Below are 72,089 nucleotides of genomic sequence, written 5' to 3' on the forward strand. Positions count from 1 at the left end.
CCCTGTGTCACTTTATGACATGGTCTTATCATCCCCTCCCAGGTCACGTGACCGCAGACGGCCTATGGATGCCATGCGTTTGGAATACTCCTGATTAGGACCTTCATTGGATGGGACCGTTGGTTTAACACAGGTGCCTATTTCTGGCATTTTTGGATAGGGGCTGGGGGGGGGCTGTTTGTGTCTGTGTGTGTGTGCCTCGTGCAGTGGGTGCATTGAGGGGGAGGCTTAGTCTATTGGGAGAATTAACTTTTCTTCAAAGCTGAAGGATGGATCCTGCTTTTTAACCTGAGACTCTTACACCAAGGAGAGTAACAAAGGTCTTCTACTCACCATGACTGCCCCAGGTGACCTCAAGCCCCCGGTTATGACGTCATAGAGGACTTCACTGAAGACGATCTGTCTGAGGGGTAAGGCATTACTGTTGTAAGCAGTTATCCTAAAGCTCTGTCAGTTATCCTCATGCTCATTTCAAAGGTTTGCCTCTTGCCACCTCACTAAAACTGCTACAAAATAAGCCCACATACTTCTTATTCTATTTTACTAAGCGTGTGGACTTGGTTTTTATGGGTCTTTTTTATGCACTTTTTATTATAACATAATTTTACCAATGTAGTAGTAAGAGCTGCATAAGTTTGGTATAATGGCATAGCCTTTATGACAGGTACTCTTTCTATAACAATACATGACTTAATTGCAAAAGTAATGTCTGATTGAGAGATGTCTATAGATAAGCTTAAACTATCTTTACTGAGATTATGCATTTACAGGTGTCAGAATGTCCTGCCCAGAAATGTAACAAAATAGCTCTGGTGACGTGGACGTAATATGAAGGTTTGTATAGAGTAGTGGAAAAAGTTGTGCTGGTGCTTTTACGTAGAAATTATATGGGCATTTATTATTTCTAACGTAGAATACGGGCTATACTGAATATTAATTGCTGCAGGTTGTTTTATATAACGTATTAGCCTATTTAATGCATAAAGATGAGTGTCGTTTTGGAGGAAAATATATGGCTGTTTTGTTCTATATAATAATACAGTGAACGTATTCCGACTTAACTTTCAAGTCATTATATCTTTAACATTTTTTACGATACGATTCTGTTTTATAAAAAGTCGATTGCTGCTATTGAAATGAAATTACTGTATTTAATATAACCTATGCAAAAGAGAAAAATAAAAAATATTTAAAAACTAATTCGCTAAAGATACCCTTAGTTTTAATAGACTGCATTTTGAAATATGGAATTTACCAAATACAGATTTGGAATTTTACATCAAAGGAATCGATAAGACAAGGATGGACCGTGATTTATATAGCTATAAATAGTAGTTAATAATGGGCCTAAGAACAATTATCATTATTATTATTATTATTAGTAGTAGTAGTAGTAGTAGTAGTAGTAGTATCAGTATCAGTATCATTATCATTATTATTATAAAGCTCTTCATAAACATTTTCAAGCATTAGTGAAAGTCAATTTCACTCAATCTTACAAAAACGAATCATATTTATTAGCTACTAGAATTTAGCATCACTGGGTGAGAGTGCACATTAATCGAACCCCATTACTTATCAGACTTGAAGTTTTAATTCTGATACAAAACGCTTATCTTGTCAGTTCATGTCAATTTTAATGTGCAAACTACCTCATGTAAAAATATGTATTTTTATTGACAGGTTTTAAAAAATTTCAATGGTTTGTCTAATATGTATTTGCATTACAAACACCCTTATCAAATATCGATTCACAAAGTTTTATGGTGCCGTACTGTGACCGGAGCAGCTGAGGTAAGTTGCGCTTGGTTGTTTATCGACACAACACACGACTCAACCCTTGGACCCTTGGATCCATGGTTCTGTAAGCTTTTTTTCCCGACTTACACATGGCATGTTTTAACATTTAGCTTAAACACCACCAGTATGTCAGAAACCAATATTTAAGGCCCATAACCTTGTTGTAAATGTAAATGTAAGCTAGTAATAAGTGTAAATTTGGCATTTTTTATAGGCTACCGGTGGTGCCATAGTTGGCTAATACAACAGTTGCCAGACGTAGGCTACGCTCATCTGTCATGGAAACAGCACCTTTTAATGTTGGACCCTGTACGCAAACAAGGTTGTAGCCAGTCTATGTCCTATGTAAAACCACGTGTTATGTATAAATGTCTTGTGTAAAATCTACATACTTTAGTGTCACATTTCATTCCTAAACTCGTAAATTCTAATGAATGTATTTGTGCGGCGTTTATTGGTGCACTGTAACTTCACAAATACACTTGCGTACATGTCGAGGAATCATCAGGTGCACCGCGTGGTGACTGATTAAATCCTCTCACGTGGTTTTTTTTTATTTATTTTTTATTGTAGGCGCACTCGATGACTTACAGCTCGTAAAGGTGGCTAGTTGTGAGGTAACATTTCGCCACTGACACCATCAGTAGCTCGAGATCTAGGGAGTTCACAAAGAGCCTCACATTAATTTAGTAAGGCATAAGATATTTTGGTCTAACATTATGTGCCGCATTACCTGTTTTACTATAGTTCTGCTAAGATACTTCACAGTGTTCGACTAGATAGTTATGGACTGAATTAACACTGGACGTTGTAATTTTTTTTGATAAAACGCTGTTTTCGTCAACCTAGCTTTTTGTAAGTTTTTTTGTGATGTGTGACGTTTATTTCGCAGAATGTAAATAGCAATGCTATTGACAGGTTGCAGGCCAACATTGTTTCAGTCGAAACATACAGCCTATACGTTTAAACTGATAATCACATTGGGTGTTATATTTTAACTGCAAACATGGAACGTTAACGACCTCACTGAATTGTGTCAATAATAATGAGTTTATGGCCTATAATAACCGCCTAAATTGTAATCAACTTGTTGGCAGGATATGGAAATACATCCCAAAAATATGTATAATATTGATCATATTGTAAAAAATATATTGAAAAAATAAAACATGAAAATGAAAAGAATTTATAAAACAGCGACCGAAAAAAGGGCTTTGGTTCCTCTCTGTCAGCATACTGTGCTGAAAAATTCGACATGAAATAAGAATTATTTAGGCCTCATACGTTAATTAAACGCAACAGATTTTAATCGCTTAAGTTGTTGTTCGTTTGTGCCTAAACTCTTTTGACTTTATCTTTATTCGGAGTAATAAAGTAATACTCAACTGTAATAATTACGACGCAATAAAGTACAAGTTGATAAATATAAAAACAAAAAGATCAAAAACCTGCATCTTTTCGGGACGGCTGTAGGCTTCCAAGTCATTACAACAATAAACCCCATTTTCAATATAGACGCCATAAAATATATTTATATATATTTGTATTGTTGTAAACAATGAAGTAATTGTTTCTGAAGCATGAATGGCCAGTCTTGATAAACCCGTTTAAGTCCTACTCTGAAGCCATTGTAGCCTAAGAGCAATCTAAAGCCTTATCGCTCTCACTTTGATGTAAGTTATAAAACGACACAATTCACGCTGAACTGATATATTGTCAATTTATCTCACCTAGTCTTGAAAGATCAAAACTGTTTGTGTTTATTCGTGTTTGAATAGCTCGTGTGCCTTCTTCAAAATGTTCAGAAGGTAAAGACTTATTCGTGTTATTGGAGAGCCCAGTGTTGGAGAGCGCAACGTGGGAGCTCTCAGCGCGTGATTGGCGGAAGGAAAGATGATGTCAGCCCACCCGTAGGATTCCCGATTGGCGTGTGCAGTGTCAGTGATGGGGTAAACAAGGCAGGAAGGAAGGTTTTGAACTTCAGAACTAGACGCATTGCACATTGACAATGTTAGACACAACACCGTAGGGGAGGTGCTTTCTGCAAACCCAAAGTTCCTGGCAATAAACTCGCGTTTATTGACCAGTGTCAATACCATCGAAGCAGCACTAAAAGACCGGATAGCATTTGAAAGTTGAGAAGAGATGTGACTGAGCTGAATATATTTCCCAGTTAAACTGTGGTTGAAATTGTATTGTCTTTCGCTGTGATATGGGATTTTGATATTTTCACGCGTGTTGTATGTTCTTCTATGGGACACCATGAACTGGCATTTCGACAGCTATTGTAAAGAAACTGTTTGGTTCGTTCAATTGCTATTTCTATTCAGCTGAACACCGCCGAGCTGAACTGTATGCCGTCTGGATTTTGAAGACTTTTTCTCTTTTGCTGAGAAATTGCATGGCACCTTCCGCGTGCAGGTGGCCGACCGGCCGAACCTGAGAGCCCAGTTCCGATTGGCAACGCTGCCATGCTGCCAAAAGTCGAGACTGAATCCCTGGGACTCGCTCGATCGTATGGGGAACAGGGACGCGTTCCTGAAAGCATGCAAGGTAAGAAGTGGGTTTGTCTTCTTTTGGGATACGGTGTGACCGTTATTATGTGAAAGTACCCATTGGCACGGTTGGATCACAAATTTGCCTCTTTGGCGAGGCTACGGACAACAGCGTCGGTTTCAGTCTTATATTCTGACAACTTAGTCGAAGCGTTCAGTAGGCGAGGGGATCATTCACTTTATCTCTGCGCTTTCCGGACCGGCGGACCTGTCCTTGCACAGACTTACGCCTAAAGTTAGCTCCGCTGTTTCATTGGAAGAAATCACTATGCATCAGACATGATACCATCCTTATCAGGTTTCCTTTCAAAATTTTAATTCGTTGGCTTTGTCAAACTACTCATAGCATGCGTTTGTAAAGCCAACTAGCTAATGTTAAATCCCCTCTAATGAGGTCAGAGCTGTTTTAGGAGGCACAAGCACACATGTATAAATACGCTTCATTTTATTTATTTATTGTTTCAAATAATTTAAGCGAAGCAGGGCTGTTTTACTTTCCAAAGTTGTATGCCTACATTTTCTTTTTATTTCATTTGCCCGCATTTGTTCCTAGTTAGTTTATTTAGGCGAATTATTTTGTAATTTTAATGATAAGTTCTATATTTTATAATACAGCTCAGACCAAAGCCAACAAAATGTTTGGGTTAGACTGAAACTTCAATAAAAATATATAGCCTATGTTGGACGCGTTTTGCTGTGTAGGCTAAAATGCATCAAGTAGGCTAGTATCCTATTTAAAATCACAAGCTTTCATCACCGCGGTCTGAACTGTACAGTGAAATAAATTATAGTCGGCCTAATGTCATTCAGTGGCTAAAGATAAGTTAATTGTTTATTTCTTATTATAATTAAAACTGGGATATTTAATACATGTCAAAGGTGGATTCCACATTAAAATATACATTTTCCGACTGTGTTTGCTTTATTAAAATGACAATGTCGAACAACATACCATCGTATTACACGGAGCCCACACGCTTTTTATAGTACGGAGAGGTCCTCATGTGATGCCAGTCCAGTCGCTTTATGTTGAATGTTCCATTTCAAGAGGCATATCAACGATTTCAATCTAATCTAATCAAATCTAATGTAAAAATACATATTTCCAAAATAATATAGAATGGCGTATGATTAAAGGAATAGCTCAGAAATTACTTTTTTGCTTATAGGCACATCGGTCGCATTTAATTTATTTATTGTATTTGGCTGTTTTAAATCTGTCACCTTGCAAATATGTGGCTTTTGCGCATGCATTTGACGGTGCAAAATGATTCATTAATGCTGTTACATCACCACCAGGAAGAACTAACTTATTTATTGCGATTTGGGTATGAGAGCAAATACAACTTGTTGCATATTCTTAAAAGTCCTGCGGTTGGAATATTTGAATGAACGTGTTAATAACACCCGTTTAATTAAACGCGTTAGTGTAAATTAATTAGACGTACTAAATTTGTACTTAACTGCCTAATTGTAGATATTATCATTCAAAAATATAACTGCATTTGTTTGTGTGCGCGTGTGTGTGGGGGGTGTTCCATGTTTCTGTCTGCGTGCCTGTTAAATGTGCGCATTTTTCCAACAAAATAAAGTTGGTTGGATCCCAGAATTCTGTTTGCTCATATCTGACAGTCCTCACTCAAAGTTTGGTTGTATGCATTCCATGTTCACATAGAGGCAATAATCTCCTGCGGGTCTTACAAATGTATTCCTTAACAATTCAGTCCATTAATAATTATATCTGTTCTACAGACTATTGACAGCTCTGGGTATGTCTTACATTTGTTGTTTGGTTAAAATATAAGATTCCACATTTAGGATTGTTTTTATATGGAATCCAAAAGATGCTCAAATATAAAAACTGTTTGCGCGCATTGAATTTGAGTTGAATTATTATGCAAATCATTGAAGTATCTGTCAGTTCAGCTTATCGTTACCTGTGTTTTCAGTATTTTCACCGGTCACGTCACTGGCAGCATTCAAGACTTTCAAGCTGAGAACCAAAAATAGATATGTTTTACACGTCAGTACAGCTTTGAAATACTGCGCCCTTTCTTGCATGAAGACATCGCAACTGTGCATTTGTCCATATTGCTATTGAGTGTGTAATGCCTGCTAATATGTGTGTGTCTGTATTGGCTTTTATTCACATAACTGGCTAATTTTTATGTGTCTTGTAGCAACTAACTAATGTTAACATGTTAACTAATGTGATCGTCTCCATAAAAGCATTTCATTGGACGCTGGATAATATGTATGTGTCCGCACTGAATTTGAGACATATGCTGGCTAATACATATGTGTGCTTTGCAGCGCCCCATTTTAAAATGATGGATTACTCTTATGATGAAGACATGGATGAGATGTGTCCAGTGTGTGGAGACAAGGTGTCCGGGTACCACTATGGCCTTCTGACCTGCGAAAGCTGTAAGGTGTGTCTTTAGTTGGTCCCTCTTTGCCAGTCTTTAAAGCGATGGTAACTCCACATTCTAAAGGCATGACATATTAGGATAGTGCATGTGTTTTCTTTCTTTCTTTTTGATGACACACAATTTTTAGAGGTGGCAAAATTGTGCTTGTGAAGAAAAAAAAAATCTTGCATTTAATTGTGAATCAAAGTTAAGGACAAATGTTGATTCAATCCAAGTGTGTACTCTGTTTGCACAATGACCTTGCACATAATGCATTAGCCACCCTGCTACAGTTATACTTGGCAAATTATTACTTTATAAAATTATGGATAGTGACTGCACACAGTATTCTTAAGTATATGGTACTTGGTCAGTTGAAGTCACATATACTTAATAATATTGCGTGTAACCACTGTCCATAATGTTTTTAAGGTAAATCCAATGTTCTTTTTTTAGCGTAGCAAGAGTCAGTCCTCCTGAGAACAACACAGCAGTTATTTGTCATGCTTCCATTGCAGTGAATGCCACAAAGGTTCACCAAAGAAGTCTTTTACAGCATCGGTGGTAGTGATTTTGTGTTTTGATCCATAGTTGCTGGTGTTAACGTGGCCTTAATATCAATAATGCATTCAAATTGCGTGTTTAGTTAGGAAACCAATGGATTACTTGTTCAGATCTCATACAAGTGTATGCATTTATAAATATTCTTCAACCCTAAGCATAAGTTTATGTTTTTTTACATGATGAAATGCATTATTTTTTGGACTAAGTAAAATAGAGGGTGGAAACATTTTAAAACAGTAACATTTAGGCAATGTTAGCTATAATATATACAGTCAGAAATTGTTGAGATCAACCTGAAAAAAGGTCTGGTGTTCAGTTAACTATAGCAGATCGCATACACAATCAAAATGGTTCAAATACATTTTGAACAGATTTAAAATAAGCACTGAGCTCTTTGTCAAGAAAACCTTAAGCTGAAAATAATAACTGCTGTGCAGGATTCCATTTACTGTCTATCAGCACACATTTTTCAGGAACATGGACACCCTTAGTTTCTAAATAAACTGATGCAACCTTTCAACCACTGGAATATGTTGGATATTTTTTAGCCTGTCCTGACTGAAGTTTGACGGTAAAATTGAATATGTTACAGATTAAATCCTTGCAGTCTGCAAGTGTTCATTGTTAATATTATTTACAGTTTTATTTACAGTAAGAGATATGTTTTATGCTTAAAAATATTCACAAGATGTTTAAAGTCTGTGTTAGACAAAGCATGAAAACATTTTAATCTGCAGTATAAAAAAGTTCCAAATTTACCTTCATGAATAATTTTTTTTTTATGTTCATTAATCAATGATCGGTATTTTGATCTATTCTTACCAGCTTGTCAATTACTGTATGTTTGTTGTCATTTGCAGAAGGAACACAACAAATATAATGTTTTTGTAGTAAATAGCCATAAGTATTCGTTACGTTTCATACTATTATAAGTCTCCTTGAAACTTTATGAGAGCAACAGCATCTTATTGTATCTTCACATGCATCAGAGCACCATGCAGGAAAACTTTTTATGTTTCCATTGTCCTTCTGTTTAACTGAAAAGTCTCAAAATTCACTTTTTGCTATACAGTACCATATGTCTTAAAGGCCATCTTGTATTGAGGAAAAAGTCTTCTCCGCTCGCAATAATTGAAAAGCATTACATGTTGTAGTATTCGCATTTCAGAATAAGGTATATTTGTACCAAATTCATATTTCTGGAGATGAGATCACACTTTTTGTTTTGCACTGAATCACTACTTTGTCCGGAATTGATGCCTGATATGACAGCTTCAATTAATCCATGGGACTCCCTGGAGTTTATGAACTTTCAACACATATAGTTACATACAGTGCATGGTCCAATTCATATGATCCCAGATGAAATTATTTGCATTTTTGTTGGCGCTGCATTATAGACGTGGCTGTATGTGTACATGTGTGTGTGCATGTGTGTAAGTGTGTGTATGTGTGTTATTGTGTGTGTGCGTGTGCATATGTATATGCGTGCGTGCATGTGTGTGTATCTGTGCGTGTGTGTGCGTGCATGTGTGCCTATGTTTGTGTGCATATGTGTGCATGCGTATATATGTGTGTGCGGGTGGTGTGTGTTATTCTGTGTGTGTGTGTGTGTGTGTGTGTGTGTATGTGTGTGTTCCAGGGTATATGCAGATTTATCTCTGTATGCATCCGTATATGTATTTGAAGTGTGTATGTATTTTTTTGGTTACTATTTTAGTCATTGATTTTATATCTGCTTTCATGGGTTCTGCAGGGCTTCTTCAAGCGCACAGTTCAGAACAACAAAAGGTACACGTGTATAGAGAACCAGAGCTGCCAGATTGACAAAACCCAGAGGAAACGCTGCCCCTACTGCCGCTTTCAAAAGTGCCTCACGGTCGGAATGAAACTAGAAGGTAAGGAAGGTTTTTTCATTGAGTCATTCTTTTACAGATAATTTTCATCCACTAATTGTTTACATTAGTTTTCAAAATTCCAGGGTGTCCTCGTCATTGGCTTGGGGGTTACATTGTATCTGCTCATCTTATCTTGTTTTGAACAAAAAAAAATCTGTGCAGTACAGTACAGTACCAGTGCCTTTGAAAGTTAGCCATGTGTGAAAAATTATGATCGCTCTTCTCGACTTTTGAAAATAATGTGTTGCAGTTGCATCAAGCGGTTCCTTTTTTGCCGCAGCTGACTTTTGGCACGAGTAGCTTAAACAGGATCCTGAAAATATGTTGTCTGGAAGAAGGAGGTGATAACAGGCAGGATCTGTCTACCTTATTATGTTGATTACGTGATAGCTCCCACACTCCATACAAATCATAGCAACGTTCATCTTTTCAGAATTGCCATCCTACTGTGTGGTCCTCGTTTCGGTGAAATCATGAAGCAGTTGTACTTTAAAATTTAACCATATAATAGGAATTAAATATCTTCCCTGACCTTTACATTCTACTATCGAAACATCTGGTGCAAAATGAGTACTGTCCATTGAAATTCCTTACGGGCCTCTGTTTGTCACAGTAATGTTTAGTCTTGCAAGTAATGCTACATTTTGAAGCAAGCCTTCGCTGAAGCCACACTCTGAATATGAACCCTCAATTTCCTAGAGGTTTCATTGGTTTGCTGTCATGCTTTGTGAAGTCTTTTCCCTGTTCTCCAAATAAATGTTTTCATTGCTTTCATTCACTTAGCTTTTGCATGCAATCTATCTATCTATCTATCTATCTATCTATCTATATATCTTTCTATCTATCCATATTCTTACAGAAATACATTGCGGATAAAATTAGCTCCAAATGCTTGTTCTAGTATGAGCAGTCCAATTAAAATATCAATGCTGATTAGTGCCAGGGACATAGATTCAGCAGTCTATACAGCACTAAAATATTATAACTTGACACCATAGCGTGGACATACAATCCACAAAAGGCTGAACATGCAGGATTTTTTGAAGTGGGATCGGATCTGACATTCATGCATCTTTTGAGAAATGTGTTCATTTGCACATTGCCCTACCCAACAGTGTGGATGTTCAGTTTAAAAGTTAATGTGTGAATTACAGAGCCAAATGCAGGTCTGAGATTCTTCCATGTGGTGCATTCTTGTTCAAATAATTATCCACTTTCTCATGGGAGACTGGTGCTCCCATGCTTAAATGTAATATCTGTATGGGAAAGATGAAGTAGAGACAGCCTGAATGAAAATAAACAAATACGTAAGTAAATAAATAGGCAGATGATGAACAGTCTTCTCTGCATTACAGCGGAAACGGAAAGGATTACATTTTATTCTTGTATTGATAGGGTAAACAGACTGGTGTCGTCCTGAAAGTCTCATTAATGATGTCAAAAAAAAATGTTTTATGGGATGAACCTGCCATAAGAACATAAAAAGTGCACTTGGCTAAAATGTTGAATAGTTATCACTTGCTATGTAACAGATCCTGTAAATAATCCCTAAATTGTAATGGGCGGTGTGCAGTATGGGGTATTCCCACACCAGCTTGCAGCTCGCCCCCATTGTGTTGTTGGACAGCTGTGGGCATTTGATAGAAGTAGAAGAAGCTAAGCTGCATAAGGATACAAGATGTTATGTCCTTTATTTCAGTCAAATGATGTGGCATTTTTAGCTCAGCTGTGGCTGAAATCAGGAAAAAAATGTTGCTCAGCTTGTCTGTTGAGTGTTCTTATAGTCATTCATATCTTTTTACATTTATCAATGTCTTATTAGAAATTGAGATCTAGCTTGCATATTCAGATTCACCATAGAGAACAGTAATAGCAAGTATATTTAATTGGGCCCTTATACAACTATTATGGTAGAATCACTCCTCTCCTCCATTCCTCTTTGAGTAAACAATATAGCCCTTTGGCATAGACAAGTCATTGAGTTTTGCAGAAACTGTACATTATTATTTGTCTATACCTGATCTAATTCTTTCATATTTTTCTCAATCAGATTTATTTGTATATACCCAGCCAAAATAAATTGGGGAAGATGAGACACAAGTGGATTCAAAATGGGGGATGCTTGTAATTCTTAGCTGGAGTAAATCATTATAATGACATGTATGTAAATAACCTTGTTTAATTAGACTTCTAAATCAAAAACCATACAGAAAGAAAAAAAAACATGCATTCCTGATCTGAATTGCAGGGTCAGAACTAATTGTGTTTTCCCAACAGGGCTAACTGTTAACTCCCAGCTCATTAATTGCCTTCTTTGTACGAATCATTAATAAGAAAAGTCCTTGCAATAATGTTTAACAGATAAACACTATTTTGTTATAAAATTTATATTCTAGATATAAAAAAAAACAACTAACCTAATGCAGTGGTACAGACAGTGGCATGTGTATGCTGTAGGACTGTTCCTAATCTTGGTGTGTCCAGCCAATAGAGGAGGAGAAGGAATTGGCAACATTTTGTCTTATGTTATCTCAGATCTGTCCAGGAGTGACAGACACTGCTGTGAAAGCCATAATTAAAATGGCTTGGCAGATGTTGAGAAACATTTCTTTTCATTTTTGCAGATTTTGCAGATTTCATATACAGTGATATTAGAAGCCATAATTCCAGCTCTGGTTTCTACCGCAGAGTTAGGGCAGTAACCTTATTGCTTAATTTCAGTTCCCCTGCTGAATGCTGAATGAGAAATAATTAATTGTGAATAATTAGCACGCAAGCCGTAACATGCCAAAAGCAAAATTGTACTGACTGACTAACTGAATTGCTGAAGTTATTGCAACGGTTATTGCATGACCTGCCACTACAGTTGTCTGGTTGGTCCTGTTTAGATTTAAGTAATTGTTTCAATTTCCTGACTGCATTTAGTTTGGGTTTATTTCAAATGTTCAAATGTTCTTGTTTTCTTTTCAACAGTTGCATTGTTTTGTCCGTGTCTCAGGTCTTGTCTTTTTTGCCCACTTGCTTACTGATGCGTTTAATTTTATTTAGAATGGCTGGCTCTTGTAAAGCTGATGTTTTGAGGTCAAGTCTCATCTGCCTCTTCTAAACCTAAATTTCAATTTTGTGTGCACAAATTCCCACACTAGGTTAAATTCTGAATTTAAAAAGTAACCTAAGAGCAGTTTGTGCTAACATTGCTGTATTGAAGTTTGAATTGGCTGAATTCCTGCAATCAATCAAGTGCCTATATCAGCTGTACCAGTTAAGGTCTGCAGCTCTGTCAGTAGGCAGCACAGTAAATAGAAGCCGTGGCTATTCTATCTACTGTGCTGGCTCATATGTATGTTTCCTATATGTTGTGTTGTCCCTTCCCCTGCTCACTGTGCATGCAGCACTTTAACTCTTCCCCCTTTTTGTCCCCACAGCCGTGAGGGCAGACCGCATGCGGGGAGGGCGTAACAAGTTCGGCCCCATGTACAAGCGGGACCGGGCTCTGAAACAGCAGAAGAAGGCGCTTTACCGGGCCAGCGGGCTCAAAATGGAGGCCGTGGGGCATGCCATGCAGACGGCGCCCACCGACCTCACCCTCTCTTCGGCCCTCCAGAGCATCCACTCCGCCTCTAAGGGCCTGCCCCTGAGCCACGCCCACATCCACCCACACGCCGCCCTGCCCCACTCTGACTACGACCGCAGCTCCTTCGTCACGCCTCCCATCAGCATGGCCATGCCCCCGCACAGCGGCCTGCAGGGATACCAGGCCTACGGACACTTCCAGAGCCGCACCATCAAGTCCGAGTATCCGGACCCCTACACCAGCTCCCCCGAGTCGCTTTTGGGGTACCCTTACGCCGATGCCTACCAGACTGGCTCCCCACCTGGATTCCCCCACCTCATCATGGAGCTGTTGAAGTGCGAGCCGGACGAGCCCCAAGTGCGGACCAAGATCCTGGCCTACCTGCAGCAGGAGCAGGCCAGCCGGGGGAAGCACGAGAAGCTCAATACCTTCGGACTCATGTGCAAAATGGCCGACCAGACTCTGTTCTCCATTGTCGAGTGGGCGAGAAGCAGCGTGTTCTTCAGGGAACTGAAGGTAGGTGGCAGAAAAAGATAAAATATACTACTAAAAGATTAAGTATTTTTTCTCAGGAATGACCAGAGCCGTGTTTGTGGTTAATAAAGTACATTTATTTGTCAGTGTTTAAGAGACATATTGATTACTGACTCCAGAATATTGTCTGGACATATTTATCTAATCCTTGAAGCCACTGATTTTGTTAAGTAGCCTACTGCAGAATACAAACTTCAAAGTTGTGGATTGACTGGTCAACCAAAAGGGTATGAAAATTAAAGTAGCATACTGAATGCTATTATGACAAAAAAAAAATCACGCAAAAATAGTTTGCATTAATATGTGATCCTCAGTATTTTTGAAAAAACTATATTCAAATGATCATTCTATAGTAGTGGGGCACACTCTGAAAACCCATGTATCTATGCGTTCTTATACATTTTTCCATCTTGAATCTGATAATGTGTTGAATTTTTACTAATTAGCCATAGAAACATATTAGCTATATTTGTGATAAAATCCTCATTGCTGGAATGGGAAAACACTGCCTATTGTGCTGCAGCTAATCCCCTCCATTTGCACTGTGGATTGTGTGAAAAGGACCACAAGAGCTGTATCTCTAGACTGTGACAATGTGCTTCTCTTATGCATGTTGGTGCAAAATAATGAACACAAGTATTAGGTGTCTACCACAAATTGTTGACAACTGCCTTGAGTTGAATAGCAGTCTGCTCGCATGGGCTAGTTCTAAACACACAAAGGGCTGTGGATTCTATTAAGCTGAATGCTTAATAGAGATGTTGATGCAAATCAATCCTATTAAATGCTTCTGAGAGCAAATGGGTGGAGGGCTGTACTAGGGTAAGCAACAGCAGAACTGCTGCAGTGTGGACCACAAGACCAAGGATTGGATTAAGCCAACAGTTGCACTTAAATTTGACTATAAATATGGAATCGTTAATGTTTCTTCAAAAAACAGTTCTGGCATTTTCCACAATCATCAGCATTTTTTAAAAGAATTGTTTATGCACTGGGAAAAAGTCAGATTTGCCTTTAAATATTTTTTATTTAAAGTATGTTGATATGATTATTTCATTGTATGGACACATGTGGGTTGAACTTCATACTGTACATAAACAGTTAAAATGTGCTTTCAATTTTCTCAAATGTCAGAGGCCCTACAACAATGTATCTGTTGAATTGCTTCATAAAATAGAATCCATTATTTGTAAACGTTATCTAGAATTGAGTGCACAGAGTATTGCTGAACTCTAAGCATTTCCTCTAGGGTCCTCAACGCACTGCTAAATTCCTGTAATGTAATGTAATGTAATCAAAATTGACAAAATAATTGTTTTGATATATTTTTGGATTCATGAAAAGCAATGCTGTATTTTAGTATACACAGCTATCAAATGAACTCAAGGCACAATAATGAGAAAAGTTCAAAAGATACGGTATGACCAATTTGTACATAGTATCAGCCAGAAAGAGCATGCGCTGTTATATCAGGAGACGATACTGTATGGAAACTTAAAAAATATAGTCACAAGGGAAAATAGGCCCACCCCAAATGGGCCTATCTCATCTCTTTCCCAACTGTCACCCCCCTCCTGATATGTGGTGGTAGTGAAATACAGTAGTGACAAAACCTTCCCAGTGCAGGATATCTCAAAATCCCTGCCGAGAGGGCGAGGATTGCACCAATGTTGAGTTTCCAGGATACACACCTGAACATTTCTAATTGATATCAAATATCAGACTCAATATCACATAGGTATAACACATACTGTACAAATACTGCTGACTTACTCAGGGCCACATTGTGTAAACACAGGACATGCAAGTGAATGGCCCAAATCTCCATGACTGCTTACTGTATTGTGACTATTAATACACCTGCAGCTACTCTGTTATTAATAGCTTTGTGGGAACAAAAGGATTTCTGTCATGAGACGTGGAAAAAACTGTCAATGATGTTCAATTTTTGTTTCCAATGGTTTGGCCAGCTCGTAGGACTCATAAACAATTTGCTGTTATGGCCTTTTTGTGATTAGGTACTTCACTGCAGACCTTTTGAGCTCTCTCTTGGCCGCAGTCCATTTCTTTTTATCATATGGTTCATTATATCGGGTGGGTGCCAGCCGTGAAGAAAATTAGATGTATTTTGTATTATACACTCAGTGATCACTTTATCAGGTAGACCTGTACACCAGCTTGTTAATGCAAATATTTAATTAGTCAATCATGTGGCGCTGACTAAATGCATAAATGCATATAGACATGGTCAAGAGGTACAGCAGTTTTTCAGACCAAATGTGATCTTTGACCGTGGAATGATTGTTTGTGCCAGACAGGGTGGTTTGAGTATCTCAAAAACTGCTGATCTCCTGGGATTTTCACGCACAATAGTCTCTAGAGCAGAGAATGGTACAAAGAACAAAACACATCCAGTGAGCAGCAGTTCTGTGGGCAGAAATGCATTGTTAATGAGAGAGGTCAGAGGAATAGGCAAATAGACGAATCCTACATCCAAAAATGTATTTTATCATTGCATGTTTGCATTGAATAGTTAGGTGATGTGCGTCAAACATTACAAACATTCAGTGGGTATTTTCAATAACAAATTAAATGCATTCAATAAAATGGGATGGATTCACATTTTTCTGAAAACTGAAAATAGAGGCAATGTTCATCAGCCTGCCTCTGTCAGGCAGTGGGAAGCAGACACGAGCAACCCAGTGTGGTGTAGCAGGCAGCATCGCCCTTCCCACCACTGGTAGTGCTACAAGACATGCTTCATGTTCATGGGAGCGTAATGTTCCACTGTCGTTCACCTGATAGGACACTCACAGCATGCTGTTCTCCTCAGCCACGCACCCGAATGACTTTGAGTAGCATAGTCCGAAAGGTCGGCATTTAGCTTGTCAGGGTTCATTCAACTGTTTACATTTTTACTAAACATTAAGTAAACATACTGTGGTTGGTTTCTCAAACGAAAGTCAAATGTATAATTTCTGTAATGTTAGCACGCATGCATTATATAGTTCTGAAAGCCAATAAAAGTCAACAGACCGCGGCCGGTTGACATGCAGCTCTCCGATGTTCATTTCCGTCCTTTCACAGTTGTTCGGGGACAGGGTTTGGACTGTGGAAACGTAGCCAGGAATGACAATACCAGATCAGCCATTAAGTAGGGAGGACTGCATTAGGCCTTGTTCCCAAGCCGGCACCCCCTGGCGAGACCCCCGACCTTATTGGAAAAGCAGCTGGAGCAGAGTCCAGAACCGCAGTACCCAGAGTCCGGTCTCTCGGGAATGCACAGAACCTCACATCCAGTCATTTTGGCTGTCTGAAACTTCTCCTAAATGTTTGTTTTTAAATGAATAGATTGACTTTTGTGGGTACAAAAAAGGTACAAAAAGCACCTAAAAAGGTACAAAAGCTTGTTGCGGTACTATACATTGTTCTCTTAGCCAGCAATATATAATTAATTTGTACCTTTTTTGCTTGGAAAATGAATTCATTTGTTCACCAAAAGAGAACATTACTGCACTTTCCGGGTACATTTGGGAAAGTTGATCCTTGAAGAAGAAAAATTTACTTTATTTCTTATTTGATGATGATTTGGTGTATGAGCATAGGCCACTGGATTCTGCGATACAGCCGGTAAAGTATTTTTGACAGAATATAGATATTGTTACTTACCTTTTGGTTCAACTGCACTACATCCACCTCTAACACTTTGGCCAGGGGGGTTAATATTTCTCAAAGACGTTCCCCCAGCACATTTTGCCGGACTTATTTGAAGGGGCGTGTTTATGCAATATTGTTTTTCACACCTCCTCCCACCCCCCGCTAACAGATGGAATTAATAACGCGGCTCAGGCCTGACCTGTGACCCGGCAGTGCAGCGTAGCATGCCGCCCGAACACACGCGCACAGACAGACACGCGCACACACTCTCCCCTCCTCTGGAGCCGCCGCTGAGGTCACCCGCCGCCGCCGGTGACAAACTACGCCCGAGCGTAGGGTCGGCTGGCGGAGATTTGTAACCGCGTCCCTGGTCCGTTGCATTTGAATTACTGTATTCCTGTACACCCCCCCCCCCCCCCCAATTCCAAACCCTCCAGCTTTATATCAGCGCAGGGATGGGGGAAGATGAACAGGGGGGACAGGACTAACGGCAAGGGCAGGGGTGCATTGTGAAGGACAAGGGGAAAACAGGTGGAGGTCTAATGGCCCTGCTACCGCGGATCCACCAGCAGCCCTCGGCGCTTGATGGATGGGTCCCGGGGCCTCGCACGGGCGTAGCCTTTCAGAGATATATTATTTCATTTGAGGAGCAGCTACATTCTCGGGTCCTGTGTTTTGTCCGCTGATAGATGATACCCCCCTTCCCCCCCTCCACTAGCCGCACTCGGTGGTGGCATGCGGGTCTGTGTTGGGTGTGCTTGTGGGGTAAGCTTTCTGTTTCACCTGTTCCCTCATCTGCATTAATGTCTGCCTCTTCAGACCCTGTGCCCTTATATACTGTAGACTTATTTTAACAATAGGAGCAATACAGAAAGTGCTGGGTTTATTTTTACCTAGGATGTTCTCAGAAAAATTGAATTTTACTATTACTGACAAAATAGCTGAAGTCAAAAAATACATTTGGATTCAAATTCCATTTCAAATTCAAATTAAAGAACAGCTCTTTTGGGTTTTGCCCCGTTGATGACAAATACATTTCCATTAAGCATTATAATGAAGTACCTCTACCCTAATATAACATAACATACTGTATTCATCATTCAATAATCCAAAACCCCTGTTTGTCCCGTATGCAGCACTGTTTTTTAGCTAGCTAAAATTGTATCTTCCTATAGTTGGTTTTAACGTTATTTGTAACGAACAAGTACACCCAGTCTACCGGTCTAGTATGTTCGTTAATGGTTTTGTAGTTATATGCAGCAGTGTATAGCCTACACTGAACGATTGAAAAAGTTGATGTCGGATTTCCAAATTCACTGTTTATTTAGTAAACTATATAGTGAACTATATGGACATTCACTAGATAGGGATTAGTGATAGTTAATAGTGAGCCATTTAGGACACAGCCTAACAAAAAAAGACCACATTGAGTCCAACCGAACTCTTTCCCTGGGTTTGTTCTTCATCCATCGCTTTGTCTGTGGCAGTTTCTGTCTGCTTTGCCAATTATCTCCCAGCGTCCCTCGCCCGCTCCCGTAGCCGCCTCGTCATCGCTGCAGAGGTTCGGGACGGGGAGGGGCTCTGTCGCGTACCTCCGAGGCCCCCGAGGCGCAGGGGGAAGGAAGCCAGAGGCGCGTGTTAAAAGGGAAGATTTAGGGTCGGAAACCCTGCGGAGGGACATGAAGGAGGAGCGCTAGCAGGCGGGAGGGTCTGCTCATCCACTTGTGGCTTTGATGAGGGATGAAAGCCCGGCCTCAGAGAGAGGCCTCCTGCCTGCGCCGGAGTCCCCCGTACAACGCAGCTCCGGGCCGGGCCTGTTTCAGCAGCCGCCGAGCTGCTCTTATACGCAGTCACTGAGCGCTGCCCACCTCCCGCCCAAGCAATGGCAGTACCGCGTTGTTACCATTAGGTGGTGAAAAGGGACTGAATGAGTTAGTCCCAGAAAACTGGGCCTGAAAATGTGTTAAAGGTCTGCAGCTTCCATTGGCAGAAGTGATGAGGGAAATCTGAGTGCAAATGTATTATGTAAGTAGTATACATGCATAGAAGCAGTAAAATGTGCTTACAACCATAAAAGGGGGAGACAAATGTTAAAGTGTGTGTGTGTGTGTGTGTGTGTGTGTGTGCACTTGTGTGTGTGTGTCTGTGTGTGTGTGTCTAGTTACAGTAACACACAAATGTAGTATGTGTACATCCCATGTAATTATTAAATGACATGGAATATTTTCAGTTTTATATATTCTTTACTGGGTATATAATCCTTAATTCCCTTGTGTAGATGGATTTTAAATGTTCACTAATCAGTTGATTTCCCTCAGTTTGTATTGTACTGTAGTACTAGAGTTAAGGTTTAATATAACATTAAACAGGGTGGTACCAATACACATAACAGCTCCAACTTCTTGGTATTAAAACAATGACCTGCGCTTAGAACTGTGGATATCTCCTTGTGTGATCTCTAAGCCCCAGTGTGTGTCATATGTCAGACAGGACAAACACAGGCCTGGCAGATTTACGTCATCTGGAATTGTAGAAATTCTCACCACAGCTGAGCATGGCTGGTTGTAACATCAAATTTTCTTGATGACAGTCACGGGTAGTTGAGAAATGTAGTTAAGAAAAGTGTAAATGTAAGTACTATTTAGAGGAAATTATTATATTTAGTCTAACTGCAATGCATTTTGCCCCTTAATAACAGATATTCAGTGTAATCTTGTGTTTCTTATATACGTAGCTCTGTCAGTTTGTCAGTTGTTGAAAAATGTTCAGGCCACAGTCTTAAATCAGTTTAATTCCTCCCTGATTTTGTTCCCTTGTCTTTCCATGTCATTTTCACTTTCATAAGGTCCTGGGCTACCTGTAGGGAGTACCCACTCTCAGCACTTATCTTCTATTTTTTTTCTGTAATTTACAGCCATCTATTTCAGACCAAGGTTCACTAAATGAGAGAGACAAAAGACAAAAGATGAGCAGCGCACGCGGCAAGACAGACAGGACACAGGGTTAGCTTTCAAGGAGCTTATATTTAGCTGCTGGCAATTAGATTTGGACATATGTGTTTCAGGGTAACATAATATGCAAGGCGCTGTGATGGCCAAAGTTCCCAAGGTCTGTAGCCAGAAAACAGCTTTTTCTAAAAACAGGACAAAGACAGGTGTGTTTGTTGTTCCCTGTGATGGTGATTTATCTGATGCTTTGTCAGAATATCAGCAGGTTAGGCACATGGAGAAAAGGTTTCCATACACTGATATAGCATATTTCCATTTTTAACTGCCAAGTTTCAGTCTGGTTCTCTGACCTGTTCTCTGAATCTGGAGGTTGTGCTTCTGCTGACTATAAAAAAAACCCTGATTCTGCAAGGAGCCTGCTGATGCTATAATATAAAAAACAGGCTGTATTATTTGTAGTTGTTTGATAGTTTAATCATCACTGAATGAATGTTTCAGTGTGAGATACGCTCCTGAGGCTGTCGCTAGCTCCGGTGTAGCACTGTGCAACAGGGTGCAACTTAGCCTACAGTATAAAATAATCACCAATGGTTTGGGTGGTACAATAATACTGTAGAAATTTCAAATTGGGGAGACATTGTTGACAATCAAAAAGTGGTTTACAATAAGGTTCACAAATTGGCATTGACTAATGTAGTTGTTAACATATGCTAATGATGGCAAAGGCAAATAACAACTAACTAACGTATTTGTTACATGATATTTATACATTAGGAAACCATTGGATGAACTTACAATTAATTAACCATTAACAAATATATTAACTGACCTTCTCATTCCAATATATGATATGATTAGGCAATGACTAATTTAGTCTCAGTAGTTCATGCCAATTGTATTGTAATGTGTTATCTAAAAGGCTTATGTTCACATTGTACATTGCAGATTTCTTTTCCAGAGCGACCTCCAAGGCCATTATAGCAGGGACTGCTCTTTAAATTTGTAAATCAAGTTGTGTTTGTTTGAACAATACAGAAGCACCAAGGCTAGTAGTCTACAGTAAGATCTGCACAGTCGGATCATTTGAAAGGCAATATTTCATTAAGGGGCACAACTTTGGAGCTATCTCTGTCCCAGAGTTGCCATTGTATTAAGAGCCTAATATCTGAATATTTTTGATTGGTCTGCTCTTTGATCATTTGTTAATAGCTTCCTTGCTTTAAGCCCTTCAAAGCCCACATTAGTAGCTTAGGGGGCATTTGTAAATTATTATAATTGTGTATCAAGTGGTTTGTAGTGGTTTATTCAGTATCCAGCTGGCTTAAGTCAGCTGCCTTTCTTTCAGTGTGTGAAAGAAACAAGAGTGGGAAAGAGATACATTCTCATACCTTCATTTCAATTAGCATTCCTAATTAGGTAAATTACCCAGATTCTATTTTGGAATATAATTGTATTGTTGGTGAGAAACAGGCAAGTTGATAATGAAATTGTCTTTTGTGATTGCTTTGATGTGTGTTTTGTTAAAATTAATTTTACCTGACTCTGTCCCATAATCCAGAGCAGGCCAAATAATTTCATAATTATGTGTACATTATTATTCTATCATCCTTTTTTCCTGGCTAATGAATTGGTATGATTACTGTGCCTAATTCTGGTCTGTAGTTGTTATAGTCTGTAACCTCATGAGGAAGGAGGTGCTATGTCCAATAATCCATCAGATAATAAGATCTATGTACTGTCGGAAACATATGCATTATATACACATAGTGAGCAATTTATTAGGTAGACCTGTACACCAGCATGCTAATGCACATATTTAATCAGCCAGTCATGTGGCAGCAACTAAATGCATAAAAGCATGCAGATGTGGTTAAGAGGTTCAGCTGTTATTCCGACCAAATATCAGAATGGGGAAGAAATGTGATCTAAGTGACTTTGACCGTGAAATGATTGTTGATGCCAGACAGGGTAGTTTGAGTATCTCAGAAAGACCAATAAGTCTAAAAAATCCTAATAAAGTGTGCACTGAGTGTAAAGTAATCACCTATCTATCAACTCTAAATTAATTACACTTTGCTATCGTCTGTCATCACTAGGTAATATATACCTAGCATAACACTGGCCATGGGACTGCAAGGAGCAGTTTTGTGTAGTCTTTTGTTTACACAATGGTGGGAAAGGTTTTCCTCTCTAACAGACTCTAGACAGCAACTACCCATAGAGCCCATTAGGGTAGTCACCGTGGGAACGGATCAATCTCCACACCTCTGTATGATCGATCTCACAGGCTATCAGACAGGCCCCTCCCCCATGCTCTCCAATACCCGCATAGACTGATGCCTGATGACCCCAAGGAACCAATCAGCATTTTCCTCTGAGAGCCACAGCTGCCCTGATTCTCAACGCATTATGGCAACTGCTCAGTAACTAATCAGCCGCTGTGTGTACACTTCCCAGTCCTCCCAATTGCACATTGAGTTACTGGTCGGTTAAAAGATAAAAAGTGTCTACCTCAGTTCACCCTCCTGTTGCAAATTATTTAAATAATTAATTGTTTGAACCAGACTCTGGGACATTATGGATTTACAATTAATAATCATGGAGCTTCCAGCCATGGTGTGTGAGGTTTTCAAATGAATGAATGAAACGTTTTCTTGAATTACCTTTTTACCTAAAAATTTTGTTGACTGTATTTTTTTTTTGGAATCTCATGGTCTGTTGTTATTTCGAATCTGAGCCTCCAGTAGAGCAGGCACTTCATCTTATGATCTTCATTGTGTTTCTTGTAAAGTGACAAATCTAATGAGCAGCACAGCTATGTGTGGGTGGTGGTAAGGGGGGGCTGGGATTCAGTGTAAGTACAGCGCTCATGGCCACTGAATGATAATCTGCTGTTCTTATTATTCCTGCATCAACTGCAAATGCCAGAGGTGTAGATACCATGTTTGCGACAAATGAGCTAGGAGAAATTGCATAGGATCAAGAACAGGAAAAGACCCAGGGCTAACAATTTGACACAAACACACTCTGCCAGTCTCTGGAGATGATGTACACAGAGCTTACTACGGTAAATGCTATTTGTACTGCACTTACTGAGGGACATTTTGTGGGACATACTTTTACCACCCTAGCCACAACTTTCTCTTCGTAAAAAGTGAATACTCAAATATTTTGTTAATATTGTACATTTGGAGAAGTATGACAAATATAATATATATGAATTATGACACATTTCATACATATTCAGGTATAGATAGACACCAAAATATACTGAAGCATACATACAGTATGCCCCCTGGCCTGAGACACCAAAAGTGACCTTGTGCCTGCAGCCATTTTGTTTTCGAACCAGGTGTGAGGTGCCTTTTTTTTTTTTTTCTGCATATGCCCCCAAACAAATCCCTGATGGTATCCCATGATTACTGTATACTGTATGCAGAATTCTGAAAAGAAAAATATGTATATGTTGAAAGATGGAGCATAGGGTGTATAATACGTTGCCCAAATATTGTGTCATATCCTCTTTCAGAGTGTCATATTTTTCTATTTCTCCCACTTCAGTAATGGAAACCAGAGAGGGCTGCACATGCCACCCTTCTCGCTCCAAACCCCACACTTGAAAAATGCTGTAATTACATACATTTGCGACATCTCCTCCGGTGTACGGTTTCCTCAGGGCTACACGCTCCTCACATGCATTTGAACATTTCCAGATTCTGGGTGAATTTTAGCGGAAGGAGCACACAGGGTGAATTTGATAGTGTTTAGAGTGTGGAGGCCAAAGCACACAGTCTTCTCGGCCCTTCAGACCAGAGAAAGGCGAAACTCCTGTCCAGTTTTTCAATGCGGTGAATGCCTCAGCATTGGTACTGACAACTGGCTAGCGATTCAAAGCATTTTCTCAGTTCATTATGGAGTGGTTAAATAAATATAACAAATGCTTATTAAATGTGGATCGTGTTGTGCAGTTTGTTATGTGAACTTACTCATATAAACCTAACATGCTCCTAAAATGGAATTCCTTTCTTGACCTTATTATGTTTGGGGTCTATTTGACCCCTTTCAGTGTTTGCCATCTCTTAAAAACCAGTTAGCATCTTCAAACTGTATGATTTTTCTCATTTTCAAATTTTGTGGGATTAAACAGTAAACATGAAATAAAACAGTCCTGTACAGACTTTGCATACAAAGGTGTTGTGGATGATTCTGGTGGCACTTTCCTATAGCTACAGCTGTCAAACTTACCTCAGGCTCTAAATTTTTTCCCACAGATTTATTTATGAATAGAATTTAGCCTCGTCATTTGGAAGGTGACACTCAAATGTCAACATTTTTCTATTACAATAATTTCGCGTCAATTCAAACTGTTGGGCTGAGAAATACTGTATAGAGCTAGCAAAAAGCCAAAGTTTAATTTCCTCTGAGGATGAAGGATCTCAAGAGGTTAATATAATTCATAATGCCCCATATTAGCTACAATTACAAGTGGGAGTTTTGTTTTTGTTTTTTGTGGAAAGTTTGTTAACCAGTCTCTTTGGAAAGGGAATGGTCACAGTCAACAAGGTGCACATTATCAGGTTACACTGCCAGAGAAGTAGACATCACACATTCTTTTTCACTTGATTGTGTTTCAAATAGAACCACATTGACGCTGAAAGTATGGCAGAGGCACGTCGAAGCCACACTTTTTTATTATGGGAAATAGTTTCCATCTACAATTCCAAAAGCATTAATATTGTTCTTGATATCACAGAATTCTGGAGCAAGAGTGGATGTCTGCAAATAATGGCTGGGTAAATGCCATAAGTGTGTTAAACTTATGGCATCTAGGGTGGGGGGTTGGGGGGGTGTGTGAGATGGTTAACACAGGAATCCACATGCTGTGCACTCCTGAACTGTGGGCTTGTCACTTGTGCTCAGAGTGAAAAGCATTGGCTACCATAAGCAGGCCTGAATAACAGTGGGATTAGACTCTGTTCTCCTCTGACTCTCCTCAAACCACCAGAGACGTAAGGATTAGGAGATTTCTGGCTCAAAGATGGACGCCTGGACTGCATGTTTGAACGTTCCTCTTGCGTTACAACATAATGCTAGTCATTACACTTAAGTAGAGAGTAATGTATCCTTCAACCAGCAGTGACATTTGAACCATTGAACTACATAACAGGAACATTGTCAAGTGAGAAATCATGGGCTCTCTGGTGTCTTTGCTAGTAAAAGTGTTAGCCCATATAGCCAAGATATCGTAGATTAGCCTCACTAAATTATTAGCCAGCTATGGATGGGAGTCCACATCAGCAGGACACATGTGGCTCGCCAAGAGTATGGTTGGTTTCCTCTGCCAGGATTCCTCAAAGTATGATGACAGTGGTTGTCCCAATTTATCAGGAAAGCCAAAGAGCTTTCTCTGGCGATTCAACTATTTCTGGGCTTCATCGCTACAATAGAGCCACTAATGTACCCATTGGGTGTACATTCCAAAGTCTCATGGCTGGGAGACAGTGATATGGTTTGTTTATATAAATTATCTCCTGTTGAATTTTGTGCATGATGTGTCTATACGACATAATTGTGGTACAGGTATGCCCAGGCCTGGGACCTAAAATTGCCTTTTGCATGTGCACTTTGCTTAACTTGCCAATGGCTAAATAAGCCATGTTTTCTCAAGTGGCACTATGACTGCATAAAAAAGGCAAAATTACGCCTGCAACAAGGATGAAAATCTCCAAACTGAAATCTTAAATATTTGAGTGGCCTGCAAGCTGTTATTTCATTTTGGATTTGGCCAGTTGATGTGGTGTTCATGTTCTAAAATGTAACTCAAAATGGTACAACAAACTAAAATGCTGTTACGCTGTACAGTCTAATGGTATCTAAATTATTTTGACTTCACATATTTCTGCTGCGGTGACAGTAGATCAAGAAGTTTTCATCCTTGGCATCGAACAAACATTTCTCAGCAGTACCTAGCTACCTAGCTACTTAAAATCTGGCTAGATTTCTTTATTTTATTTTTTTCATACATTTCTTTTCTAATTACATGTATTATTATGTTTACTAATTGTGTTTACTTTGTGGTATTAATGGGCAGTTACATATTCTATAAAGGTGATACCACAATACATTTGGTTTGAATCCTCATCTAAAGACAAAAATAGTCACTTATTCAGTAAGTTAAGTCCACAAGCATGGACATTTACAACTACATATGCTGGTTTTAGAGAATTTCCTGCTTTTTCCCTTTCCGAGCTGTGTCTAATTTTTTCCTGCTCAATGTGTTCATTCTCCTACCAGCTAAAGTGTGTAATCATTAACGGCGTGGGCTGTGGGAATCACAACAGCAGCGACAATAACCACACTGTTTTGAGTCCTACTGGCTGACTTGTCGTCTGTTTCTCTTTGAAATAGCAGACAGGGTTTTCTGATAAGTCAGAACTTAATCATCATTGGCAAAGCACAGTCAGTGGCATGGCATCACCTGGCCTACAGATAAAACAGTTAATGCTGACAAGTGTAGACAACGCTAAGTTTCCAGTGTGGGAGAATGTACATCAGGTGGTAAAGACTTGCACAAGAACTCTACCACCCCCATGGGGCATTGTACCTTGTTGTATTTGTGCAGTCAACGATCTGTTCCAACACTGTTGAATTTCAGCCCCGTTCAGTAGGACAGATGAGCTCGGATTTTCAAAAATGGCATTAAAATATTTTATTTAATGTGTCTCAAACATTGTTTATATTTGCACAGGAGAAAGTAGCTGATCAACAATTAAGCAACAAGTGAATAATTCAATCTATATGATTCATGAATGTATAATTGTTCATATCTATTATGCATTAAGTTCGCATTTTAACGGGCATTATATTCTGTTAGTATACATTTAATAAATATGTTATTACTACAGTGGGTATTCTAGAACTGTAAGTAGTAAATACTAGCAATTTTAAGTGGTAATGAAATGTATTATTTGGCTACTGGTAACACTTTATTTTCTCAAATGTAGATCAAATCAAATGGTTTGCGAAAGGAAATTATTCAATGTATATATAATTACAAAATGAAATTAAAAATATATACCAACCTATTTGGCGCAGTATTTTGTCTGCTCATGACTTAGACAGACACATGATACAAGCTTCATCTGTTCTATGAAAATAATCACCATCCTCTTCCTTACATTACTGTATGTAATTGAGCTGCTACTTCTGGAAGATTCCATTTAGAGTTGTTCGTACTCTTAATATTCCAAATTAATATTCAAAATCTCAAGCAAACAAGAAGGCCATGCCATGACTCTCAGTGCATTTTTGTGTACATGCCAGTTTAATGGCTGACGGATGAAATTGGCAGATACAGCTAAGCTCTTTGGGGACAATGATATGCAGTAGTACTGTGTGAGTTTGGCAAGTAGCTTCAGTCAATCAGCGGACATGTAGGGGATGTCCTCTGAGGAACTATGAGTAAATATGGTTTGACATAAAGCACCAGTGAGCTTTATGATGAGGATCTGAGAGTAATTGAAACAACACAGACCCAGAATCAATTAGATAATGTTGGTCTTTTTCCATGTTTCCATGTCAGGTTGATGACCAAATGAAGCTTCTGCAGAACTGCTGGAGTGAACTCTTAATTCTAGATCACATTTTTCGCCAAGTGGTACATGGAAAAGAAGGTTCCATCCTCCTTGTTACTGGCCAACAGGTGAGTCACATGACTATAACCACAGTACTCAGTCTTCTGTGGGCCAATTGTATGATTTCCCTCATAGCCTAGAAGGCATTTTTGCCTTCAGCTTGGGCTATCAAGGCTTTATGCACCATTCAAAGGCAGGTACACAAGTGCTGCCGGTTGTTGCCCATTTGGTATAGAAATTTTGAGGTTTTTAATAGAATGTTAACATTTGTTTGAATGCACTGTATCTAAAATATCTGAAAATATTGCACTCATGTAGTATAGTTGAAATTTCAATGTGTTGCTTATCAGACATAATGGCATTCTTGGGGGGACACTCATATAGGCACAAGCAATTTGCATAGTAGGGCATTCGGACAAGCAAAGGTCAGTACTCACTGCAACTCATAGCAGGAGAGTCAAAGGGAAAATATGGGGTGTTTGTCAAATAGCAGAGACAATAATTTCACTACCATGCGATAAGCTCTTTGAAGAGTTTTACAGCCTTTATCACAAACCAGGAGAAGAGCTTCCTTCTGTGACAAATCATTGATTTTTCCAGTGCCTTCGTTTTCTGTATAACAGTGGTTTGGTTTGAGGTGTACTGTGGCAGACATGATGTGAGTCTATATACCTAGTTATGGAATGGGTCTGCACACACATTAGTGACTCAGATTTTAAACTGATGACTTCCTGCATCCTGATTTTTCTGGGTGATCAGGGCAGCCAGTCAATGGGCTCATTTTCCCAATCTCATATATCTTTTTACCTACATTGTTCCACTTATTCTAATTAGAACTACAGACAGTGTATATGAACTAATGTAGATGATCGGCTCTATATTATAAATGCTGAAAATGATATTTTCTGTTTAATTTGAAATGTTAAACTGCAGTTGCATCTCACAAATACCTGTAACCTGTAACATGTTTTAGCACTGGAGAAAGGGGTGAGCTAGAGATGAAGGAATTGCCCATGGAGTTAAGCATGTTGACCATGTTGTCTCATGTACAATGGTAGTGCTCTTTGACAAAATTAAAACCTAGATAAATATTTTATTTGGATGCATTTCAAGCATTTAAAGATTGTGATATAAAAAGAAAAACTTGCAATTAACAGATGTTGTTTGGAATCAGCTCCTGATGTGTCCTGTATGTGTTTGCCTAGTTTTTATGCTGGAACTCATTTTCAAATACTTGTCATATCACCATATTCCATCAAAATCTAAAATACATTTCAGGCATTTTGACTGCAGGGTACACCACAGATCACTTTAACAAACCTAGGTTCCCTTTAAACAACATGGAATTATTATTTTAATTTGTACCCTCACTTTATGTGAGGTCAATATTGCTTAAAATGTAAAGGATTAAATGAAGCCTAGACATCAAATATGAGCAGTCATTGAATCTATTTAGCACAACATGTGAAATTATGCAGCATTTCTACACTGGTGGTCAGACTGTGAGAGTTTTTAATGGCCCATATAAACGATAGGACAAAGCAGGACAGCCAGAGGCCGTATTCTCTTTCATGTCCAGCTGGCTTTATGTAGATAGTTTGATAGTTTGGGGTGTGAGCAGGGTGGTTTTCACCAAAAAAAAGCTAAAATGGTAAATAAAACTGATGTAATACTCTGTAAAATAAATTCCCTGTTGATAAAAACAAAAAAAATTGGTCTCGTCATATTTACTCATGAAGAAATTCCAGTTTTTACATTCCTTGTTTTTACTTTCAAATTATTCTCTGGGGCTCCCATCCCCCTGCTTAAGATTCTGTAGCTGATCGTACCCCAGAAATCCCCCTTACACAATCCGAGTCAATTATGGTAATGAATTGTCAATAAATATAAAAATTTCATAACGCCGTGCTCGCTGTGAGTGGCGGATTTGGCCCCGACTGCAGATGTGGGGAGCACCTGAAAGAGTGTCTGTGGGACCCCTGGACTGGAGTCGGAGGGGGGCCTGGGGGGCCCGTTTTGCCGGGCCCTCACTGCTGTTCCGGGGCAGATGAAGGGGGAAACACAGCCCTTTGCTTATTTGATCTCAGTTCTTGTGCTGTGGCTAGCTTCCCCCGCCGTGTAGTCCAGATACGCAGGTCCAGATATGCAGGTCCAGGAGGAAAGAGACTGTATGTAGGCCCATGCAGGGGATCATGGGGGTGCTGGTGAAGAGCCCCCCTGCCCTTCACAGTCACAAAAGCAGAAATAGATATTTTCAGAACACATTTTTCTTGCAGTAAGGTTCTGTTGCATTTATTAATTATGACTGTGGTAGACACAAATACACACACACACACACCTATTTTGAAAACTCTGGATACGTCCGAAACTTCACCGTGTTTTGACATGAGCCGTCCACTCACGCTACAGCAGTTGCTACTTTTTACTTGACGAGAGTTTGACTTGTGCCTCCAGGGGAGCCCTGCTCTGAGTGGATGTGAGGGGAAGCCCCGTGTTCATGAGCTGTGTGGACGTAGCGATGCGGCGTGTTGGTTCATGTGTGTTGCTGTGCTCCTTCTCTCTCAGGTGGACTACGCCGTACTCGCCTCCCAAGCTGGTGCCACGCTCAGCAGCCTCCTCTGCCACGCACAGGAGCTGGTAGGGAAACTGCGCTCCCTGCAGTTCGACCAGAGGGAGTTTGTGTGCCTCAAGTTCCTGGTGCTCTTCAGCCAGGGTAAGTGGAAGGAGGGAGGAGGGCTGAAATCTGTCTGGGATCTGTCTCGGGATCGTATTTGCACTCTCCCAAGGTCAGGTTTCGGCCTGGGCCTCGTGGTTTTGCCTGGAGAAAGGACCGTCCGACTTGGCAGTTCTCTTCTCTCGGACCGGTAGCCGCAGTGCGCCGGGTGTTTCGAGGCATTGTGTAGAACAGGATTTCCATTCTCCCTGCCCAGGGACGAGAAGAGACTAGGCTCTCTACCCACACACACACACACACACACACACACACACATTTAAATAAATATACTCACATACACAGAGAAGCATATTTGATAAAGGTTCTGCTAGTTGACATGTGGGTTATTGCCTTTGTAATGTGACACAACCAACTGATCGGTGCACTGGTCCGGAACAGGAAATCAGAGGATGGATAAACTCCTATTGTGGAAATATTTATATAAAGAAACAACTTTTTAATAATTGACACTTAAAAGTAACCACTTCCATATATTCTGTAAATTTTTTATAGTACATTCTAGATTAAATACATATTGTACCAGTTTTACACATTTATTTACACATTTTGTCTTCATTTAAATCACTTTTCCCCCTACTATTGTTGTGTGACAAAAATAAACTACCTGCTTGTTGTGAATCAGGTCACCGTTGTAAATGAGAACTTCCCAGCTGACCCACCTGGTCGTAAATAAATCATTTAATCCGGTCTTTCGTTTCACTCCTGGCTGCCTGACAGGGTCTCCGATACAGGCAGCATTGAAATAGTTTGGGAATGAAACTGATGTTGTAAAAGCGCCACTCTCAGCCACGGCGACTGGGACACGGAAAAGAGCCGTGCCACTCGAGTCCTCCCGTGCGCCGGATCAATAGAGGGCTCAGCACCCGAGCGTAAATCCTCCTGCTCACCTTCACGTCCTTTCCCCATTCCTCACCTTTCACAAACGAGGCCTCTTAAAGGAAATCAAAGTCCTGTTTCTCCGGTCTGACTGGCCCCCGGCCACGTGGCCCTTGGCCCTGGCCGTGGGTCTGCTGTCAGGAGAGAGGAGCCGGCTTGATCAGTCACAGCCTCCCGCGCGAGGAGCTCTTTAGTGAAGCTGAGCGCTGGTGAAGTGGAGGGTAGACGGCACTTGACCCGGGAGCGGGCGTTCTTCTCTGCCCGACCTGTAGGTCCGTCTCTGTGGAGACAGAGGCTCCCTCTCAGGTCCACGGCTTTACCGACGGCCCGGCTAATGGTGGGGTCGGTGTTCACGGTGTGTTCTCTATGTGTGCGGCTCGGGGGAACGCCAGTGATTCGGGGCTTCCCCCGGTGCTGTGTGTCTGTTACAGCTGTGCGACCTGGCTGTCTGCCGTAGATCTTAGATTGGGCATCCTTACAGTGTCTCAGTCCGTGATGAGATGAAGAGTGTGAATGTGTGTGTGTGTGTGTGTGTGTGTGTGTGAAGGCAGGGGCTGGGGTTGGAGGGGGTGACAGTGTATTTGCTTTTTTATAGATGTGTGTGTGTGTATGTATGTGTGAGAGAGAGTATGTGTGTGTGTATATGTGTGTGAGAGAGAGTATGTGTGTGTATGTGTTTGAGAGTGTATGTGTGTGTGTATTTGTCAATGAGTGTGTCTGCGTACGTATGTGTGTATGAGAGTGTGTGTGTGTGAGAGAGAGAGAGAGTGTGTGTGTGTATGTGTGTGAGAGCGAGAGAGAGAGAGACTGTGTGTGTGTGTGTGTGTGTTGGAGAGAGAGAGTATTTGTGTGTGTGTGTGTGTGTAAGAGAGTGTGTGTGTGTGTGTGTGTGTGAGAGAGAGAGAGTGTGTGTGTGTTGGAGAGAGAGTATTTGTGTGTGTGTGTGTGAGAGAGAGAGAGTGTGTGTGTGTGTGTGTGTGTGTGTTGGAGAGAGAGAGTATTTGTGTGTGTGTGTGTGAGAGAGTGTGTGTGTGTGTGTGTGTTAGAGAGAGAGAGCATTTGTGTGTGAGAGTGTGTGTGTGTGTGTGTGTGTGTGTGAGAGAGAGAGAGTGTGTGTGTGTGTGTGTGTGTGTGTGTGTGTGTGTGTGTTGGTATAATCCCAGGTCTAAGGTCAGGTGCTGGCATGTATAAACACAAGTAAAGCAGCGCTGTCATGACTCATCAGAAAGCAGGCCAGGGGAGGACTGCCAGGCCCCTGCCACAAGTGCTGTCGACGGGGAGTAAGTCTGAGGGCAGGCCACTAAACAGCAGCACACTCATTACTCCCTATCCACTTGCAGAGACAGCTGTGGAGAGGGGTCAAGGCTGTGCTGGCTCTCACACTAACTCTCTGCTGAAACTATCCGCCATTTTCATTCCTGTTCTTCACTCTGCTGCAGGCTGGGGCCTGTAGTCATAAGTTCATGCCTCGTTGAGCCTTCCTCGGGTTACCTCTGCTTTGACTCCTCTCGTTGATGCTGCGTGGGTAGCCTGTAGCCTAGTGGCTAAGGTGTCTAACTGGGACCTAGATGGTTGGTGGTTCAAGCCCCAGTGTAGCTGCAGTAGAATCAGTGCAGCTGTTGGGCCCTCGACAAGGCCATTAACCCCACATTGTTCCAGAGGGATTGTCCCCTGCTTAGTCAACTGTGATTCGCTTTGGATAACTAACACCCACAGGGCACCAGTTTCTTTATTGAGAGATATACCTCCAAACAGTGCCTGCTGTTCTGTTGAACTGTGATGTCTGTAGTGTGTGAAATAGTCGCTGTGCTTTGTGTGTACAGTGCAGCTGGGCCAAGGGAAACATTTTCGTTACAGTTTCGTCTGGCCCTTCTCCTCTGACCTCTCTCATTAACAATGTGTTTCTGCCTGCAGAACTGTTGCTCAATGGATGTTTTTTGTTTTTCGCACCATTCTCTGCAAACTCTTTGAGACTGTTGTGCATGAAAGTCCCAGGAGATCGGACATTTTTGAGATATTCTAACCACCCTGTCTGGCACCATCAATCATTCCATAGCCAAAGTCACTTAGATCACATTTCTTTCCTATTCTGACATTTGGTCTGAAAAACAGCCGAACCTCTTGACCCCGTATGCATGCTTTTATGCATTAGGTTGCTGCCACATGACTGGCTGATTAAATATAGTATTTGCATTAACAAGCTGGTATACTGGTTTACCTAATAAAGTGGTCACTGAGTGTAGATCATTATTCATGTTGTTTATTATATGCAGCCTTTTGTCTCAATTTCTGCCACTGTATAAGTGGAACCTTCTGTGTTTCCAGTCAGTTTGACTTACACTTGTTGTTGATATTGACAAAATGTAAAATTATATTTAAAAGGAAAGGATTACGGGCACTCAAAGTTAGACAAATTGTGTTGCAGGGAGACCGTGTGTCATAGTCCATAGGGCAGCTGACCAAATCCCCTTGTGGAGCCTTGCCATGGTACTCTGTAGCTGTGACCCTCCACTTTCCCCATCACACTGTCAACTTTAGTATAATACAGTGAGCTCCAGAATTATTGGCACCCTTAAAAGGGTAGAAAAACTAAACAAATGAACAACACAGCTAATAATAATAAAAAGATGATATGTTTTTTTTGTGCCAATATTTAGGGTGCCAATAATTCTCAGTCTGACTGTAGGTATTGCACAGCAATGTGATGGCATTTAAATATGGGCATGGGAAGCGTTTTTTAAACTGTTTCAGGATGCCTGTAATTCTCAAATGAAAACAAAATCTAATTTTCTTTTTGCGGCTCAGTTCCACCAGTACATCAAACCCAGAGAAAACAGGAGCAGAAGTGTAGTTCATCAGATTGATGTGCTTCTATTAACTTTCCTTAAAAAAAATTAAAAAGGCCCTCAGCAAGCTTGATTTACTGTAGGAGACAGTAAGATTGTCTCCCTCCCCTGTCCTTATTACACATTGACACTTTATTATAAAACATTAGGGAAGGGAACCCTTGCCGTTACAGTCTTATCGATTACCGGGGTAGACCCTGTGATTTAATGTCAAGGGCATTCCATATTTCCACATTTTCTGCCTCCTATTAAGCACCACACTTTCTTTTGGCTATTGATGCATCAACAATAACAGTTACAAGCGGCTACAGAAAATCAATGGCGGGATTTTATTACCAGTTGAATGAAGCGTGCCGTGCTGTTGCCCTGGTACTTAGCCTTCCAGTACATCTTGCTGATGTGTCAGGTATTTCTGAACTGATATTTGTTTTGGAAGTATCCATCAAATGTAAAGACAAGCATTTCGGTGATTTCTTCCATGAGTTGCATTGTGTTTGTGTGTGGGCATACTCGCTTGCGTTTGTGTGTCTGTGCGTGTGTGTGGCTTACTGTATGTGTGCATGTGTGTGCATTACCCTTCTGTTGAAGAAAGCTACAAACCAGTTTTCTTCATAATTAACTGAAATTAAGTAAAAACTTTTTTGATAGCTGTAACAATATCATGACAATTTAAAGAAAAACAATGAAAATGTTTACAAAGTTAATGGCAAAGAATACTAATTAGAGTGATTGAATGCACTCCAATCCTGGACTTGCACAGTTTTACAAAAAATAAAAGCAAGATAAAATAATTAAAGTTTCGCAACCAATGCACATTTGTGTCATTACCCCTATTTAATATTGGGAAATAAATAAACAGACATTCATATAATCTAACTTCCATGCTCAATAATCCTTCAGCTGCATTAAAATGAAACCATTTCTTGAGTGTGACATTTGTATATTGAGTTAACAGTAGGAAAAGTGACAGACTCCTGGCTCTTGTGTAAAGCACTTTTCCTGTACAAGTGATCTGAAGAGAAAAAGAGCAATAGCCAGTGTCAGGATTTCTATTGATCAGCCCGCCACTAAAAGGCATATTTACACACGGCACGCAAACACAGATAAGACGTTGCACAAGCCCTACATAAAAAACCCCTCCGTTTCTCTATTGATCCTGCAGAGAGATTTCTGCTCTGTGGCCACCCATAAACCTGCCCCAGTCCTGCACAGGGAAACGGACAGCTAGACCGGCCATCAATGTGTTGCACAACAGACGAGCCTTACACCGGTTGAATTGGCATGTTACACCCCTTCCCCAAACTTGAACTTGAATTCTCCATTTTATTTCACCCATGCTCTACCTGCATTCCAAATTGCCTCCACTTCTCTCTTCACAGGTGTGATTGGAGCTACTTGGCAACGAAATGAATATATATATTTCGTTTTTTTATTTTATTTATATGCCATGGACACCGTTCAATTTTTAACATAGTTGTTGGTGCATCCAACATATTGTTTCAGAACTAGCTTAAAGATAAATTGGTAGAACTGGGGCATTATTATCATATATATAATAACTATAATAGTTTTCATCTGTAGTTCCTGCGTTTTAAATAAATGTTCTTTTTAAAATACAATATTAACAATATTCAATGATCAGGGGCATTTTGAAATGTCATCAGACTCAAACTTTCTCAACGCAATTTAAGTATGCGGGTCAAGACTGCAATGCTATGCCCCAGCCTATCAGTCACAAGCACTGGCTGTAGCGCAGGGCTGTAGATAGCATACAGTCTCAGGGGCCGTGTTCACAGTGGCTCTCCAAAGTAATGCGAACTGTCACCCGGCGAGTATTCAGCCTCCCTCACCTGGGCCCTGGTGCGCCCCCGTCACGGGATCCCAGCGGAAACCCGAGACTGTCTGAAACAGAACGGATTGTCCAACAGGTGCTGTGGACACGGCCTGCCATCGCCCATCCCTTGTTTAGTGAACCAGGAAACCGGCCTACTTTATTTAAAGAAACAATGCTCTCGGGTGCCAGGATAGACTCCCCGCCCCCCCCCCACCCCCCGGTCAGTCGTGGGGGGTGCTGTTTCTCATCACTCATTGTCTTGAGTTACTGTAATACAAACCTGCAAAGCTCAGCAATGGCAATAAAACTTGGCCATAAGCCCTTGACAAATTTAGCAGTAGGCTAAATTCATTACAGAAGTTCCCCCTTCCTTATTTTGGAGGGTGGCGTTAAATAATGGAACTGTCGACCCATGGTGGCTAGGAGCTGGGTGTGTTGTCCTGGTCTCTGCTCCATCTCACGAACAGTTGGAGGAGGTCTGGGAGCCGGTGGGGTGGCTCTGTGAGTTCCATAACTCTAGTTGCAGTCTTAAACGTATTTACCTGAAATCTAGGCTTTGTGTTTTCTCTGGCACAGACTACAGCTCCCCTCATTTCCAAAAATAAAAAACAAATAAGGTGTTGAAGGTTATATCAGGAGATATTGCGTATAATGGGAGTGTGCCCAGTTTAGGTCACAGTGGGTGATGATGTGTGCACACTGAAACTCACTGGTAATCTGACCCTCACAAGGAAACATTTTCATCTGTCAAAAGCTGAACGGCTGAATTAAGTCATTACCGTTACACTTTACTGTTACTATGTTTTCCGGCACAATCAAATTAACTGGAAGAGAAAAGGGGACATCTGTTTATCCTTAGGCAAACGTATTTTGCTATTCGAGATATTTGCTTGGTAGGTGTATTTGGTGTGCTTTTCTGTGCTAACGTGTTGCGTAGTCAACCTGCTCCTCCTGTTAATTTCAGCTCTCTTGTACGTTAACATCACATTGACAGGCAGCACAACCTGTCACGGTTCATGACCCTCCAGGGCAAGGAGACCACACTGTGCTTGTGGGCATGGTTATGGACTAAGTGAAACTTGACTGAGGTTCACATGTTTGGGGTAGGGGGCCTGGCTGGAAATGTAAATAATAGATATATCTTTAGTCAGTGGGATTCTATCCTTCATCAGATGTGGCAGGGTGGGGGGGGGGGTTGCTTATGTGTAAGGAAAAAAATACACTATGGATTAACTGTCATTCTCACAAAAAATATACATCCCCAGGCACTCCGTTGAATTATTAATTCAAATTTTTCTCTCTCTCAAAAAATAAATAAATATATTGACGGGAACTTGGCTTTAATGACCTCATTATGTGGCCGCTTTTGACAGCAGTTGGCATCAGAGCAGCCCCAGGATTTTTTGGAAAGACGGGGGATGTTTGACCCCCAAAAGATTTTCTGTCATTTCACGATAAACAGGACTCTTGAAATGCCCCCTGAACTTACAGACATTAAACGATTTGTGAAAAAGCTTCACTGAATGCAAAGCAGTTTTTTGGCGAGGCCAGGATTGCTCTGAGGCGAATAAATAAGGAGCAGGTGGGAAGAAACAGAACAAGCCTGACATTTTTCCTTTCCACACGACCACTCTTAGGTTCTCCTTTTCCCCTTCAAAGACTTGAGGCTTTTTCATGAAACGTTTCTGTAGTGGTGCGTTTCAGCCTCCTTTGTTAAAGCGCACAGCTGTTAGAAAGCAGAAGTGCACTGGCTTCTAGAACATTTTGACGGACGTATTTAGACAGACATCGCCAGCGACCTTCGCTGATGCATTGGCATTTGTTTTCCCAAGCAACAACACATCCTGTTTCCAGTTTCTTTCATATGTTTCAGTGCAATTACACATGTGTACGCATTGTGGCTGTACGGATTAAGTGGTGGATTAAGTTTCTGAAGATTATTTGACGTCCTCCATATGGGGCATGTGTTTTCGAGTTCGCTCTTTGTTTGTGTGAGTTTTCTCTCCAAAAGGAGATAGCACGTGTGAATTGAAGGGAACTTTTAAAATCCAAAAGTTTGTTTGAAATCAGATGTAACAACTCAGGGAAAAATGACAGCATATTGTTTTCATGGGGGTTTTTTCTGGTGTAATCTGACGTCTATCATTGTGTTTATCGTGGGGTTTTTTTGTTTTTGGAGAGAGTACTGAAAACGTATATTTAATCTGAAAAAAAAATATTTAGCATTAAAAAAAAAATCAGACATTGAAGTATGGAAAGGAATTAGGATTTGCGTCACAGGTGAGCGTCCTGTGTTTGGATTACAAATTCAGATTTTTTGAGCATGACCTGTAGGCCTCAGAGTTAATGCCATATGGCTAAGCATGTTATATGTCTTATCTGTGCCTGTGACAGACAGTTGAATAATACCTTACCCAGACTACTGCACCCCCTGAATTCATAGGTGGTATTGTAGCATTCAGATTGAGCTCACCTCATACAGTATGTGTGCAGGTCTTTGCTTTATCTGCTCCAACATTGGTCCTAAATGCATTGCATGCTGTTGAAGCATCATGTGGTCACAATTAACAAATAGTGCTGATTCCCAGTAAGCAACAGTGACACTTTTGACATGGAACCAGCTTAATAAAACCAATATGTTTGGAATGCTGTGATTCAAAGATTGATTTAGTCTGAGTTGTAGCCTGGAGATCGACAAGTGGGTAAAAAAAAAAGAAAAAAAACAGAATTAACAGAAATTAAACAGAGACATGAACATGTTTTGTGTTCATTTTTTATTGAAAGGCTAAATCACAAAAAGCCCCCCCAGTAGTATGAGGTTTTTCAGTCATTCATGTTTATATAATACCCTGGTCCTACATACCATGGCCCTTAGCTCTTAATAACACTCCCATAAAGCACAGAAAGAGCAGATGCAGATGTGAATATGTATTCTTCCTCCTCTAGAGGATTTGGAGTGCCTTTCAGCTAGCATCTGTAACAAGCGGGGTTTATCCGAGACTCCCATTGTTTTCCCGATCATACCCAAGGCTCTTTCCCACTTTTCCCCCCTCTTTCCATCGGCAAACGATGTGACCTGTCCTTGGGGCGAGCGGTCTGATTCCTCTACCTGTCCAGCTGAAAATGCAGGGCTTCGTTTTGACTTAATATATCCCCAACGGTCACGTTTCTTTGTTGCCTTTGTCTGCGGTATGCTGGCCGCTTCGGCCACTGGTTCATGGTGACCGGACCACAACAAACCGAACCTTAGCGTTATGAAGACATGCTCTGACAAAGCTTGTATATCTGGGTTTTTTTTGTGTTTGTTTTACAAAATACTTACTATTAGAAACTTGGAGGGAGGCAAGGATAAAAGCAGTCACATACAGTCAGTCGCAAACACACACACTCTCTCATTTCACAAACCGAGCACAAAAGACTAGAAAATAAAGTCTACTGATTACAAACAAGGTCAATGCAGTGTGCAGCATTCAGTGAACTTGTTAAGTAGCATTGACTATTTGGAACACCACCAACGGTTTGGAAAGATTGTAAATTTACATCTGGGCTCCACCCAGCTCTTCAGTTGATTTCATAGAAGTCATCAAGCCTGGTATAATTTTTTTTTATTTTGAATGCATTATTAAATTTGATATAGCCTCACAAAAGGAGCAGACACAGGAACAATCATTTTGTTTATTTCAGCCCTGAATTAAATTAAACTTGAGACGCAGTGAAGAGTGAAGAACAGATGTTCATTTCTTAATTCCAATAAATCTATTTAAGCTAACCTGAAGTACTGTGCCAGAAAAATGCTGTCACCCCAGATTTGGCCACCTTCTTATTTGTGGAGCTCTTATTCCAGGGGTGCACATCAAGGGCCAATTCACTTCAAGATTTTGTGCCAACTTCTGCTCTTAATTATTTAATTAGCTAAATAATGTCTTCATCAGACATTTGTATATGCACTAGCTACAGTTGACTGCAAGCATATCCTAAAGATTTTACTGCGCTGTACAGGAGTGAACCAACATAATTTATAGCGCTGTCAGGAAAATAAATTAAGGTCGGAGACCAGCCCTCCAGGACCGGAGTTGTGCACATTCTGTCTTAGACAGACACCTGCTTTCTTTTTTTTCTTTGTGGTTTAGAAGCAGACACTGAATTTTAAAAATGGCATACATAAAATGATGCAATGAAAAGGATGCAATGTTGCTCCAATGTTGAGGCAAATACCTGAAAAAAGTTTGTATTGTTTTCAGCGTTGAATGCTGGGAAGCACCTGTGAGCTCTTTTATATACGAGCATGTCAATGGCGTAATCGAGCTGTAGGATCTAGGAATTCTCAACCTCTGTCTGCGAATGGTGATTTATTAAAACGTATCAGACATTCAACTTTGAAACAGGAAGTCCCCCAACGAGTGGCTCCGTTCCCAGACGAACGAAAGCCTCCCGCGAGGCGTTCGTCGGGACAATAAATCACCCGACGGGGGCACGAAGTTGTGGATTTCTCAATGGTGTTTGTGTAATGCAAAGCCTTTATTGGGCCCCAGTAATCGCACGGGCAGCCTTTGAGGATGGGATCCGATCGGCACGAGCAGATAAATGGCTAAACCCAGAGCAAATAGCCAAGGTGATAACGGCACAATGTGCAACTGTAAATCACGCCGCGTTCCAACTCAAACAGGGCTGTTTTTGTTTTTCGCGTATAGGGGTATTTTTCTCAGCGGGAGGTACAGATATCAGGGTTGCTGAATTCCTGTGGTGCACAGCGACGGCCCCAAACGGAGTTGGGGGTGGTAGGGGGGCGGTGTGGGGGTGGGAAGGACCTGTCGGACAACGGCCCCAGTGAGGAGCAATGTTTGTGAAGGAACTCTCTTTATGGGTCACCAGAGTTACCACACAGACCTGACAGTACACAGCCCTTACTGTGGGTGGCATGATGAGCTGTGTTGCCAGATGGTCCTCAAAAAATATTTCTTAAAAATTAAATATACTTTCTTGCACATTTTTTTTTTTTCTGTATCACCTTTTAAAATCTCCCATGCTTCAATACAGCCACAGTGGTGAAGATTGGTGCTGTTATCTTGACTGGTCATATCTTGGAAACTTGTTGATTGAGCTACACTTTATACAGCACGACTAATTGCAGCATGTCATAAAGGCTCAGGTCAGTTTAATAGCCAGGGAGGTCTTGCTAAACACTGTCCACTGCAAACACTTCTTAAGAAGGCTGCTCTACACAGACCATTTGGGAACAATGCAACCTGATGCACTTTACAGCATGCTGTCTTGCCAAACTAGCACTCATCGGGTGAATCCTTTGTTCAGCTGTAAGGTTAACAGCCTGCAGTTAATTCTATTGAGTGGTTTTTGTTCAGAGACTTATTTTTGAGAACAAGCGGTTATAGCCAGTGACTCAGCAGCTCAGCTGTAAATGAACATAAGTGGCATCAAAATTTACAGCCATTTTTTTTTCTCTTTTGACGAAAACCCCCAAAATGATATTTTTTCAACTAATTTGATGACAAAATTTGTGATGAGTGACAGGTTGTTTGTTCATGCAAAATAGATTTGGGGTCTAAAATTCAATGAAGCTGCTTTATTTTAGGAGTTTAGTGAAAGCGGGTCATTCTTTACCCTTCGGACAGGGGGAGTATACATAATGTTAAGACTACACAAGTGTTAAATGTGAGTGTGTGTGTGTGCGCTTATGTGTGCATGCATATGTGTGTGTAAACATCACAATACGAACTGTAGAGTTGAGAAGATACCACCCCTCATTGACACTTTTTTAAATTTACAAATGGATTCTCTACTGCATTTCATTAATCTGCAGCAACTCCGCATTGCTCCAAAAACTGAGTAAAGCATTGTAGCTTACCCAGCACCCGTAACTCATTTACAGTGCCGCCCCATGTATTTGAGCAGTGACCTTTTTTCGTTGTCACTGCCCAGCTAAGAAGCAACTGTCCAATTACTTTTGGTCCTCTAAAAAAAAGGGGGGGGGGGGGTCTCCATATAAAAAAGGCTGTAATTCCTACACAGAATACCCAATATAGGTGGATGAATACCCTCAAATTATAGCTAACCGTCTGCACTTTAACCTAATATGCATTGTTTCATTTCAAATTCCAATGACCTGGAGTACAGAGCCCAAACAACAGAAATAATACTTACGGATACAAAAAGAAACACTTACAGTACGTGCTGCACTGTATTTATTGATATACAGTATTTACCTCCACGTGATATGGAATGAGCTGTCTGCTAGTTCCTATGCCTTCACATACACAGAAGGCACTGTGTAAATAAACCCTGCAGTGTGTGGCAGTGTGGGAGATTGGAGAGGTGTTGGGGGTGGGATGTACAGTGGTGAAATGGCTGAGCCATTTTAATAAATTCGCTCTAATTAAAAGAGAAAACAAGTCCAGCATGTTGATTCCGTGTGTGAATGTATAGGGTCAACCATCTAGCACGGTTCGCTCCTCAAACAATATGTGCTACACAAGACCTAAGGGTTGAGCGTTGGTACTGAAACACACCACCCCTCTGTGTGCTTGCTGAGAGGTTGTTTCATGTAAAAGTTGATAATTAGTCCCAGAGTGAGTACTGGGGAGATGGAAAGGAATTGGTACCATGCTGTGCTGCATCAAGACTATTGCTGGATAGCCTTTTTGGTAATATAATTTTCTGTATCCGTCAGAGATGTTAGCTGTCAAAGCTTTTGCCCGTACCAACATATACATGTAAAACACAATAGCCACTTGAACCTGGTAACCTCTTTGGTTTGCTAGTTCAGTTTGAAAGAAATGGAAAAAAATCAAGTGCTCTTTCTCCAAGTAGCTTCACAATAATCAGCAATTAAAACTGTTTGCAATTTGTTTCTGTAATTAGGTTTGTCGAAGTGAAAAAAGGAAAAAGTACGAGTCCCAAGTCTCCGTCTTTCATGCTAACAGGCATGTGCTACTGAAATAATAACCCTGTGGAGCTGGAATGATAGCTAATATTTTACACATTATTCTTTTTTGTCAGTGCCGAATAACAAAATTTAGCAGATAATGAACTAATAATGATGTAATGAACTTAGCAAATCTCTGATATTTTGGCTTAGTCTACTGAAGCATAAACACTCACCTAGCACTTTATTACGAACAACTGTCCACTTACTTTTTCATTCCAGTATGAATAGGCAATACCTAATGTAGTTGTTAACATTAATTAATGATGTACAAATACATTAACCGAGCTGTACAGATGAACTTCTCAGTAGTAGTTAGTTAACAACTACATTAGTTCATGCCAATTCATGGAACCTTATTGTAAAGTGTTACCAATTCATTAACTAATATGTATGTTATACTATGATTCACAAATGAAAACTGTAATTAAATGGTTAAACTGTACTATGTTTTTCTTTTTTACACAATTGTTGATAAGTAGACAGGGATACAGGATGGTTTATAAAGCTAGGAGAAAACCAACATGTTCTAAGGGTGACAAGCATATTGTTATTAAAAGGCCGCACGCATGCTCTCATTAAATCATTTTTTATAGATACATGGGCTTCAAAAGAGAAAACATTCTAAGGCAGGGAAATACATAACGCTCTGTTATAAACTTTTGATGTTATTTTAAAAAACCTGTCTAGCATTCACAAAAACTAAGAGAGTAAAAAAAAAAAAGATCTAGACAGGGTGTATGGATCAACCAGACTGTGAGCTCAAAGCAGCTATGCACTGAAAAGAAATACTGAAAAAATGGAAATTCTTCAAAATTCTTCTTCAAGTGGTCACATCTAAAAATTGTGATTTGATACAAGTTGCATAAAAAAACCTCTAACTTCACATTCTTGAATTTTGAACTTTGAATAATTTTTAAGATTAACTTAAATGAAGGTTGAATTGAGAGCATAACATATTGAAATCTTCGTAAAAGAATTTATCCAATGAAGTCACAGCATCAGTTTTAACTTTAATTGAAGGGGGAATGCCAATGTGCTGCATCGAAGCAGCTATTTCAGTTAATTACTAAAAAGCATTCCTCTATGTGTCAAGCAATGCCCAGAAATGAGTGCTGAATGTACCCACAATGATACGTTTTGTTTTTGTTTCATTGTGAAACTCACTGATTTTAGACTGGCCTGACATGTGCTTATAGAGGAAGATGTGTTTTCCCAGTTTTCTATCAATGCAAGACACTGTATGTATTGTATAACAAAGACCTTGAAAACGGATCATTGCTTATATTATTTCCAGGTTCAGTCGACGGGTCATCTCGTAACTCTGGGGTCTGTATCTCTGGTCAGTCTCGCAGTACACAAGATTTAATTGGGGGGGTGGGATTGGTTTGGCTTGAGTTTGCCTGGGAGGGCCATGGGGAGGACAGGGACAACCCCTACTCTCCTCCCCCCCTACATACGAGTGTCTGTGTGGGATGTCCCCGCTCTTCCCCCGGACCTCATTAGTCTGTGATGCGTTCCCTCTTCCAGGTGAAATAGTCACATGACATGTTGTTTCCTGAGGTGAGCAGGCAAGCCAGTTTGTGCTTTAGCATTGTCTGAATCTTTCAAAATTCATGACCTTGGAATTATTAGGTTCTATTTGCATTGTGAGTGGTTTTCAGATATTAAGCTTCAAAGATTCCAAAGGGAATGGGCTCCAAGCAGATACCTTTTACAGATAACTTTTTTTGACAATCTTTTCATACTTTTATGAAATTTACACAATATTTTTGTGTAAAACTTCACACATATATTTAGTGCCCCATAAACAACATAATTTTTCTCAAAATGACAGTTTGAAGGGTTTCCATTTTTGCTCAGATGCTGGAGAAAGATACATTAGGGACCACAGGAAGTGTGCACCAATTCCAGATTAAATGTGGGTCTATCCCAGGGTTAATTTGTGTTGTGCTACACTGCTAATGACTAAAGTATACATTCTCCCTATCCCTTTTAATAATGTAAACAATAAAGTATTAAAAGCATTGCAGTATTTCAGTATAAAACATGAGAGCTGTTTGTACATTTGACGATTTACTGTTTGTGTTTGTACGTGGTTACACGTGAAATATTCCCTTCAATGTCTTCAAATAATTTGTTATTTAAAAAAAAAATTGGTTATTTTAACGAACAACTATAACAAACAATTTACTGTTCGTTAAAATAACCAATTTTTTTTTTAAATAACAGAAATTATTTGAAGACATTGAAGGGAATATTTCACGTGTCACACTATTTCAGATTACACTTCTAACCGTTATTTAATATAGATACTTATTTTTGTATTTATCTTTGAATTTGTTTGTCCTTGTTTCTATATTTTGTGGCTACAGTAGTTGTCACTGTGGAAGATAAGCATGTTGACACAGCGAAAAGGCTGTGTGGAATGTCAGACTTGAGTAGCTTTGCGACAGTTGACCATGGTTCCCTTTACCTTCAAGATGTGAAGAGCCTGGAGAACTTCCACCTGGTGGAGAGCGTCCAGGAGCAGGTGAACGCGGCGCTGCTGGACTACACCATGTGCAGCTACCCCCAGCAGACGGACAAGTTCGGCCAGCTCCTGCTCCGGCTGCCCGAGATACGCGCCATTAGCATGCAGGCGGAGGAGTACCTGTACTACAAGCACCTGAACGGGGACGTTCCCTGCAACAACCTGCTCATCGAGATGCTGCACGCCAAGCGTGCCTGAGAGCCGCCTACCCCAACGAACAACCCCCCGCCGTCCCCAAACCCTGGTACTGTCTCCCCCTCCCCCCTGGTCCAAACATCACCGCATCCCTACAGACACACCTGGAAAAGGTGATTCTGGGAGGTGGGGTGCCTGGATATCAGACGGGTATATAACTGGATTGACTGTAAGTGACTACAGTGTTTTCAAATCACAAACAGCAAGAGACCTCACTGAAGACAAACGATAGAACTTTTTGTTTCTTCTCGGAAAGGCTGTTGAAGGGATTTACTGAGACTTGATTGACTGAAAGAACCCGAAAGAACTGTGCACTTAGGGACTTTTCACACTTCATCAGTTTCAAAGAGACTCTTGGACTGCTTACTTTAGATGGAGACTGAGTGACAGTGTTAGTTTGCTGGTTGCTCACATAGCACATAAATGTGCCAAGTCTTTGGAAACAGACCTTTGGTTCATTTTTAGGGTTTTGGGCTCGGTTCATCTTGTCTTCATGGTCTGGTGAGGGGGCTCTCGCTGCCTCAATCAACTTTGTTTGAAGACTTTACAGATGTGAACAATCAGGACATAGGGCTCAACTTAAGCGCATCAAGGATATAGTACAATACATAATCTGGCTTTAGATACACACATACTGTAACTCTGTATTGAGTGGCCCACCATTGTTGCACTTAAAATAATTACATTTAGCTCATTTTTACACACACCCACACATGGAAAATGTGTCACCGTGCACCTCTTCAAGTTAAAAGTGTTGTCTTGTAATGATTACTTTGTTTTACACAATTCAGCACTAATAATAATATACAGTACAAAATAGTCTATATTACTGAAACCAGTGGATTGCTACTGCTGAAGACCAAAATGAATTTGCTGCCATTGGTCACAGATAATTCTTGAAGTTGTTGCGTATGTTAATCAACTGCAAATCAGACTCAAGTTCAAGGTCAGAATAAATATAACACTGGAATATAGATGTTACACCCCTTTTCCACAAAACAATGCCTCGAGGGTCGATCTCAGAAGCGGATGTTTAAATAATCGTATCCATAAAACAAGCGCTTAAGAGCTATGTACTATTCAATTCAGAATACACAGGCGTGTAGGCTGTTTACTAAACAGCGTCACACAGACAGCAGAGGCCTTTTCTGTTCTGAATTAATATTCTTCTGTGTACAGAGACGACACGCTGTGGGCACACGGTGTACTGCATTTTACCTGAACACAAACACAGCCTCGCCAAAAATAAACAACAACATATTATCATAAAAGAGGGTAATACTTTATTTTACAGCCCGTTAATTACCTAGTACTTACTGGGTAAATACCAGGTATTTAGTAGTTAGCTATTTTGATTTCAGGGTTAAGTAATATGAAACGGGCCGTAAAACATATGTACATAGTACTTATGGTACTTCCTGACTTTGTTTCATAGTACTTACCACTGAAATAAAAGTACTTACCTAATAAGTACACAAGTAGCTGTGTACTTTCCCAGTACATACTAGGTAATTAACAGGCTGTAAAACAAACCTGAAAGAGGAGTCATTTACTACTCTTGGTCGTTCTGCAGACATACACCTTATGAGGAAAGGTTCTTTTTTTATCTGTGAACGGTTTACTTTAGCTTTGTAAAATACATTGGGAGGTTAGTTGTGGTAAATTATTAAACAGTATTTTTCTCATTCACATGAAGGCATAGAAAAAGGGACATTCCTCTATTGCCTTAATAAAGAAAATAATTTCCCTACAAATGTTTTATTTTCCTTAAGATGTTTTTGCCTCTGTCAACTGTAGACCAAAGCCTGCAACTGAACAAAGTGTGGTGTTCAAAAATAAAACAAACCGATCTTACATATCAGTGTTATGAACATGTGGTAACACTGCGAGTCTGTGAGTCTCATCGTTCTCCATGCTGATGTGAAATAAATACATACAAAATACATCAAGTGTTAGTCTTAAAATATTTGTATATTAAATGTTACTTTACAAACACTACACAAGAAGGGTAGCCATACAAATCTGCAGACAAAAAGGGCATTTTATTCCTTTTATTGATGTTCTTTGCAGTAAACCTCTTATGTGTTTTCAAGGGAGAACACATTGGCCAAGGTTGTGAACATTGCCTATTGTTGACTGTTATTATATGATTATTTTGATATCCCATAAGGTCATCTAAACATTTCCCCTGAATGCACCTTCCATTCAAGCTTTTGTCATGGGTTATGGAGGTGTGGTTAAGCGAATGTCAATGTAGTTGGCCATTTTTGTCAATTGAAAATGTAGGAATCATTTAAACAATTCACTCTGGTATCTCTCTTTATTCCTTTCCATTTTAAAAACTTGCTTTTTTTGTTTGTTTGTTTTTCCCATCCTCAGTCAATAATTTAATGAAAAAAATGTTCGATCCTAAACGAGGAAGCAGTGTCAAAGCCACTTATATTTATTACTATAAGATGTATATAATTTATTTATTGCTAAACATTTCAAATAGAAATTCATGAACAAAATGAAAAACATCCAGATGAACAAATGACCATGAAGTACACAGTGTGAATTTAAACATATTGCATAATATTGATTTTATCTATGGGACTAATGAAACTGCACCTGTATTCAGCAGTAAAAACTGGCTGAATTTCCACATTATGTATACTCCAGAATAAACATTGCTCCTGTAGCGTCTCCCACATGAAAACTGAACAACACTTGACAACTGCTATACATTATCAACTATTTACATATTGACCTGCTATGTGATGGGTACTTTAGAAGTCCAGTATCCATGTCAGTTCCTGGGGAGTTGTGCATAAGACAGGTTTTCCCCTTGCTGTAGTTTAATTTGACCAACCGTATAATCAATTTCCGTTTTCTTCAATAAAGGTGCTTTTAAACAGACTACAGTGCGGCTGCCATTAACCATTATTTTAAACAGTAAAACTAAGGAGTATCCCAGGTGCTTTTGTGTCATCATATTTCTGACACCCATACAAGACTTTTAGTAGCTTTTCTGTACTATTTCTTCAATATAATGTGAGTGAGATAATTCACTTGATTAATTAATGTTGACTTTGTGTGTGTGTGTGTGTGTGTGTGTGTGTGTGAGAGAGAGAGAGAGAGAGAGAGAGAGAGAGAGAGAGAGAGAGAGTTTTTTTGATCCCTATGTTTTGATTCAGCAGCTATCTTGACACCCCAATGCTCCTGACTGACTTTCCAGTTATTCTTTCTGAATATGTCTGAAATAAATAGAAAACCATTTCCTGTCTAGGAGATTTCAAGAAAAAATATAATAAACAAAAATACAAGAAAGAAGTATTTGGCGCTCCAGGATCTCACTCTACTCATCTGAGATAAAAACATTTGTAAGTTCATGCATATAAAACACAGTTTTTGTGATAAATCTGAATATTATATTAAATGATTTTTCAACATGTGAACCTAAAAGTCCAGGTGTTCGGCACCATGACTATAAAATGCTATTTTTTTGGGGACTTTCAATATGATTTTAAATTAGTCTTCTCCCATCCAGATTTAACCACTGGCAATTTTATATGTTAGCTGTAGATCGAAGAAAATTAAGTGGTTGAAATTCAAGGTAAGGCAGTATTTCACATATAAATTTGTGAGGGGGAGAGGGTTGGCCTGCTGCCCTCTGTTTTGACCAGAGAACACCCTCATTCATGCACTTGGGACACCTCTGGTTTTCAGGAAGCTTAATGATGTGGCCTTATTTTATGGGTGCTCTCACACTAGAGAGGTCAAACATAAAACTTTGTAATTGAATAAATGCATGAGATGCTGGCAGTAATTTAGATCGGCAGATTGAAAGGGCCAGGTTGGGAATTCGGCCAGTACACAGGGGAATCACATAGGCTATTCCACAAAGACAAAGAAGTGACGAAGATCATCACATTTTCAATACAATATGGAACATATTAAGCCATTGGTCACTTCTCTCCAACCACAAATGGAATTACGTATATCACACCGATTGACAATTACACTACATCATGTTAAGTTAATACTAATAGGTGGTCAATTGTATTGTTTAGTTGCTACAAATGGCTGTTGGTTGACTGGAAACATGATTTGGATAATTAGCCTAAATCACATTGCATCTTTTTGAGGTATGAAAAATGACTGTATAGGCTATACAGGAAAAGAACCAGGTGACATCACAGGATCTTTCTCCTTATGATTGAAATAATTTCCTGGGCAATGGCAGTTGGTGAGATGGGGTGAAAAACATTCCTTTAAACTGATAATTCTTTCAATCTTCATACATTTTATTTGATTAATAAGTGTGCTAACAATCATAATAAACAATTGGCAGGAAGTGTGCTAACAATCATAATAAACAATTGGCAGGTAACACACAGCTTCTTCACACCATGTTAGGGAGATTCAATTTGAAATGGAATTTAGAAAAATCTGTTAAGCACTAAGCACACTTAATTGGCAATATTATTTGGCAGTTTAATTCCACAATGTCTAACAAAAGGTTTTTGAAAGGCACAACCTACTGCACAGGCTGCATACTATGTAGGTATGTAGACTGTGGGGTAGGATCAGGTTTCAGCAGAGCATTTGTAGCTAGCAAGCTACTGTAATGGTGGAGGGTAAAAAACACAGGTAGCCTACAGTGAACCAAAACAACAAGCCGTCTGGGCAAGTTCAAAAGGGGGTGATGCAAAAATGCCCACTTCGATGTCATATGCAGCAAAGTTACAGGGTATCTAGATGTAGCTTAGTGGAGATCGAACTGATCTTTTGCTCTGGCTAGCTCAGGCAGTTTTGTAACATAGATTTTCATGGCAGGACACTGGGAAACACCCGACTCGACACCTGAGTGTCATGGGCTCTTTAATCACCACAGTGAGTCAGGACCTCAGGTTTAAAGTCTCATCTGAAAGATGGGGTATTCTACAGTACTTTGTCCCCGTCACTACACTGGGGCATTGGGGTTTATTTGACCAGGGGGAAGACCAGCCTCTACTGGTCCACCAACACCACTTCCAGCAGCAACTTAGTTTTCCCAGGTCTCCCATCCAAGTATTATCCAAGCCCACACCTGCTTTGACTTCAGCCATTCAGCAGAAGCTGGGTGCGTGGAGGAATGGCTTCTGCCAAGAGAATTAGAAAACTGAAAGCCAGAAAAAACAGCCAAATGGCAGAATTCCACAAATTCCAGAGGACTGTGGTTGCATACTCTTTATAATATAAATATACAACAGAAAGATGCACGTTTTGGAACTGATTATATCGCCACATGCAGAATCCAGTTACAATGTCGACTGCTGGCGTTCCTACCCATTTTCTCACAAAAACGGCTAAATAACAATACTGTGCCAACCTTCGTGAATCAATAAAGATACTACTCAAAAGATGGGCCTGAAAAGGAAGGACAGGGCATATGTTTTCATTTTACTTAGTCTGCAGTCCAGACCAATATTCCCACATGCTTTATTAAAATATTCTCTGGTCTAGTTCCTTTCCCTACACTCTCGGGTGGTAGCTCTAATGAAAGGGCTAAATTCTTCCCTTCTGGTTACAATGACACACCATCTAACATTCATAGCATCGCCACAAAATGTGCCTATTTTGCAGCCAGTAAAATGCGCCTATTTCTTCTTCTTTGAGAGGAAAACATGCTTCATCTCAAGGGGATCATCTTAAAACCGTTTTGCTCGTCAAATATTTTATTCAGGTAGTAAACAGTACATAATTCTGGTAGTAGTATTTTGTGATTTAAATAGAATGCATTCCAGCTGGTTAAAAGTATGCATGAATGCAAAGGACATATTGCTATTTAGCACTATTGGGCTCTGATGTGGCACCAGTTTGTCGCAAAACAAAGCCATGAAATACACTAGCACCAAGCTAAACTGACCTTAAAGTGAGATGTTAATCTAATAAAAAATGATGAGATGGAGAGATTGTGTGGCTCCTGCACATCTAGAAGCACAGATCTCTCTGTTCCTTCTGTGGAACCATCAATGTCTAGATATCTGGCTTTCCATGTTTTACATACAAAACATGCATGCACACAAGCATGCACCCTCTTAAACTGACAAATGTTGTAGCCATATGGAATGAATTTGTCTCTGGACATTTGAAATTGAACTCTAATGGGGAAAAATATTTTTAAAAGTTTGTTTAAAAAACAAAGCATCTGAGGTTCCCAGCAATGCTACTGAGATGTGACCAAAGAGTGCCTGTTGAAGAACACAAATCTATCAGAGACAACCATTAGCAGAGATTGCTTAGTCTTCAACAATTTATGCATTCACCGTTTTAATTAAATTGGGCGGATTTTATTTATTACTTTAATTATACAAAGCCGTAAATACCTTAAAACGGTTTTAATTCAACTGTGAACTGAAGTACAAAAGCCTTTCTATAAAAATGTGTGCATTATACACTAGGACCAACTGTGTGAAAGCATTAAAGCATTTAACATGCTCCTGTTCTCCTATTCTTATCATTAAAACTTTGAAAAACATGGACTGCTCTCTCAATATTCCCTTAATTGATATGACAAATGAAAGCTTTAGAAACAGATTTTCAATTTGAGCAAAAAGGGAAAGTGTGCATTCAGCCTTTCCATGCTATGCCAGCACTTAAATCACAAAGACGGTTCATTGAGAGATTCAAGGTTCTTTCCGATTGAAAGCCTCCATCCAATGGGCACTTCAAAAATCCATTTGGAGAGGGGCACGAAATCGATGAAGACAAGTCATCCAGTTCGAAAATGCTCAAATTTAGTCTAAAAAGAATCTCGTTGTTTGTCCGTATCCTTTGAAAAAGAGCTTCTCTTTTCAGAGGGTTTGGGCCACAAATAGATAATCGGAGTTAACAGCTTCTGTGCATTAAATCTGTCCTTGGGATGTGAAAACTGATGGATCCATTGGCAAATATAAATGTAAAATGTAAATATAGTAAGCTCCTGTACAAAGTTTTCAGTATAAGCTACACTCAGTGAGAACTTCATTAGGTATTTATTAGACAATATGTTTTAGACCTATTGGTCTGTTGCTGTAGCCTATCCACTTAGAGGTTTGGTGCGTTGTGTGTTCAGAGATGCTGTTCTGCATACAACTGTTTAATGTGTGGTTATTTGAGTTACTGTCACCTTCCTGTCAGCTTCGACCAGTCTGGCCATTCTTCATTGACCTCTCTCATCAAAAAGGCGTTTCTGTCCACAGAAATGCCGCTCACTGGATGTTTTTTGTTTTTCGCACCATCCCATGGTCATGCCATGGTCGAAATCACTGAGATCACTTTTCCCCCCATTCTGATTGATATGGGGTTGATAATACATTATTGGCATTTGGCAGACGCTCTTATCCAGAGCGACGTACAACAAAGTGCATACCCATAACCAAGGCTAAGTGCGCTGAAAGACCCTAGAGGGAAGTACAATTTAAATTGCTACCCGTACAACAAAGATAAGGACCAAGGCCTATTATTTTATTTATTTTTTTATCAACAAATAAACAAACAACAAAGCAAAAGTGACCAAACTTAACTATCCAAATACTGCTTACCTAGCCAACTAAAAATACCGAAACACTACCTAAATCACAAAGACAACAATTAAGGTTCACAGGGAGGTAGGGAGGGATGGGGAGAGGTGATATGAACATTAACTGAAGGTCCTGACCCCTATGCATGATTTTATGCCTTGCTGCAACACGATTTGCTGATTAGATAATCGCATGAATAAGTAGGCGTGTAGGTGTTTGTAATAAAGTGCTCAGTCCGTGTATGTGATCCAATTCATGAAAAAATAAAGGGACAAAGTTACCTTTGGATGAGAGATACCTGACAGGAAAAGTTTGTTGCCAACTGTGAAGAGTCATGAGCCCTACAAAAAAGCCTAAACAATATGACACCGTATATGAAAAGAGGGACCATATGACCATATTATTACTATTATTATTGTTAATAATATATTATCATATCTCCTGCATCCTATGCTAACTATGACCCTTAATTATCATTTTCAGGATTAACCAATACAAATTATAATTTGAATGTGCTCATGGACACATGCAAATGTACAGTATTTTTAAAACTAAAGAATGGCCCACACACGAGACATGCATTAGGCAGGTGGAGGAACAGGCAGCCATAGTGTGATCAAACGTGATGGGGAATTGACATGGGATAGTCGTTAATCTATATTAGGTCACAGGGAGCTGCTTTTGGTCACCTGGACCGGCAGTCCTTCAAGCAGCCATTGACCTTATAAAGTAGCTTCCCTAGGTGCAAAAGGAGACCCAAGTGTAGAAACCCGCCTCTTCTGACAGCAAGTGGTGTGCTTTGCTGCCATTGTTTGGTATGGTATGGTTCAGGTTAAAGCATTTTATGGCTTAGGTCATTAAACTATGATCAGACACAATCCATGGCATAGTTCTTTTATGGGAACTATGTACTGGAATTTGAAAGCTTTACAAAATTGTGTTCGGTTCAGATTCTGATAATGATTGGTCAATGGCCTGCTTTACCATGTTTTGGCAAGGTTCAGGTTTATAGTCTTTCAGAGAAGGGTATACGTATCAATATTTAAGCATATCATCTACATGCAGAACGCAGAAATAGAGGAACCATTGTGCAAAAGCTTTATTGAGAAGTCGCCTATCAGTGATTAATGTTGTAGACCAAATGTTGCTATAGCAACAGGGTTAATGTCCTAGCTGGGGGTCAGCTGTGCAAACAACTTGCGTTATCTTGATTTCTGACCCTGCATTCAGATGTAAACAGGAAGATGTTCACAGGAAGGAAGTCATATTTTTGCTGCTGTTTTGGGGGACATTGTATTCAGAAATCTGAGGAAAAGGGAGTTTTTTTTCATAGGGGTGAAATAAATTTCTTAATAGAACACTGCTCTGTTTGCACACATCACTCTACAGCAAACATGAATGAGAAACTGCATACAGGTCTACCTAATAAAGTGGTCACTGAGTGTATATTGGACCCTTTCGGATTCTGTGCAAAAGGGATCATTTTTGGAATATTATTTGTTGCATATAGTAAAAATATTGCATGCTTCACACCTGGATCAAGTACATAATTGTTTTTGGATTCAAACACTTTTCTATGCTTTACTGAGCTAGTCTGGTGTATTGGACCAATGAAATCCTCTCAAAAAAGTGCAAACCCCATCTTCTGGTCCTCGAGGTTGGCTCAGTTGCCCCAGGCAAGATCAATCGAGCATAGAAAGGTTTGTCTTCCCAATAAATAATAGGTGCTGGTCTATAGTTAAACATTTTATCTTCCTATAAAGTTTTTTTCACAACTATTCTATGATCCTTTCCTCAGCTGGCACAGATGACCACCCAGATTTCTGTAGCTGTTAAGAATACACATATTTGACAAACTCTGTAGAACTGTTTAATATGTCTGTGACTGTACAATCCTAACTTTTTCACAACACATAAGTATGTAACTATGTCCATCATGTAGTTTCCAAAAGATACATTTAATTTTGACAAATGATAGAGTCCCACATTTAACCACTGATGGAAAATTGTTTTATTTACAGGTAGGCCTGTGTTATTATTTTCCATCTGTTTTGATTCTCTTCCACTGCAGTGACTTGGCGGCATTTTCCTGTGGGGGGAACGGGGGGAAGTGCAGAGGATGATACCCACGTCCACCCCAAACTAGAACACAACAGGAAATGTAAAAATGTTACATGACCTGACCATCTTTGTTCACATGAAATCATATCCTACAGGGCCTCCTCTTTTTGACCTTGACAATGAATTATTCCTGGTCACAAATCCAGGTCATATCAAACACTATGCAATGAGTGCTTGAGCACACGAGCACAATGAACACTAATGGTCAATGGCCTGTTTCTGATGTGAGCCATGAGAGAAGTGTGAAATGGGGGAGGGAGGTGGTGAAGAGGAACATCCTCTGCTCAATCTGGAACTCTAAATATCCAGCGATGGTCAAGCAGAGGCATGCTTAAATGTTAAATGTTCTTACAAGGTCCAAGTGGGTAGAGCCTCAGAATAATGTGGCTCCACCCATAATAGTAAGTCACTCAGTAACCTTCTGGCTTTGTTTTTGAGAAATATTTTGGCACTATGCTGGGGAGATGGCTTAGTTGTATATTTTCTTGAGTCCTATCAGAAGGGCAAGGTAGATATCATACAGGTACGTATGCACAATCGATTTCCTATGCATGGTAAGTTTTTACATGTTACACCATTATTTGACAGCATGGACATTATGGTATTATCCAATAAAGGAGGGAGAATCCAATCACAGTTTAAATGTATTAAAGCCTCAAGGACAGAACAGGATGGTAGCGTGGAGTAAAAACACTGGAACTAGTTTGATACCGGGGAATATTTCACAAAGCATATTTGTTAGATTTATGCACTGAGTAAAACCCAGAACAGCACTTTTTACTTCAGTCCAATGAGGGTTCCGGGTTTTACTCAGTGCAGTTGTCCAGCAAACTCAGTGATCACGTTTTGTGGAACAGGGCCCTAGTTTGATTCCCCCAGATAAGAGTCTGTGTTATGCAGATACATATTGCAATGCAGAGGACTGCAATCACTTTTATGATTAGAACCCTTGAAAAGGGCTTAGACAGGCTACATGGCAGGCTAAAACAATTGCTCTTCCTACTGTGGTAAATGGTTAGTTTTCCACAGGATATGACATTGGCCTGGTGTCTGCTGAGGATGGCAGCTCTGGTGATGGCACATTCATGGCCAGGCTTGTTGGCAGATCAAAACACATTTTCCCATTCAATAAGAATTGTGTCTGAAGAACAATAGCCATTTTGTTGACAAAGGAAAATAAAGCTGAGTCGAGTGCACTTTATAGTTAGCTTTATAGTTAGCTTCCTTGGGGGCTACGAGGGATTTGCACAGTGAAATACTAATTTTAAATGTCGTATTATGCCACCTTGAAGTTAAATTAAAACATCTGAATGGATAATTCTTTCCTCAAATTATCATAAGCACATACATGCTGTGATTAATGATAACAGAAGAGGAGGAATTTTAGTATTTTAATATGAGTTGTCATGAGATATTTTTCACCAAAGGTCAGAGCATTGTTTGACTGAGTGCTTACTCTTTCTACTGGGTTTCTCACCTACGGTCTTTTTCATTAGCTTTGTTGAAGGAAAGCGAGAATTTTCGCTGCCAGTTTTCTCCACAATGAAGTGCTCAGCCCAGATGGGAAATGGGGGACTCAACATAAAAATAGCTGTTTCTTACAAACATAGCTGTTTCTATGAGAACATATGCAAGTTCTCTTAAATCACTCATACAATATAAGAACCAAATCTGTTCATACAAGTGGTTATTGCATGAGGCCCATTCTATCGAACTGTTGGTTTTGACACACCTAATGTTTTGACTTGTCTCTGACTGATTTATTCTGCCTTTTCAGCTTCATGACGGCATGATTAACTGGCATCGACACTTATTTGGTCCTCTTGTTGATAGACAACAGCAACAGATTCCTAGTGCAAGCTCGCACTGTATAAAAACGGCTAATTCCTACACAGATCACCCTCTATGGATGTAAATAGAAATGTCTTCAATGAAAGCCTGCTGCTTACCATTATATTCATTGTTTTATTTAAAATCCAATATGCAGTACAGAACACAGCCAAAATATCCAAAATTGTTTTACTGTCCCAATACTTCCGCATTTCACTGTATATACACACATCAGGACACACACTCACACACACCCTCACGTGCACATGAATGCAAGTCAACGGGGAAGGATCATTGTGTCGACAGCACTATATGGCTTTTTTCATGCACAGCCATCTGGTGATGGAGAACTGGCAGCAAATTTCTGTTCAGCCATCAGGTATTCTAGCACAGGAAACTAAAGACTGAAATTAAGAGATGGAAACACATTCATGTTTACACAATGGCTGCAGCCAACATGTTGGAAAGCTCAGGAAAATACACCAGCCCATGTATATTATATCTGTGGAGACAGGAACATTTTGTCCAGTGGGGAGCGTGAGTATTATCTAGCAACCCTGGCGGCTAGTTTTGAGCCAAGTCAATGACTGACTGGACTCCCATAAATATATTCAACCTCAGGTAATTTCCACTACTTTGGCCTGTAAATCTGTAATTACCATCAATGTGTTGAGTTTATTACAGAAATACAGTTTTAAGTTATAACAGCTTAAGCTGCATAAAACGTGAAATATAATTGCAATTTTCTGCAATATCAATGCTAGCACACATTATTGTCAGACCAAGGTGTCACTTGCATCCTAGAAAAACCACAGCCATAAGCTAATTGCAAAAACTAATTTACCTTTTCATGATTGCGTCCCTTCAGAAACCTCATCCATCTCTGTCTCATTTGCACTCCGAGCTGGTTTAAAAATTCTGTGCCATAAGAAAATGCGCATGCTTGCTTTTGTGTGTGTGTGTGTGTGTGTGTGTGTGACAGAATGCGTATGTGTATACCTCTGGATGTTGATTTTGAAGAGGTCCGACATAAGATCAAAGCATTCCCTCATCTGCAAATACAAATTTTCTTCTACACGATACTGATGAACAAGTTACTTGATAGATTATATAAGGTAACTCTTGTTGAGACATTGGCAGTTTTTTTTCCCAGCATCCTTTGGGGTTACAGCTCTCAGTCGCTCTGACTAAAACCAGACTCGCCATGATAATGATAGCCTTAATAAGAGACAGTGCTGGCACTGGGACCAAAGCCCACTTCCTGTACTTATACATCCCGGAAAAATGTTTGCATATGGCTACATATCAATAATTTCAGAATATATCAATTAACAATGGGGAAAAACAGATCCCCTTCATCCAGTTCATGTGTTCTGTTGGATCTGGAGCCTCTTTGAAACATATGCAGGTATGACCGAAATAAAGCCCTCAGTGGTATTCCCTCTGTGATAGGGTTGCAGTGCTCTGAAATGGGCCCAACAGTGAAATAATATAAATATATACGGTCGACGCAGCCTGTATCAGTTTATGCTTATGAAGAAAATTTAACTCATAAGGAAAAAGTTAGGCAGCTGTGAAAAGAATAGGCAGTGGCGAAACCGGTGTAAAAAATTTAAGGTGAACCGGGAATTATGAATTGCACATAAGAAACCAATTTAAGCCACGTTTAAAACCATGAATTTAACCAAGATAAAAAAACCTGGACATAGCCATAGAGCTTCTCTATTTTGAGTGGAACTTACCAAGAGTAGCTAACAGCTTCAAGTAGTTAGTGCCAGCAAGAAAGTTTTAATTTGAAGGCAAATTGCCCAAAAATATTAACGACGCATGCTTTTATATTTTAATCTTTGGTAAAAAAAAATAATGTAAAACATTTAAAAAAAACATGGTATAAACGGAATAATCCACTCCAAGGTGGACATTAAAGGGTTTAACGCACGCTTCACATTTGGTGGTTCTTCGCCTCGGCATCGCCCGTTAAAACCCTTTAACAACCACCTCGTCCTGGATTATTCTTCATTTAACGACCACCTCGACGTGGATTATTGCCTACATAATGACGTATTTGCGCTGATTGGCTCTTCCATTGAAAATAGCAAATTTAGAACATCAATATTTTACCGGTTTCAAAAACCTATGCCATTTTGCAGGTCTACTGCAATGATTTGCATACAAATATTTTTATTTATTTTTTATAACTAAATTAAATAACTAAATAACAAAATTTAAATGAAACAGATCCCGACACAAGACCACTCATTATGTTCAAAAGCCTATGTGCTTTTACTAATTTCATGAGCGAAATTTGAATTAGACCTCAAAAGAAAGAAAATGTATGATGAATTGTCCATAGAACATAAATCAAGACTAATCTAAAATTGTAAACGGATATGAGACTGTTATGTTCACCAACGTTATCGCGTGTTGGTAGTAGTTGGTTGTAGATGAAATTGCATATAGGCTACATAGCAACCAACAGTCTAGCAGCAGCCAGTCCTGCTCTGCTATCCTAAGTGGCAAGCATTCAATTTGTGAAAAAGTGTCCTATACAGTAAAGCGAGGTTGGTCAATAAGAGACCGGCTAGTTCGGCGTACATAAACAGAAATTTTACAGCTAACTTGGCAGCTATGTTAGCTAGTTTATTAGGCTAGTCATAAACACCATCAAAGTGTTTATGCTCGAATTCACTAGGCTAGCTAGAGGGGAAATGACAGTAACAGTATTAATGCCAGCTATAGTTAGTTAACTAGCTAGCCTACAGTTAGGCTTTTAAAAGTAGTTTGCAATTTACCTTGCTAGCTAGCTAGTTGACTGATATGGGATATTTCTCATTACAGAAGCGAGAACATGCAGTCTCGCTAGCAAGATGTAACTTAATATACAAATAGCCTACCATGTTGATTGCATCTGCTTTTGACTTGACTGAAGAAATGCGTTTCAGAGAGCAGAATTACCGTTGAAATGGAAAATAATGATGCTAACTATACTAGCTAAAACTAAACCTTTCGTTGAGAACTCAATTCAACCAAGGATATATCGCCAATGAATGGCAAAATAGCTCTTTTTGCCAGTAGATGGCATCCGTGTAGAAATGGTCAGGAAGGACTTGCAAGCCTAGATTTTCTTTAACACCAGTTAATGTTAGCAATTGGGCCAAATAGATTTTTTTTAATGTAAGACAAGTTCTTAGCCAACAATCTGCCCAGTGGTGAGCACATGTTGTTTTATGTACTGTAGATATTATACATGGCTATAGCAGTTGTCAGACATCTGTGCTGATACACATTGATGGAGAGCAGGCTGATGTTAGCGTTAGGGCTGATCTATTTAATTTCCTGTCTTTTGAGGCTTAAGCTTTATAGCCAATATATTTTATTTCCAATAATATTAATCCATATGCGTTTTATATTTATCTACACAGAATTGTATGATTGATTTATGTTTCAATGACTGAAATTAATTGGCTAATTTCTTCTGTACAAAACTATTGCTCATGTGAGGCTACAGCACGTGTTATGAATTAGGGTGTAAATAAGCTGAGGCATTTTCTGAGGAGATCCATGAGGGTTAATCAGGAATACTTTTTAAGGAATGGAAAGAAAATGTAAAAATAAAAAATCCATACTTTCCATTAGAAAAAATAGTGTGACCCGGTTCGGATAGGTTTAACTGCCTCATCCTGAGAAACAAAAATAACATGTTTAACAACTTGGCCCCTGTTGGATCAATATTCGAACACACTGCTGTCTCCAGCCTCCACGCGCGGAAGAGCATGCAGTTTTAGTCTTTTTCATTTTTGTGGAAGCGAGCAATAGGTTTTTCAGCGCTCTATGGCGGGGTGGAGGGGAGATTAATGGGGGGGAGGGTGACCCCTGAGGCCATAACGGCGGTGATGGGTGACTGGCTCTCAACGGTAAGCCACTGGCACTTGACAAAGTGCCTGGAGCAGAATGAATCCACTTCTCTTTTCCCTCAATCATCAACAGGCACTGCCCTGACCCCCATCCTGACTGCTATAACAAGATCTCCCATCTCAGAGCGGAGAAATTTACTGTCACATCTACTTTGGAATGAACTCCAGTGAGCACTTCTTTCACCTTCAGCTGCGAGAGGGGCCAGCTCAGGGCTGGGCTGGGGGGGGGGGGGGCACAAACAGGGTGTATGGTACTGTATACGGGACACAGGGTCGACAGGATAACCTCTGCTCCAATCACAAATCAGTCCCGATGTTATGGGCCTGTTTATCTCACAGGGACTTTTTTTCATGAACTCCACAGACCTTATCTGTGCTTGTGCTGATTTGAATTTAATAATCCTGCTTTTAACTGCAAATAAATCTCCATGCACATTAATGTGCAACCTTCCTGCCCTCTGCTTGTTGACCACAAGGACTGAATGCTGTGTGACATAGTCAAGGAGGAATTTCACATTCAGTGGTACAAAATTGAATATGTAGCCATATATTTTGTTGTTAGGATGGCTTGTTTTGTGTGCAATGTACACTCACTGAGCACTTTATTAGGAACTCTTGTACATCTACTTATTCATGCTATTATCTAATGAACCAATTATGTGGCAGCAGTGTAGTGCATAAAATCATGCAGATACAGGTCAGGAGCTTCAGTTAATGTTCACATCAACCATCAGAATTGGCAAAAATATTATCTAAGCGACTTTGACTGTGGAATTATCATTGGTGCCAGACAGGGTGGTTTGAGTATCTGCAGGCAGAAACACCTTGTTAATGAGAGAGGTCAGAAGAGAATGGCAAGACTGTTTAAAGCTGACAGGAAGGTGACAGAAAGCAAGCAACCACACATTACAACATTGGTATGCAGAAGACACAAATTTAGTGGTCAGTTTAGCTGGTCAAATACATACTTGAGACTTGGCGTCAAGATGAATGACTCGTGACTTGACTTAGACTTGCCATTCATGACTGTTGAGACATGTTTTATACATTTCGCCAACCACATTATTGTATTGATTTCAGAAGTATTACTCTACTTTTTCTCCATTCAATAATTATCTTTTTTTTATCCACATTGCTAAGGCATTGTCTCCGAAAATAGTACTCTGATTGGCTTGAACAACTCTGAAAAAAATATATGTGCAGTTATAAGAACTGGAGACAGCCTCCACTCTCCCGTTACATGGATTCCTATAGGAGCTCTCAATGGCCCATGAAACCAATTCATGGAGGCTGCCAGTATGTGAACTATGGGGCTTTTCTGGCATCAGAGTATGCACATTGGAGCTTTTTTGGCAAAAGGATGAAGATACATTTTTCTGTGCAGCTCAGAAAACAAATCTGAGCTCCGCTCCAAAGTCCTGTCCAAATTTCACCACGGTAAATTGGTGTTCACAAGCTTCAGGGGATGATCCCTCTCCCCCTGGTAAAGTCATAAGCCATGTCCAAAACAGCCTCCTAACTACTGCGTCCTCAAAATACCACATGGTACCAAACATACTGTCTAATATTGTTGACTAATATGGTTTATATAAAATGACACAAAGACTTCTATACCTCTATGGCTTCAACACTGCTTTGTTGTTGTGAAGTAGCCAAACGCGTATCAGCAGTGTTTGCAGTAGAAACAGTGGTCAGTATGTGAACAAGCTACTGAAGGAGACATTCAATAAGCCACTCTGGAATTGATTAAACAATAAACGCTACTCCCCGGGGAGGTGCCGGTGCCGGCTGCCGGCCATTAAAACGGCGCGGAGCCCTGATGCAGCGAGGTCACCTCCGTGTTCACTGAGCCAGCGCGACAATGGCCTGCTGCCCCATCTTCACGGCTCGTCTTCTGTCTGGTGTCTACATCTCTTCTGCATGAAGAGCAAGCTACGCTCAACCCTCAAGATGCCACTTTGCCATTACAACCAGATTACCAACACAGTCACCTAGGGGATCTACTGTACCTCAGTTGGTGTTTTGCAAACCATTTCACATCCCGAATAAGCTTCCTTAAAGTCGAGACACCCGTCAGTAACCATGCAGCTAATATCCTTAAGGAAGGCAAGAAAATAAAATGTGTTTAGAATGACTGTTTTCGGGCGGAAAATGGACACAATTAACAGTTTTTTGTTCCCCATCCTCAAATTTTGCATGTGGATGTCAGATGATGTATGCTTCTGTAATCATAGGATGGACTCTCAGCTCTTTTATAGAATTCTTTGCATCTTATCCACTATGTGACCGCAATGAAAGATGGGATATTGTCAGGATGACAGTGCACACTGTAACCTAACAACCTTTAAAAAGACAGCTAATGTGGCACAGTCGATATCCAGCTCAAACTGAACTGAGATAGATAACTTGTGAGATCACTTTCAGAGGTCCTAACAACTTTCATTCTCGATGTGTACGGTTCTCTGAGGTTCTACTGTATATGCGTTAAAATTTTGAATATACAGTGTATGTAATTTTTATATATGGAGTAGAACTTAACATGCGAATAATATATGGAATGACACTCGGTATGTACACAGGTGTCATTCCGTAATCTAGAATATGTAGATTGTGATTGGCAGGGAAAGGTGTTTGCAAGGGCTTTTTGGTTACACTCAAGGCAATCCAAATTAAATTCCAATCACAAATGATCACTGAGGTGTAAAACTGTCAAGGAACTGGGCTTGCGGGGTTTCCAGGTGGGGCACTGCCATTCTTTTCTAAATGCCGAAATGTAAAGGACCCGTTATATAAAAGATAGAGACAATCAACACAGATTTATGAAACCGTATATACGTAGTTTCTGCATCAAATACACAAGGATGAGGTCCTTTCCTTTGCAGACGGGAATGAGCAAAATGATAACTGAAGAGATAAGTGCAAGTGAAAGGCAGGTCCAAAAGCTGCAGTGGTGTGATGGTAACTCCATGTGGCAGGCTGTTGAAACACGCTCAAATAAGCATGCTCTGTGTTATGTGCAGGGAAGCCCACGTGGCACCCCGTTTATGCCATGCCTGTCAGCAATTAGTGAAAAGGTGGAGGGAGAGGCCCATCCAGATGGTGTGGATGGGTTTAACATGGGTCTGCCCTCTCCCAAAAAGCTGTGTGTAACACCGCTTCACTTCACTAAAACAACTGTTCACACATCTATCAAACCAAGCAAAAAAAAACAACAACACACACAGCAAGGTGATTAATTTCTCCTCTAATTGGAAGTATAGCAGAAGAAAGACACGATACTCTTTTGTTAGCAATGTAGACCAGTGGAACTACCTGGCCATATGACTAAATAAATAAATAAGTAGAAAAGAATAATGGGTGGCAATGCAAGGTGGTCATCCATCATACACACCATTACTAGAAACACAGACTGATCTGTATAATTCAGCCTCCTAAACCAGATACAAATTCTCTGTTTTTGCCTCAATTTGTTATAGCTGACATTCTCACATTCACACTTCTTTTGAATTCTAAACAGATTCTAAATACGCCATTCTGCAACTCTGGCTATGATTAATAAGCCAATAACAATTGATTAAATGCCTGTATCAAGTGTTCATGAATTCTGTCCATGCAGTAGTGAAAGGTGTTTAAAAAATGGGGAAATGAAACCCAGAGTAATGCATGTGGCTGGACATACAAAGGTTTTTTTTCCATCTGTCTTGTAAGGACATATTGTAGTTTATTCATTGTATCCAGCTAAACATTTTTCTATGGGGAATAGGGTTTTTTTTTTTTTTTTTTTTTTTTTTTTTTTTAAATAGAACAGCGCGCACACACACACACACACACACACACACACACACACATACACACATATGCTAAATTGTAAATCAACCAAATACATTTCAGGCCAGGTTATCTCAATTAAAAATGTTCCTTTAGAAAATGTAATTTCAACCTTGCCATTGAGGCGTAAACTGAATAAACGAGTTAGATGAGCTCCAACAGCTGTGAAGTTCAAACATTTTGACTGACAATTTGAAACATTTTCTGGAGAGTTTTACTTTCTCCAAATTATTTACATTTTTCTACATAGGTTTTGGCCAGGAGATGCATGCCATTCTGCTAAAGAAATAAATCAGCATAGAGCCAGCTTGAGTGGCAAGAATGTAAACACAATTCAAAGCAATAACGAGTTTACTTGCTGTAGTCTCACTTAAAGCAGTCTGCGCCTATGGCCGCACAGTTAAACCCTGATTTGGCACTACTGGTATGCTAAACATTGGCAGCATAAACTACAATTTTGTGCCACTCCAAAGGGCTAGCACAGTTATTCCTCAGAGTGGAAAGAAAATAAATGTTCAAATAAACAATAAGAACTTAAATGTAATGTAAATGTAAGGGGGAAAATTAGATCTGCTTTCCATTTATTGGTGAAAGCAAAGTTCTGATTGTTCATATCTAGCTGAATACAAATGATGAAGCTTGCATCACAGACCTCAGTCAATGATATAATCTTTATCATTTTTATTCAGCTAGACATTCCATAGATTATTACACTGCCTCTCAGTCCCTATCGAATTTGTGAAGGAAGAAATCTGCATGTAACCTAAAATGTGCATTCTTCTTTTAAACTTTATCTAGAGAAATAAAATCATATTCTGGGGTTTATAATTTGTGATTTGCAACAATGATCCCAACAATGATTTTCACTTCTGACTGTAAAATAAATCATGTATTTATTTTATTTTTTTATAAAAATGTATGTTCTATATTTTTTTCCTGAATGGTTTCATGGCCAATTAATTGCATAAATACATTTTGTTGAAGAAAGAAAACCACTGTGACAACTGACAAATCAGTGTTAAACAGCTATAGTACAGCTGAATAGATTCATACACCTAAACACATTTCCCTCTGCTTCACTGTACACATTGAAATATTTCTTCAATATGGGCCTTTTTTCAAGTCCAATTTGAAGCAGCAATTAAATATACTGTGCACAATACATTTTAGCTACGAGGTAAAATATTTTTCAAAAGTACCATGTATGTCGTAGCTATAAACATATCACATACTTTATGAGAATATATGGACATGATGTAATATTTTCTCCTGGGTGATCCCTTGCACAGCTCAATGATGAGCATGGATAAAGTGAAAATATGTTCAATGGGGGAAATGCGTTATGCATGTAGTCTTGATGCTTTCCAGAATGGGAGTCAAAAGTCAGGATTAGTCCTTTCTATTATTTTAGAGGAATTGTTTGTCTGGAGTCATGTTATTAGTCTCTGTGAAAATGCTGTGTTTGGTTATTTACTTATTTATTTTACTTGTCAATAGTGATAGCCATACAAGAGCACTACATATTTTAATTTAATATTAAAACATGCTATATTATAATGTATATACAGTACATTGCGCATTTGCAGTGCACACAATTAAAATGCAAAAATGCAGCAAAACTTCAATCCACATGTGGCAAATTAACTTCTCACCTGTGCCCATTGACAAAGTCTCAATTTCAATGACCTATGTGGCTTGTATAATCCATCCATCCATCCATTATCTGAACCCGCTTATCCCGATCAGGGTCGCAGGGGGGCTGGAGCCTATCCCAGCATACATTGGGCGAAAGGCAGGAATACACCCTGGACAGGTCGCCAGTCCATCGCAGGGCACACGCACCATTCACTCACACACTCATGCCTACGGGCAATTTAGACTCTCCAATCGGCCTAACCTGCATGTCTTTGGACTGTGGGAGGAAACCGGAGTACCCGGAGGAAACCCACGCAGACACGGGGAGAACATGCAAACTCCGCACAGAGAGGCCCCGGCCGACGGGGATTCGAACCCAGGACCTCCTTGCTGTGAGGCGGCAGTGCTACCCACTGCACCATCCGTGCCGCCCTGGCTTGTATAATGGTTCATTTTAATTATAAATGAACAGCAGTAAATGGTAACAATCCCATCTATTGTAACTCTATTGTAAATGGTGCCCCAACCTAATCAGCTACACAGAGTATATTGGGATATAATTGACAATATGGCAACATAATAAGCTTTACTGAAACGGGTATTTGTTGTGAGGGCAGGGAATTACTCTAGCCATATCCAGCCTCTTGAGCTCCAAGCCTTTTCTATTCTGTCAAAAAAATGCGGAAACTGCGTTCCTTTGAGACTCGAAGGCGGACGTTAATCAATGGCCTTACATACATAAAGAAGGGATGTTTCAAAATGACCTGACCTTGCGTATTACAGACACAGCAATCAGTTAAGAAATGTTGGAGTATCCATAGAAAGCGAAGGCCATTTGTTAAAATCCCCCCCCCCATCTGCTGAAGCTACATTTGCCTCCATATGCATACACAGCCAAGCACCCATGGATCCGGTGAGTCCAGTGCTCTGTCATATTATTAATGATGGGTCGGTAGGTTTTCTGCTTTGTTTACTGAGATAGCCAGTGCTGGAAGTTTTTCACAATTGCTCAGTATTAAAAACAAATATTCCATCAGGGATCTGGTCAATACGTGTTCTCTCGGAATTATTCATTTATGTCTGCATAGTCAAACCCTATGCCAGCTATCTTTGTCATTTATATCATTGGAATATTCATCTATATAGTGGATATTGGTGGTTAATGGGGTTGGCAGTTTAGCACACATTTAGCTAATATGGCTGTCCTTGTCATGGATGGAGGATTTTCACTGATGCACAGACACTGAAAGAAAGCATATATTACATTACATTAATGGCATTTGGCAGATGTTCTTATCCAGAGTGACATACAGTTGATTTGACTAAGCAGGGGATAATCCTCCCCTGGATTGCTGGGTCAAGGGCCCTTATTGTGGCTACACCAGGGTTCAAACCACTGACCTTGCAGGTCCCAGTCATGTGCCTTAACCACACTACAGGCCATCAAGTATATAGAGGTATACTGACCAGCAAATCCAATCCATTCTCTAAGATTTCTCTTTGTTTTCATTCTCAGTATTTCCTCCGGTCAAGTTCTTCAGAGAAAAAGAAAGCCAATCCATCCAAGGGATGGTTGCCTCGAAGTTGCTAGTCTGCTGACATGCACTTCATCTTTGACCTTGCTATAGTATAGGGATGATTTGGTTTACTGCCACCAACCATTACATTTTTCCTTGTGCCCCATGCCAATAGTTTCAACATTCTATTAAAATGCTAAAATAATAATATGTTTACAAACTAAATACAAAAATAAATAGTAGGTGGTAGAAAACTAGAAATATTATTTATGTGCACTTATTTTTTTATGTACTCAAGCATTGAAATGTTCAGATTACTTTAACAGGTGAGGTGACTATTATAGAAACCACCTGGGAGCTAACATGTAAGCTAATCAGAATAATCATAGAAAACAGATACTGTTCCGAATATACAACTTGTACATTTCAGCCATGCAAATTATCCCGGCCATGTCAGTGTTGACTGTGGCAGGTAGCCCCACGGGGCACTGCTTAACAGCCCATAACATCATCCAGAGAGGGACCATTTTGGTCAGCACCATTGTTTGTTCACATGGCGACTGAACTCAAACGCTATTGAATCAGGCCGAAACCTGTCACTGTCTCACTGTCACTGTAGCTTTTGACTTTGACATTGCACATGCCATCTCGGCAGGAAAGCACAGCCCACACAGGTCTGTGCAAACAGCCAAAGTCATGCCAACTGGACACTTTACAACATACAACAAACCCCACCCCCCCATGCATATATGTGGAAATATAACTCCATGCCCCCCCCCCTTCTCCATACCTTGTCAAGACTTGAGTTAAGATCAAAAACTAATCCACTTCCAATTTACATCCATATTTCAGCCCTGTCACAGCATTGGGCACTTGGTATCGAAAGGGGATCGTTTTTCATCGGGTTGGTAAAACTGACAGCTTTATTTCACAAAGCAATCTGGCACCATAGAGAAGGAGGGTGGGTGGGGGGGGTTGGGGGGGTGAGCACAGGGGTCGGTTGGCGGTTGGGATTGGGTGACCGGAGAGACAACGACCAGCCCCCCCACATGTAAATAACACAAGGGAGAGCCTCTCCAAGACAGCGAAACACCTACCTCCCTCTCTGCATGTGCGAGGAAGATCAAAGATTGAGTTGATCGACAAAGGATCTTATCAGCAATGAAATGGGGCCGGGGGTTGTTCTGTCGCGTGTGTTTAGAAAATCTAAACCATCTCTCACTCCACTTAATGAAAAAATGGAAAATGGTGGCCTACCCACAACAGACAGACAAATAGTCCGACTGATAGGCAGGGAGATACAGTGCGGCGGATTTATGGCACAGAATGGCATGACCTAAAATATCCTGCTCGTGTGGGGCAAACTCGCCGGGGACTTCAAAATTGGAAAATTGCCACGGAGCAGTAAAGCCCCTCATTGGCGAAACAGGACTGCCATATATCAGCTACCTGCTGTATTCAGTCCAGTCATCTTTTACAAGTCCCAATCTTTACAGTGTCAACTTGTCAAGGGGTCAAAGGCAGGAAAGGGCCATATTCTGGAATCAATCTGCCTTTAGAAATGGTCTCATTTCGTTTTAAATGACCCGCTCCTGTGCTGCTGCTATGTCGCCACGGCAGCCCACATCGCCGGGGACAAACTGCGACATCCCATAAACCAAGACAGGCTGGTTGGAGTTAATGCGATCATTCATAAGGGACAAGTTGGAGTGGGGGGTGGCGCTATTAACTACTTTTAAAGCACTTTGTGGGGGCCTAAGTGATCTCGGCCTGGCTATGGCCTGTATAAATACTGGCCTGACAGTTTAATGTCAGGGGACAGATCCTACAGGATTAGAAACTTGTAACCCTATAGTGCAGTTGTCATTGTTGGGATTGAGGCTCTCCATTTCCGTTCTGGGGAAAAACCACTGCACCCCCACAGACCATACCCTACCTCATCCTGTTGGCATGCATTCAATGGACATCTTTAGTCACTGTTAAATTCTTGTGCAAAAGAGTGGAAGTGCTTCAGAATGTAGTTTAGGTTATTTATCTTGAAATGTTACTCTCCATCCTGAATCCCTGTAGATCCGATGAGCTTTAGTCACATAAATGCCAAGACTTCCAGTCAACCAATCTGTAGTAATCCAATCAACTTTGCCCCCTTGTGGTTGAGTCATCCACGTTTCAAATTGTTGTTGCATTCATATTTATATAATACAACAACTGAGTTGTAATATAACCCCAAAATGGCGATGCCAAACTGCCAAAAAAGACTCTCCACTAGCGAGAACAGCAGTTTAGATGCTTATCAGCTTCTTATTTGCAAAGCAGGGCAATAAAACTCCAGCCTCTCCCTTGCCACACTCATGGTTTACAACCCTTATCTCACCACAGACTCATATGATAAAAGGCATATTCTAACAATCCTTAATACCATTTATGTACATCAAAATGTTAAAGATGTTACTGTTAGTGCCCTTGTAAATATACTCAATTTTGTATACTCAGTGGATATACATTCTGTATAGCACATTCCCAAAGTAGTGTGCACACTAAAGGTGTTTTGGGAGGTCATGAAAATGTTTTTTGAATGTGGGATCCTTTAAAGAATAATTTTTATCAATTTATTTAACTTGATTATACAATTGTGGTAACAATATAGTGATGATTGTTAAATTCCTTCTTTATGAGCCTGCATGTCTGTAGCGCATGTAAAACTTGCCAACAATTAACCGACTGAGCTGAGCTGCTGTGTGCCATTTGTGCTGTGTGGCCTGGGAGCGAGAGATTAAAGGTTTAGGAACCTCTCCTGGAAGACATATCCTAGGAATAAAAATCTGACCCTGCCAGTGTGTCATTTGTCAGGCAGGGCAGGAGCTCGGTCCAGTCTGGACTGCACAACCATCGCAAGGTAATGAGTTGCTCCAGCCCATCATGGCACTGTTTATGTTGCTGCAAAAATTCCCTGGAACATTTTGGTGAGTATACCTAAAAGTGTAAATTATTCTATTATAATACATGAAATCCCCACATGGGCTGTGGTGCTAGGCGACTAGAAAAATCTTCAAACACCATATTTTGTATTTTAAGATAAAAGCACCAAACAAGCCCAAAAAACATGGTTTTCTGTGACTGCACTCTCAGAAATAAATGTACGAAAAGTGCCTAAAATGGTGCAAATGTTTGTTACTGGGGCAGTACCCTACAGGTGCATACAATTGTCACATTAGCCTGTAATATATAATAATTTGTACCTTTTTTGCTTGGAAAACATACTCAATTGTACCCAAAGAGAATATCACTCTACTTTCAGAACAAAAATGCACCTCCGCTGTCAAGTGTGCCATGAGACAGCATATTTCCCAGCATTGATCAGTCGGGGTCACTGTGGTTTTCAGTGGCAAGCTGTGTTCTCATTCAAGGTTGGGCCAAACTGAGCCCAGCGCTGCTGGAAATCAATTTAAATCCCCGACATGACAAGCAACCGAATATAACATGGCTAATATTATCGATGATAACACTGATTGATTGCAGCTCTTTCAGCTCAGTTCTAAAAGATGACTTGCATTCTGCTTTTTACAGTACTCTCAGATGGATTTACAGTTCAGTTACAGTACAGAATCACTGTTCGTCACAATAAACTAATAATAATTGAGCTAAAATTTGTGAACAATGACAAAATAACAATGACATGCAAAAAAAATAAAAATAAGGTTCAGATATTAATGATGGTTTCTCCCGGTATTGAGGAGTCAGGTTTACTGTATCAATTAAACAATCCTTGATTGCAAACTGTTTTTTACTTATGAAGCAGTGTAAAACCTGATATTAATTAATCAATTATAGTTTTTTATCATAACTACAAACAAGCTCATGTTCACTGAAATACGTGTATCTAAAACATATCAGGCTGCCTAAAAGATAAACCCCATTCAAAAGAAAATTGAGGATGGCAATGTTATTTTCTTTTCCTTGAATTGGTTTATTCTTATGTTCTGCACCTGTAAATGCATATGGGAATTATGTTCAATTAAATTATGCAGCAGTCAAAAATAGAATTTTCCATTATAATTAAACGTGGTTTTAAGGTACAAAAATTCCTTTGTTGATGTTACTGCAAGCATTTTCCCCCTGCATGCAGACTATAATGAGTGTGTTTTTCCAATGTCCAAATGTTCAGGCTCATGCCTTTTGGGAATG

At 40.0% G+C, this 72,089-nt stretch overlaps 1 protein-coding gene across 1 annotated transcript; it reads left to right on the plus strand.

The window, feature by feature from the left end:
- The first annotated feature begins 3,898 nt into the window (after nt 1–3,898).
- Nucleotides 3,899–47,476, plus strand: LOC133128368 (nuclear receptor subfamily 5 group A member 2-like). Its single transcript, XM_061241812.1, has 7 exons — nt 3,899–4,353; nt 6,669–6,787; nt 9,087–9,228; nt 12,654–13,318; nt 27,524–27,643; nt 30,141–30,288; nt 45,289–47,476. Exons 1-7 carry the CDS (start codon nt 4,272–4,274, stop codon nt 45,534–45,536), a joined length of 1,524 nt encoding a protein of 507 aa, XP_061097796.1. The 5' UTR covers nt 3,899–4,271; the 3' UTR covers nt 45,537–47,476.
- Nucleotides 47,477–72,089: the final 24,613 nt, after the last annotated feature.

Source organism: Conger conger, chromosome 5 (genome assembly GCF_963514075.1).
Source record: "Conger conger chromosome 5, fConCon1.1, whole genome shotgun sequence".
NCBI lineage: Eukaryota > Metazoa > Chordata > Actinopteri > Anguilliformes > Congridae > Conger > Conger conger.

Bases quoted from the DNA above. Each gene is read 5' to 3' on its own strand.
- LOC133128368 (XM_061241812.1), top strand. From the start codon at position 4,272: ATGCTGCCAAAAGTCGAGACTGAATCCCTGGGACTCGCTCGATCGTAT. The intron at 4,354-6,668 runs GTAAGAAGTGGG...TGTGCTTTGCAG, and splicing joins CGTTCCTGAAAGCATGCAAG to CGCCCCATTTTAAAATGATG. The intron at 27,644-30,140 runs GTGAGTCACATG...CTTCTCTCTCAG, and splicing joins TCCTTGTTACTGGCCAACAG to GTGGACTACGCCGTACTCGC.